Source organism: Anser brachyrhynchus, assembly GCF_964034855.1.
Source record: "Anser brachyrhynchus genome assembly, chromosome: 8".
In the NCBI taxonomy this organism is placed as follows: domain Eukaryota; kingdom Metazoa; phylum Chordata; class Aves; order Anseriformes; family Anatidae; genus Anser; species Anser brachyrhynchus.
In genome coordinates, this window is record NC_137702.1 from 12738987 (window position 1) to 12799003 (window position 60017).

At 36.4% G+C, this 60017-nt stretch overlaps 1 protein-coding gene across 1 annotated transcript; it reads left to right on the forward strand.

The window, feature by feature from the left end:
• The first annotated feature begins 16990 nt into the window (after nt 1–16990).
• On the forward strand, nt 16991–58018 carry LOC308198686 (uncharacterized protein). The gene is made up of 5 exons (XM_080601537.1): nt 16991–17308; nt 27800–27879; nt 43355–43462; nt 53998–54149; nt 57599–58018. The coding sequence occupies exons 1-5, from the start codon at nt 17299–17301 to the stop codon at nt 57663–57665; spliced, it is 417 nt and encodes a 138-aa protein (XP_080457663.1). The 5' UTR covers nt 16991–17298; the 3' UTR covers nt 57666–58018.
• The last annotated feature ends 1999 nt before the right edge of the window (nt 58019–60017 follow it).

The window sequence follows — 60017 nt, forward strand, 5'->3', positions numbered from 1 at the left end:
TTCATTGGAGTGATGCTGTTAAACATGTTGCGGTGCTTTTTTCCTCAGTACAGAAAGAACATTTTATAATTTACAGGACTTTTCCTCTTCTGGTGTTCATGTAAAACTATTTTTACTTAATTAGCTGACTATGAACAGAACATCGTTTAATCTTCCAGGATTACAGCCTTTTAAATTTTATATATATATATATATATATATATAACATTAATCTTTTTTTCCTTTTGCCCTGAACTGTGATTATGTCAAAGCTTACAGATTACATGGTCTTGAGGTGAAATTAAATTCTTTTGAGAACTTTGTAGAATAGTCTTTCAGGAAATGATGTTTCCTGTAGTAGCTTTACTTTATTTTGTACCGTTCTGTTTCTAGCAGAAATGGAATTGCAGAAGGACATTAGGAAGTACAAGACTGCTTGTGGTCCTCTTGTTTTGACTCAGATGTAGAATGACAAATCCTTGGACAACAGAGATAATTAAAGATCCAGTGATATTTCTGAAGAATAATGGTGCCAATCCTTCATCTTCATTGGTTAAATGCGGACATCCATGCAATTACCAAAGTGAAACTAATACTTTGTGTGACAAAATGTAAGTTGTACTTCCAAAAACATGTCTATATGCTTACCTTTAGCTACCTCATACCTACCTGACAAGAATGTGCAAATTCATATGCTCATGCATAGCAGCTGTATGCTATTTTCTTGTGACTTGATTCAGAATTTTGCAAAGAATGTTCTTCAGTGAACTTTGGTGTTTAAAATTCAAAGCTTCTTCACCCCTTAACCTGTGGAGCCATGACTGGTGCTACAAAAAAGTTATTTCAATGTCCAGCCTTATTTAACCCTGTCACTTGGAGTAACGCTGCTCTGCTGTTCAGTTTGGGCTGAACCTTGTCAGCTGCAGTCCTTATTAATAAGTCTCGTTAGACCATCCTAATGGGGAAAAAGCATTTTATTTGTTGTAATGTTAGCTTAAGATGGTCTTTTTATGTCTTAATACACAGTGCTTCTCTAAGGCAGTTTATCTCATTTTTCCAAGTCATCATAATTTTTTACAGTTAAAAATCTTTTATACAAAGAACTGACTCAACTTGTTAGAGATCAACCTGTGATTAGGTGAGCATGCTAATTGCTTTGTAAAAATCCTAATAAAATATGAAAAGTAAGCTCATGTTAAATGCTTAGACCAAAACATAATTATGTATTGAAAATGTCAGAATGGCCATGCTGCAGAATTCTCACAAAGCACGAGGACAATTTGCAGATATATAAGATGAGTCATAATAATCTGACAAGTGAGTGTAAAATGAGTTCAGCTGAGCTAATAAAGATATCAGCAAATGGAAAACATTATAAAATTCAAAGCTTAACAACCAGTAAAATGAAAGAGTGTTAGCAGTGGTTCTCAGTCGCTGCATTACCAGAACAGTTGCTGAACTGTAGAAGTAAGCTCAAGTAAGCTTTGCACAACAAAGATGTTGCCAAAGAGGTGGCCAGCCTCAGCCAATACCTTTGAGCAAGGTAAATGATTTAAATTGCTGTGAAAAAAAGCTTTTTGTTTAATTATTTTATTCAGATCTTAGCATGGTGTAAGGCCAGCTGCCCCCAAATTGGATTTTAGAATAATAGACTCATTTAGGTTGGAAAAGACCCTTAAGATCATTAAGTCCAACCATGAACCTAGCACTACTACTCCAGCAATAAGCCATGGCCATAAGCTCCATGTCCACATGGCTCTTAAATATTTCCAGGGATGGTGACTCCACCACCTCCCTGGAAAGCTTGTTCCAACACCTAACCACTCTGTCTGTGAGTAAATTCTTCTTGATATTCAGTCTAAATCTCTCCAGGTGCAACTTGAGGCCATTTCCTTGCATCCTATCCTTTGTCCCCTGAGAAAAGAGACCAACACCCACTTCTCTACAACCTCCTTTCAGGTAGTTGTAAAGAGCAATGAGATCTCCTCTGAGCCTCCTTTTCCACAGACTAAACAACCCCAGTTCTCTCAGCCTCTCCATTGTGGCTTTGCTTCCTTAATCTTGAGGTCTGCCTTGGAAAGAAAATACATTGTTAAATCATAGAATATCCTGCGTTGGAAGAGACCCACAGGGATCGTCAAGTCCAACTCCTGGGTCCCCAAAGGACCACCCAAAAAATCAGACTGTGTGTCTGAGCATTGTCCAAAGACTTCTTGAACTCAAATAAAGGCAGACAAGTTATTCTTGAGATGTGGCTTTTTCAGAACAACCTCTGCATTTATTAAATTACTTTAAAGTCATAATTAAAATACATTCCAATACTCAGTTTAAAGTTAGCATGGAAAACTTCAATGAGCAAATGGGTTTCTATCTTTTATGACCTCAGCAATGTCAAAACTTTCCCGCTGTAAAACCTAGATGTTATCTACGGTGATAAATAAATAGTTCATCTGAGCGGTAAGGAAAGATTAATGTTGTCTGGGGAAGAGCAGCTTAGCCAAATTGTTGAGTAATTAAATGGGGCAACCCCTGGCTTCCTGGAATAAGGTGAGGTGATGCATTTTCTTAGCCACCATGTTGTAATCTGAGAAGCTCAGCATTGCTGGAATTTTAGTCCAAGAGTTACTGTCAGAGGGGCAGAGTTGCTGTGGTCGGGTGGCCAAGTGAGGCCGGGGTTAGCTCCCAGCTGTAACTCTTGGTCCATGTTACAAGCACTGTGTAGGTTTGCACATGAAAGCTTTAAGGTGCAGTAAAGAATTTCTGGAAAGTTTTCCCCTAGAGCCTTTTAGTTTAAAATAGCATTTTAAGATCATGATTCCACTTTGAGAAGAATGATAGTGTTTGTGGTATTTTGACTGAGAACGAGACCTGACCATAGCCTACTGGAAACCAGTCCCAAGCTAGAACGCATGTTGTCCTTGTGCAGTGCAACTTATATCTAAGCTCTACTGAAAAAAAAAAATTGCTTTTTATAAATCATGGTTTACAAATCAGAAATTATGATCTAGTGTCAAATAAATAATCTTTTTACACTTCTGGACAAGGCTCATGTGCCACCTGAGTCTTCAGAGTACTGATTTGGAGAGAAGACTGTGCACAGATGCCTGCAGAGTTTTTATGCTGCCAAATGGAGATGGCTGGTTTTTGTCTGGGAAACATTTAACTGAACTCTCCTACAGAGCCAGCTGGTGCTGGGGAATATCATACAAATTTTATAATCTCTTAGGGAGTATGGATGAGTCCTTAGAGAAGTTTGTCATGCTATAATGGGACTGAGGTGCAATCTAGGTGCCTACTTTAGAACCCTGCAGATGTTTACATCTGCATCTTCTAATTTCATCCTTTCACAGGTTTATTGATCAGACAGGAGGCATCAATCACTCTGTGCTAGATATATTTCTGGAGACAATAATTTCTGGATCTAGTTTGATTGATTAGCCACAGATAAAGCAGCACTATTTCTTCTCCAGGATATGAAACTCAATAGATAACATGTGGAGTAACTTCAGGGCATGGTTCCAAGGGACCTTGGCTGCATCAAATGCAGGACATTACTGATGTGTCCTGGAATTTGATTTAGGGCAGCTTCTGGGAGAATTTACCAAAGCTGATGTCTGACAGAAAACTGTGTCTGTGTAAAAGGAACATGTATCTTGCGTGCTGTTCTCCTTCAATCAGCAGCCTCCTCTGCCTTTGCCTGAACATCCTGTTCTTCTTGTCATCTTTGGTGTGTGACAGTCTCTGGTCTCTTAACAAGATTACTCTTTTCATGGTCACTGCCTGCATGGAGCCCTGGTACAGTCATGACGGTTGTGCCTTGTTCTCAGCTACCACGTGGCAGGAGAGAGAGAGGCATTCCGAAAGGAGAACGATCTGACTGCATTGCTTTGTTTTCAAAAGGTCTAAGGCTTTGAGCCGCTGGTATCATCCGTTCCTAGGAATTCCTCTCCTCTGAATGGATTTTATTGCCCAGCCCATGTGTGGGGAGGCTTTCTGGAGGCTCGCTCTTTGAGATTGCTTTTCCTGGAACTCCTGACTACACAAGATACTTGCTTCTGCATTTGGTTGTTTTGAATCCACCCTGATGGGCCTCATTCTTTCCGTGATTGTGTAAGGAGCTTTAACACCTAATTCAGGGGATGGTGTCCCAGTCTTGTTTTATGTGCAAAGCATTTAAGCGCACAATTAATTTTAACTGTGTCTTAAAGTGAGTACATACTTGATTCTTTGATGGATAAGGGCCCATGAAAGCACATATTAACTTGATTAGACTAGGCTTTGTCCCCTATCTCCTGTGTTTATTTGCTTCCTGGGCTTGGGCGGGTGCCATTTTGTTGCCTCTGCTCTCATGCTGAGGGACATTCTGTGTGCACATTGAGCTGTCCCCTGCCTTCCTAGGCCCGTGTAGCCACAGAAAGGCAGCCCAGGTATCAAAGGGGCTGACTGCAAAATGACAAGAGAGCCACAATACGGGGACAAGCAGCAAGATTTTGGAGTAGGTACAGCTGGTATCAGTGAGTGTTATTTTTTGTTTGAGAAATAATTGAGAGACTGGGAAACATGAACCTTGGCTGTATGGCTGAGTAAGGAAAAAACCATCAAGCCGACGGTTTATACAAGTGAAGAAGATGCAATATTATTAGCGTTATTTGAAATATTATCAGACTCCAGTTTCTGGAACTTAATAGATTCTCTAAAGGTGATATCGCATTTGTAAAGGACAGCAGCACCCTTGTTAGTCATAAAAATTGTGTGGAGAAAAGGAATTGAGGGATACACTTATTACTGAGACAATTCGTTGCATACTTCCGGCTGGATCAGGCCTGCAGCTGTGGTCTGTGTATTCTGGAAGTCTGAACTCAGACTCCTTAATTGAGGGGAAACACCTTTCTGAAACATTTTGGGCTTCTTTCCCAAAACAAAGCTGTTTTGTAAAGAAATGTATGTTGCCTGTTTTTTGACTGTATTCTACTTTTGCTGCTATGCAACTGATTGCTATAAGCTGTTGAGCCTGCAGTTGTTATCAATATTAAAAAATGTACTAAATTTTGCTTGTTTTCTTAGCTTGTCCTTCACTCTTCATATCTCTTCATCTCTGATAAATCTCCATATGGTATTACAAACAAATGTGACATAAATATTTCAGAGATCTGTATTAAATTTTAGGCTTCCTCCTAGACAGGTTTGTGGATCTACTTTGTAGCTCCTTCATCCTCAGTCTTGGGTTTCATCTGGGATTTAAGTCTCTTTAGCACAGCTCAGATGTGTGACCTTGGATCAGTTACAATGGAAAAATTGTTTAAGCTGTGGTTTCTTCATGGGGAAGCAGATGAGGAATACTTGCCCAACATGCTATTGCAGGTCAGGAGGTGCTAGGTGGGAGACTAGACTGGGGCAATATCAACAGTTGTTTTATCTATCTCTATAAACAGATATTTGACTGATGCTTTTTTTTAGCATTGACTACAGAGGTATATTTTAATTGTAGATATACTTGCATAATTCATGTGTCTAGACAAAGCTATCAAATTTTATTTTATTTTATTTTAATTGGTATAAATACCTTTTATTCATTTATGGACTTAGGGGTTGATACAGCTTTACAACCATTTGTTAATAACTAGACTGAGAAGATGCCATTTGTCTCAGCTGGAGTGGATAGTCTGGATAGGTCCCCATTTAAAAATGGAATTCACATAGTATTTATTAAATCCTTGAAGAATTCAGTATTTCTTTCCACTGGTAGTTCTGAAAAGTGTCAGGAGAAAAATTCTTTATCCATCAAACTGCAGCTTTATGGAAAAGCTGAAGTATCAAAACCAGCTTGTTTGTAATGTGGTCTAAATATTTTTTTTGTTGTTTTTAAATCATAGACATTTTGATAAAATTAGAACCTTCTCTTTTCAAAAAAATAATGTGGAAATAGAAAAGAAATGAAAGCAAATTCTCAGCCATAGCAGTGAGGTTTTATGATGCAGATTTAGAATGTCAAGATTGTCATGCTCTCAAAAATCAGATCTTTGCCTCATAAAATGATTGTGGGAATTATTGCCGTTTATTTCAAAATAGCAAGCCACTATCTAGAATGCTGTTCTTCGACCTGTTGCTAAAGCTCATTTTTTACTAAGTGCTAAAACAATTTTTATAGTTATCCAGTGCTTCCCCAAATCCCTAATCTTTTAAATATTTTGTACTTGTTTTACCTTAGGCGTATGGGGAGCTGATTTTATTACCTTAAGGATGAGCGAGTTTGTAAACATTTTACAGTTTTTTTTTCCCATGGGGATCTTAATGGAAAAGTAGGAAAGTTTTCAACTGAAAAAAAAAGATTTATTAAAGCAGATGAAAAATCATTGTTTCATCACACTGAGCTGCTGTAAGACAATCATGTACCTGTCAGTTAATGACACAGCTTGAATGCTATTGGAAAATGTGTTGACCATTATAGTTCCAATTTTAATTAAGAATCTTGTTTTATCAGAAAAACACCCACTTATAGAATTGAAATGCATTTCTTCATCTTTGTATTTTTTCACCGTGTTACAATTTTGTTTTAGTATCTTTGGTGGATGAGTTCTATAAAACAGTTTGAAATTATAGACAATGCGGAACCGAACTACAACAGGCACTACATATCCAGCTCAGATAATATCTGCCTGTCTGATGATCTTGTCTCTGACAGATCCCAGTAAAGTGCTGCACACTGGAAACTTCATTCAAGGTATGCCTTGAAGACTTAGCAATGACTTTGACAAATTTCTATTCTCATTGACAGTGGCTGTTTTTGAAACTTTCACTTCATGTACCTTACTAAAGTATTGGTGTGCCTTACTATCTATATATTTACAATGCCTTGCAGTGGTTACGTACGCAAGATAATTGATGTGTATAATAGAGGTTGGAGATTATTTTGAGATTAGTTTATGAGTAGCAGAAAGTCAGAGATGGATTGTCTGCATTACATATCCTAACAGCCTCATTGTACTCTTGCAGGATTTTCTCTTTTGCTTTTCCATTATCGAACACGTAAACATGAATCCTCAATTTTCATATCTGTGCTTGATGAAGAAGAGATGGTCCTCTTTCATTGGCTGAATTTACTGTTGGTTGCAGTCACTTAGTTTTGGATTTGCCCAGGTTTATGGCAGTGTTTCAGTCTTGGAGAAGACATATGGAGTGTTGAGCAACATATCAGAGAATTTGATTTTTCTTTGTTAGATTTATTGCGTATTCAATAGAAAATTAATGTCAAGCATCTAGAGTTCATTTTGTTAATTTTTCTGAAGAACAGGAATTTGGAACCTGCTGTCACAGCAACAAATTATTATACTGCTCTGTCTTTTTGCACTATTAAGACCTCAGTTATTTTCTTGAAGGTTAAGCCATAAATGAAAAAGAGACAAAATTATCTGTTAGTCATAAAGTAGGAATTCTACCATAGTCGTTGTTGAAGTGAGTGGATAAAAGGCAATATAATAGGAATTCTACCATGGCCGTTGTTGGAGTGAACAGATAAAGAGCAATGTAAATAATGGTACTCTTGAGGATAGAATCTAAGTAACAGATTTAGTCATCACTGGCGTAGTACGCAGATCAAGAAAATAAGGGTAAAAGGATTGAGGTGAGTCCCACTTTCCTTAGTCTCGTGAAGCCATGTATGGCAATTTTTTATGGTCTGTGCATCTTAAGAAATGGTAATTTCCAGCATGGAAACTGAAAGAAGCACAGCTGGTTAGTCTGGGGGTGTGATGGCCTAGTGGGGGAGAGGGTAAAAGTGGGGGGTGAATATGTAAATCCCTATAGTTAATTCCTTTCTGACATGGCTAAATAATGACCACTTTCTTCAGAATATGGATGGAAATTTTTGTTTTACTTCCACCTAGTAATGACTCCTATTCCAGTGATCTCAATACCACAAAAATAATCAATTTACTTTGGCAACTATTTCAGGACCAAATTTATATTAAGCTTTTGCTTCAAGGGAATGCTGTTGTCTCTCACTTCACCTTAACAACACTTGAATTCAGATCTGAGCCCTTATTTTAAAATACTATTTAACATGGGGAATAAGAGTTTTTTGAGGCCTGTTTTTTCTCTATTCACAGTCTGCATAAGGACTTAGCAAAATCAAGGCCATAAAGACTAATTAAGTGAAGACGGAAGAATAAAAAAAGTAATTTCAAGCTTTCAAAACAACTGTTTAAGTATATTGTCAGTACCTTGAATACACCAAATCATTTCTTCTTGCTTCCTTGATGAGCTTTTCAAAAATATGTTCTCAATTTGTTCCAATACTTCACGTTTTTCCCTAGAGACAGTTTCCACTGATTTAAGTGGAATTAAGAAGCAATTTTTCTTCAGAGGATAATATAGTTGCAGTTCTTTATTTCATTACTTTTAGTGATTGCAGTGGTTTGAAATCTCTTTCTTTTGTGCTTTTCCTGTGAAATTCATTGCTGCCTTCTTGCTCAAAGACTCTTGTTCCTTGCTCGCATAGGTTTTATGACAACATTGTTATTTTTATTCTTTAAGAGAGGTGCTATTTTAATCTGTCTTTACTGCTGTCTAAACTTTCAGTCTCTGGTAATAAATATATTCTGTCAATTTTTCACATACAGTCTGATATTTCACTTCAACCTGCTTCTGACATAATTTAAGGATATTACTACATCATGCAAGATAAACTAGACATATAGGTGAAGTTCTCAACAGAGAAAAGGTAGCATAATCACTCAGGCTTTTTTTTTAAATATCAGTTTATCTTTAAAAATGTTTCCCTGAATAAAAAGATTATGCAGAATTACAACTAAATGAGTATGGAAATTTTGCTTGAGTTACTGACTTGCTTTTTCTGAGTCTGCATAGTGCATCCTGCTGCTGATGATGCTGAAAAACTGCTTAAGTACAGCATCAAATAGCTAACAAAAATAACCCTAGATTTAGTTATTTCTCTTGATTAAATGGAATTAGGCCAAGAGCTTCCCAGGAGAAAGTTCTAAGAAGTTTAGGCTTTCCATAAAGATGTGCTACTTTCTGGAATATGATTTGAGATATTTGGAGCAAAGAAGCATAAGTTATAGTCTAGAGTTTGAGGCACTGCCTGGTAGGGAGATCCGAGCACAGGTTACTCCCTGCTTCCAAACCTTTCCCCACTTTTCTTTATTTAAGTTTCTTTCTGAAACTCTCCATTGCTAATGAACCCATGTAACTAAATTATTACTATTTCTTGGATTATTAGATTACTGCCTTTTTCATTGTATGACAGTTCTTGTGAATAACAAATATGCTGTGCATAGTCAAATTAGTGTGTTAATATCCTTGTGGCTATGGTTTTATTTTAGTAAACCATTTTTCTTGTAAAACGGCAATATATTATTTTCATAATTAAAGTGTAATGATTTACTCTTAGAAACTGGGAGGAAAGCCAACTGAAATCTTGTAACGGCTTTTCATTATATTCTTAACATTTGTATCTTACCTAGTTGCTTTATTCTGCTGTTAGCAAAAAATTGGGGTCAGAATATGGTTGTGCGTGTGGTGAAAAAGAAAAGATTCCAGCTTGGAGTTTGCATGATTTGCCAAGATCTCAAATGAAAAAGGTTTTAAATAAGAAAGAACTATGTAAAGAGGAATTGATGGAACAAAAGGAACAGAAACAGGAGAAGACGAAGCTATAAAAGGAAATGAGGACAAACCTTCCATAAAGGCTTTTTTTTTTTTTTTTCCAGTGGCAGAAGCATCAAAGGTATCAGGGAGGGGGAAATGCAGAGTTTCTAAAATTTCCGTAAATAATGAGACATTTTGAAAAAGAAAAGAAGGGAGAGGACACAATGCAAGGAGTGCCACAGAAATCATTATTGACATTAATGAACTTGATAGCAAAATGAAGTATTAGGAAGCTATGAAAGACCACACAGCTTTTGTGGGGAATGCTTGAGACAAATGTTGGAGTATATTTTGACCATGGCTTCAAGAAGCCATTAAACAATATAAAAGATGAGTTACTGCAATATGCAATAATTTAAATATAAATCATAACTGCCAAAAACGGCTAAGCACTGTGTGAAGAAAAGGGAGGGACTGAGGAAGAAATGAGAGTGGGTCTTGAGGAATTGCTTAGGAAACCTGGCATACAGTGTTTCCAATAGTCATGTAGGACATGTTAATTGAAATAATGGCAGGAATGATCCACTGACAACAGGAAATTGAAATTTGGAACTTCCTTGGTCTAAGAAGGAAAGCAGCTGGTTGAAAACTTTCCACAGAGTCCCTATTGCTTCTGTTCTTGGGCTGTCAGAATCCAGCTCTGTAAACCATTTTTTTTTTTTTTTTAACAAGCTACAAGATATGGTCTATACTGAGGGATTTTCAGAAGAGGCAAACAACTTATATGAAATGCTGATGGCTGGTGAATTGTAGAATTATTCAATACATTTTTTTTTTACAAAGACTTTGCAACATAAGGTAGTTTAATCTGTTGGAAACACAAAGATTTTGGTTGGAGACTTTAAAGCTGTCTTCAGTGTCTAATACGTCATGAGAATACTATTTCTGTTTTAGGATGAACAGCTGTATCAAAATGCTTTTAATGAAACAGAAAGATTAATGGTTTACTATTTTTTTTAATGAACTCAAAAGTTAGATCAAAATTGTTAAAAGACCTTATAAACTTATAAAACATGGAAATAAATCTGGACCCAGTTCCAAGTTACTTATAGATTTGCTGTGCATGGATCTAAATTGTTTACAGCTCACTAAAGCTGCATGACAACTTACAATTTGATCATTTAATGAGCAGGTGAGGTTTTAGTGTGTTTAAGCTCTCTCAGCCTTACAGGTGATAGAACAGCTCCCATAGCATTGCTCCCTCCTGAAAAGGCTTGTTCATTGATTTCTGGTCACCACTGTAATTGCACTGGCTTCATATTCTCATATATAGCACTAAGTTAGTGTACTCCTTTGTTCCACAGGTCTCAGTTGCACCCAAATCCCTCTAAACCAATAGCTACAGTCTCATTAAATTCAGTGAGCTGTTGATAAAACTTAGTATTTGTACTATTAAAACTTTAATAAGTTGATGATGCCTGGGCTAAAGAGCACAGCCACCTTTCAAGGATGTCAGCTGAGTTTACAGGGCTGGCACTAATTAAAAAAGATGTTTTCTTGTACAGGGCCAGACTGTGACTCATATAACGCATCTGCCCAGCAGATATGATAGAGGTCATACAAACCTGAATGGTATGGATAAAATACATAGGTAATGATAGTAAACTGTAGAGTTCAGTGCTATAGGGTTAAAGTAATTAATACTCTGTATGTCCAAAATTAGGTGTGATGATCAAAGGAACAATTTATTCTATTAGATACTGTGTCAGAAACAGGATCTTGGGAACAGTTGTCTAATAGCCGTTCACATGCTTTTAGGAGTAAGATTGAGCAGTAACACATTTTATTCTTATACAGCATGCATGCTGTACAGCATCGGGCCCAGTCACACAGCTGATCACGTGGTAAATGAGAGTATTCTGAGTTTTGCCCCCTGTCTTTCAATTCACTTCCCCAAAAGTGGAGAAAATGCAGGGTGATTGTGATGGGCTAAAAGTAAGTTGCCACATGCCAGAATGTAAGGAAGCCAAGGAGGTGCTATGAGTCAGGCAGATCTCTGAGTCACAGTGCCTCCCCGGCTGGTTACTGGGATCGTGCTGAAGTTCATGACCTTACGTGAGCATTATTTTTCTGCAACTCGTTGATCCAATAGTTGCAGAAGTTAATATTATTTGGCATTCTCTTGGTGTTGGTTTTATAGGGTTTCTTTTCTGAACACAACTTTTTGGGGCAAAGTTGGGCACTTGGTTATATGACATGAATTTTTAGGCATCAAAAGGAGATGTTTCTCTAAAAATACTGATACTCCTGAGAACATTTTAAAGGTGAATACACCCATACACCCCTTATGACAGGGGACATGAACCTAGTGTGTAAGTGAGATGTAACCTGATTTATACCTAGACAGGCAATTTGCCCAGAGATTAAAATAATCAACTGGAAAGGTGAGGAAAGAATAAGAAATGCTGGGTGATATTGCTAGAAAGCTGAATTATAACATTGCATGTTGCTTTGTGGACAGTGTTCTCCGCTGCTGAATTCACTCTACAGTTTATATGTAGCTCCATTATTGCTAATAAAACTAGATGTTGATGTAAGAGCCCATTCCAGAAACCAGTGCAGTGCCCCTAACGATGCCTATACTTGTATCTGTTTATCTGTTAATAGACTTCATGGAATATGTATTAGTCTAGTGATTACAATGCCATCATTTTCCTTCTGTTACAGAAGGTGGCATCTGTGCAAAGCAAGTGTCTCTGTTATCATCCTTCTCCCAAATCCATTATGAAGAGGTAAAACTACACCTGTTCCTTTTCCAGAATATCAATTGCATGTGGAAGCTGAATTTACTACTAAAAAGACTTGTTAATAGGACCAAAATGGGATGTCTTTACTTTTTTTTTTGTCTCTCTCTCTCTTTTTTTTTTTTTTTTTTCCCCAAGTGTGAAGTAAGTAGTCCAGAGGGACTTAGCTGCACTGATCGGGTGCTGATTACAGTTCGGGTCTGCTAACTTCTTTGATGTGCCAGCATCCACAGCCTGTGGATAAAATATGATAATGACATCTCATGATTGGATCAGGCAATTCTCTTTGTGTACAGCCAAAGTAGAGCCAGAAAGTCCATGTTGAGATACAACAGTAAACAGCGTTGTCATTTTGTGCTACCCTTACTCATCCTGCAAATGCTTTCCTGCATGTGCTTGTTAGCAGGGGCAATATTAATAACACTGGGAGTATACCTCTGACACGCTACATGCAAAAAGCAAGGGCTATCAGACTTTGTGACTGTTTCAGACAGTGTAACCACAAATAATCAGTCTGAGGGGTTGTGTACCCAGTAAAACAATGGCGTGAGGTAAAAAGGCATTGTGTACACAAAGTAGTTTCAGCTAATTAACACAGCTTACAAAATAAGAGCAGAGATGTGGTAACCCGTGCTTTGTCATGTGTCAGTACCAAGGTCATGTATTCAATACTCTCCAAGAGTTTATATTCTCTAAGAGTTGCTAGCACATGTCGATGTCTCTTTGCGTCTGTATCTTCAGCAATGTGGTAGATGGATTAAGCAATTCTAAGAAAGTCAGCTACGTTTTTCTGTGTAGAGATGAAACCAATATAATGGTTGGAATTTTTTATATGGTGTATGAATTATTGTGGTTTGTTCCTATGATTTCACATGGCTTGAATTATATTTCATTGCTGTGTGGGTTTTATACTAGTATTTTGGAATGACTGTGTGATGCCCATTTTTGCTATATGTGTAATTCAAGAGGCTTTTTTCCATAATCATCATAGCATTCCATCTTGTTTCTGGGATTTTGAAATATGTTTAAGATTAGATTAATTAAAGTTTCAAGCAAAGAAAGGCATTGATTTGCCTTGATAAGAGTTATCAGTCAGTAACTAAATTAAAGAGGTTATATTTTTGTGATCTTGGCATATCTGAAAGGCATTAGGATAAAAACCACCTGATCTCTAGTCCTAGATTCACTATAAACGCATCGGAGATAGGTACAATACAATTTTCTCCTACTCTGACCATGGATGAAGTTTGAAATTATAAAACTAACTTGACTCTCCTGCTTGAAACAAAGAGAGCTCCATCTATTGACATCATCATGGGATCCTGGCCACAGCAGGCAGGAGGACAGACATACATAAAGGGATCATTCGTCTCCTTTTATGTATGCCTTATGCAGTAAGAAAGAAACAATTTCTGTGCTGAGACTGATACAACAAACTGGTCCTGAGTTGTTTTTTCAGGTCCACATTATTATCTGCGCTTTGGAAGCTTGCTTTGCAACCACAGACTTGGGCATTTTTTTTAAAATTATTTTTATTTTTTCTTCAATGCTGCCAGTCATGGTACAGAAGTCTTTAGAACATTGTCGCTTTTCCCACACAATATCTATCTTTTGATTAGTGACTGATAGATAATTCATTTTTGATGCTTCTCTCTCTCCTCAGACTGTAGTGCCATTGATGGTAGTTTTCCAGTGGGAACATTTGTTTACAAAGTGAAGTACTTATATGACCAAGCATTTTCTAAAGTTCATGTGATAATGAGTACTGACTTGAATATGCCACAGTTCTGCATTTCACTGCAATTTCCTGAACCCTCCAGCATCTGCATTGTTTATTTTGAAACACATATGTATGTCTTTCACACACTATATATATTGATCTTTCATGGGGTTTTTAGAATTGCCTTTTGAGTTCAGTTTTACTGAATTCCTACTGAATTGATCAGAGTCAAATTTTGCCCAGAGGATTTGGTTCATTGGATTGTGGTCTTCAACAAATCTCCAGTCATAAGTACTATAGCCAGTTGCTATATTCTGATGCTTTGGTATTAGGAAGTAGATTTTAAAGCAATATAAATAAAATGGCAAAGTCCAAGACACTTTCATTTAAAAGAGTAGAATGTTATTGCTGTATTAGCCAAGAAGAACAGCATGTGGGGAAGTCATGTCATTTTATAATCTTTTCTTGCCAGGGAAGATGCCTGTAATTTTCAGCCATTATCTTCCTGTGTTTTACAAACAAAATTAAGCTATAGCATTATATATTGTTCTAGGTGCAACGTTTATGTAACATGTAATTTATGTATGTCCCTCCTGAATTTCTTTCCACATCCTGTGTTGTCTCATACTCACTCTCTACTGGAAATAAAAAGAATTGCTTCATTGATTTGCACTTGCTTTGTAAGTTCTTGATTAGATTAGAACATTCCCTTTTCCAATTTATTTTAAGTTTGAGAAAAAGGATTAAAAAAATGAAATGCTAAGTCTGTATTTCTTTCCATAACAGCAATGTTCTCCTTGGCTCACATTCACTATTTTCAACTTTTGTTCATATATTAAGTTCATTTTACTCTGTGGGACAGGACTTCATAACATGATGTTTTCTGACTACCAATTGAATAGTTGCTTACTAATATATCAGAAAGCTATAAAAAATAAATATGGCTGAATAAAAAGAAATTATTTATTACACAACAGTATTTAAAAATTGGACAAAAAAAGGAATTTTTTAAAAAGGTCTTTATGATCAGAGAATATGTTATCAAATTAATAACTGCACACATAAATATTTGTATTTACTTTTGTGTTCACAGTGTTACATCACTAATAGCATGTTTGTCACAGGTGGAGCCAGTGCTGTCTCCAGAGCTGACACTGCCTCATCAGCTTGTTGAATCCTAATTCCCCTCATGGTACATGTACAGCCTACTTGAATTCAGGCATCCAATTTCAAACTTCAGTTTGGACAGTGGGAAAGTTGTAAATGTTGAGTTAAATGAAATTTATGATCTAACTCAAAGGGAAAAAATGCTGAAGGGATCGAGGACATCTCTGCTCCTACAGAAGACAATCTTCTTTTCTTGGTCCAGCTGTGCCAGTAAAAGAACTCTCTGGCCTATAACTCTTTTGTTCTTGCTTTGACTTCTTCCACTGGCAAGTGGAGCAGGCAATGTGATTGCTTTCTCATCTTATTAAGTAAACATGCCGCGGTAACTCTAGCCACTAATATTTTTTCTTGAAACTAACTATGAAGTACCTGGAGGCAAGCTTCTGCCCCACTGCAGAGCCCAGTGCTCAAAAAGGAAGGTGGTGTTGAGCAACTGGGGTAGTTCTCTCTCATACAGAGCCAGCTGGATCTGAAAGAAGGTGTAAGTCCACCTCCTTCACTAAGGTTGATTCTATAATGATTTGGTGCAGCCCCAATTATGCTGCTTAGCTCTTTGCATTTACACTGCTTTTCTCTTCTGGCATGATTAAGAGCAGGTGCTGTATGAGTTGGTGCCAGTGGAGAAATGTATGTCCAAGGTTTACTTAGTCTCTCAGTGAGTCTCCTTTTTAATTTGGTGTGAAGCTATGCCTTTCTGGAAAAAAAATGGTCTGAGAACTCGTGGGCAATATTGCAGGCTCCATGGTCCAGCACTGAAAGCTGGGAGGGCTCATATCTCCTCAAGTCAAGAAAGAAAAGCTCAAACCTATAGCAGACTGTTGAGGCGCATTTGCTGAAATTGTTTGAAAAGATTCTGTAGAAGTTGATATCTTGATTGAAAATGTTTTCTCCAAGTAAAATGATACTATATGTACAGAACACAACATGAAACTAATTTTCATTAGCAAGCATCTTGGCATTTACCCAGCTGTATTCAAAGATGTTAGAACATGCTACAGAAATGTACTCTGCTCAAAATTAATTGAAAAGAGTGAACCCAAGATTGCTTTCTTCTACTGACAGTTCTGCTTACAGCAGAAGAATGATCCCTTGCCATTTAAAAATACACTAGAAGCTATAAAAAGAAGCTTTAACCAATCAATCTGGGACAAGTACATTTTTAAGCTAGCAAAGAATTTCTATCTAACTTGTGTCCTTGTTTTGCTTTCCTTGTTTTGCTTTCCTTATTTTGCTTTTCCTTGTTTTGTTCAGTGTTATTTATGAAAACACTGTTTGAATTCCTCTATTTCTGCAAAGAATTTTTGGATGCAGAATAATGTGATAGCCAAAAAATCTGTAATTGTTCATCCTGCGTAGCCTCTGGGTTTAATTCCTTTCAAAGGTCTGTCCAAATTGAAATGTTTGGCTGTGAGTTGCTAGTCATGAGGGAGAAGTCCTCACAGGTTGAGAGTGGCTGGAAGAGCAGTATAATGTTGTAGGCATCCTCATGTCAGATACCAGTACTGGTTCCCTGTACTGGGAACTGGGAATCACAAGGTACAATTCACATGGATCCTCCTCTGGATCCTTAGCTGTAGATTCATTATTTTGTTCACGCAGCTATCTTCACAGGCATCTTGGGTGTATTCATCTCAGCTGTGTCTAATTATCTGGCCATGGTAACAGTCAGCACTGGCATGCTCTACCACATGCAGCTGCTGTGCTTCTACAGAAAGGCCGCTCTGATAGTCATTAGCACTTTCCTTATTGCTGCTTAAACCAGCTAGGCAATAACAAGACAAATGTTTCACTAGCTTGAGTTCTTTCCTGAGCCTTGATTCAGACAGAGAAATGGATTCAAAATCCAGGAAACTTGGATCGAGTTGGATTTGGCTCGTCAAGTCAGTCTCACTTGTGCCAAGGTAGTGCTAGAATTTGGGGAACCGGTCCTGAGGAAGGATTTGGTGGTGAGGTGTAGCACCCTCCAGCAGCGGGAGAACAGATGCACGCTGATCTTTGAGCACCTTGGACACTGACGCTGCAATGGAAGAAGGTTAGCACAAAAAGCAGATCTCAGTCCCTTTCCCCTGATGGAAGCATGTTTGGGATGATGCCTGCTGAGCAGTCTTTTCATCAGAAGAAAACGGGTTCATCAATAATCACCCAGCGTAAATAAGATCAAGACATGCTGAGTGGCTCGAGAGGGTGCTGCAGGACAGCTGGCCTTAGTGTGGTTTGATAAGAGTTGGAGAGAGAATCTTTCTTTTAAAGGGAAGCTTACCTTACAGCTTACAGACATCTTTTTATTATTACTGCGCATAGCAATGACTTGGGTTTTTAAACTGAAATACTAATGAAGAATGAAACAGAGGGCAGACAACAGTATCACAGTGTTATTTACAACCTTTTTGCTGAAGGAAATAATAATACAGAAGATTGCACTTCATTATAAATTTTTCTGACTGAATTAGGAAATGTCCAGAGAAGCCTCAGGATTTTAATTAACCATTTTAATTTTAATACACTATAAATGCATCCATTGCCTTTTTCATTGCTTTCTCAGTTGCCTTTGTCACCTCAATTACTGAGGAACCAGCTCCAGGCAAACTTCATAAATATCCTTGCAGTCATTTTTCATGACTACTTGCCTTTTATTAGCAGATGTCTAAACAAATGCTGCAGAACAGTCGTATACAGGAACGATAACTTTACTTACTGTTTTCTTCTGATACTAGCTACTCTTCTCACGTAGCACAGTCCTCATGGCTGATGATACACTGTTGACATTTTTGTCAGGGTTTTGACCGGTGGCATTTGCACTGGTGCTGAAGTACTTGGTTTTCCATCATTCTTAGGCTAACACTATTTCATGACTTCATTTCACAATCAAATACTGCCAATGCTAATCAGCTTAATTTCTGTGCTGTTAACTGACTATACACTGCCTACTGTTGTTGCTAATTCAAAGTCAAGTGACTCTAAATATGGACTGAATGCATCAATGGGAAATGCGACCCTGTGCTACTTTTTCTTCCTACACCTTCTAGTCTATTTTGTTTGCTAAGGTTTTGTTTTTGGTGATCTGTGGCACCTTCAGATCTATACTGTTAAAGATAGAGAGGAATTACAAACTCCTAAGCATTCTTTCCTTCACATTACTATGGCCTCCATCAAACTTTTCATGTGTTATTATGTCATTTTTGTCTTTTTCATATGAAATCAAGACAAAGGACAAAAATTTTGAATTACTCAGTGATTCTATTTAGTTAGTTAGTTATAAAAGGCTTTAAACTTTCTAAGCAATTTAAAGTGGTGTCCTATAATGGTATATGATATGGAATGATATGGAATATAATATGATATATTATATATATTATATTATATAATATGATAATGATAATATGGATATAATATGATAATATTTTACATAAATTACTCAAATTTCATGTATAAAATACTTCCGACATTATATGCTTAAGGTTTTTGATTTGTCCACTGATGGCTAAAATGTCTACTTATATTATGTTTTAGATTAGATTACCTTTCCTTTAAATTCATTTTTTTCTTCTTTATTTATGTAACCTACCATAATGCATAAGTTTGCAAATTGCATATTAGGTATCCATTCGGATATCTACTTTGAAAGGCAGGATAGGTGCTCTAGCACAAAGCACTAAACTATTCAGTAGTAAGTTATATGTGAGTGGATCCATAGATCATGAGGTGAATGCAGAAAGGACTGAACCTGCTCTTATGGTTTACATAACACAAATAATATTTGATGTCCACAGACGGAATGCAGTGCTCAGGACTTCGTAATAAAGAATGAGAGCACAAAAGATAAAAGAACATTGAGTGTAGAGGGCATAACTCTGTAATGGACACACAGTGTTTAGAAGACTAGTGATATAACAAACTAATTACGTTTCAGTACAAACAGTGCCTGAACAGGAGATGCGGTCTGAGCCAAGCTCTCAGTACATGTGGCTCATGCAGCCCAATTTACATCACACTTTTTCAGTGAGTAATTGAGCACCCTACTGTAGATCTGTTTAGCTCTTTGATCATTTCCTTGTGCAGTTGCCATATATATACCATCCCAGAAACTGCATGCTCTATGCAGAGATGCTAATAATGAGGCATTTTTTTCACTTATTTGCATGCAATTAAAAATGCAGTGGCAGTCAATTTGAAATGAGTCTGCTTCTTGCCAGTTACTTGCCTTTTTAACGTTTTTGAAATGGAAATTCTAGATTTGTTTTTGTCATTTAAGAGAAGTAGAGTACTTTACAAAGTATAGATCAAAATAAAGTGGAAACTTTTAGATAAACATTAAAATATTTTCCCATAAAAATATACAATAGTTTGGCTTATTAGTGTTGTCTGAGGATATTTCAGATATTTCAGAGAACTGGAAAACACTGGTATTATCACATATAATACCAAGCATTGGTATTATCACAAATTAGCAAAAATACCTTATCTTCTCTTCCCTGGGAAAATTTTCACTGAGCACCTTCAAAATAAATCTTCACTTGAAAATTCACCTCAGATCACTAAGATCTGCCAGATCAGCTTCGGGGGATCATCTGGCTTTTTTAACAATGTCTTATTACATTAATTTTCCTGTCTGTGCCTTTGGTTCAGTTCACTTATACCTGTAGCAGTAATTCTTTCCCTTTACTATGTGTTCATCAGGTAATTTTTATTTTTTCTCCTCCTTTTTGGTATACCATATAACATATTTGTCTGGAATCCAATGAATTAAAATTGTCACAATATCGTTCCTTTGAATATAATCAGAATTTTAAATGACAGTAAGGGAAAATTTCCCCAAACTGCTGGAACAGGATATGTGAGTAACTAAAGGTCTGGCATATTTTGTCATGCACAGGAAGTTCTTTTTAAAGAAAGAATAAAATTTACTTTGTGATGTCTCTAATGAGAGGTTTCCTTAGCCTGAACTTGAAACTGAATGGAAAATAAATTTTGAATTGTTGGTCCAAGTAACCTATTTCCTTTCCTTTTTTTTTTTTTTTCCCCTCTTCTTTTCAGGTGGTTGTAGGCAATCAGTGTTCAATTTTTGTCTGCTTCTATGTGTTTATGACAGAACGTGATGTAGCTCTGAAACTATAGTTTCATAACTATATATGAATATGTCTATGTGCTCTCGTGGATTTTGAGGATGATGTTCCCCTTAAGCATTACAGAGGTTGAAGGAGATGACAAAATGCTCATTTCGAAGAAGTCAGATTGTTTTCTCCCTTTTTATTATCATCTTTTAATTTATTGTTATTATTTTAATACTGGATGAGTGCATTAGACCTGCTAATTCCAAATGATAATGGATGAAGCAGCTGCAGAAAAGAGACTATTCTAAAATTTGCCTCTGCCCAGTTCCTTAGTGAACTAAGAAACTAGACAAGGTGGTAGCACCAAAGCACGCAGCTCTCTACAAACTGGATCCCCAACTGCAGAGAAACCCTTGAGCTATGTTGTTTGCTGCTGGTCCAAGCTGCAAGTACCTGGAAAGGAAGTAGGGAGCTGGTGGATGGAGATGTGCATAGGAACAGTTCTCTGCCACTGGCTATCTTGCTTGTGTACAGAAAGGGGTTGCCAGCAAAGTTAGTGGAATTGTTGGGAAATATTTACCCTATACTTTATTTACATACATATTCTGTTACCATTCTAACTTATTGCATTTTCCCCAGTTCCTGGATGAAGTTTGGAGTGCAGCAACATGGAGTAGCTATGTCTTAAATAAAGAGGTCATATAATATTTCCCCCTATGTTTCTGGGTGGAAGTTTGAATGGCTTAATTATTTGACATACTGACAAAGCATTTCTTGCTGACATTATTCATCTAGAACTGGGTCACAGTAGTATCCCTTGCTTTGATGCCTGCTGGAGAGTGAGAACTCGCTGCATGAAGCAACTGGCTATGTCAGGAGGCTCTTCATTTGATGTGCTTGTATTTTATTCACACTGATAAAGGGATGGAAGAGACCATATAATGTAACTGCATTCTTGAGAAATCTCTTTTTCTCTTGTCCTTGCCTAATAGCTTGTTATAGAAAATATTGTTTCCAATCAGTTATCCCTTTGTTGCCTTTAGGACCAATAGATAGGGTGACAGTTGCTCCAGGTGACAGCACGATTTGTGTGCTAATGTAATTAAATACAGACAGAAGCAGTTTTTAAAAACAAATAAATCCTACAACTAGAGCCCTGTGTTCCTCTCTGTGAGGGAAGTTAAACAATGATGTATCCACGAGGGAATAGAAATTAGAGATGTGATGGGGGCTATCTGCCAGTGCAGTCCCATTCCAAATTGCTGCCATTTCTCCACAGGAAACTCAGGGCAGGGCTCCTCCAGCTGAGTTTTCTGGGTGCCCTTTGAAAGCTCTTAACTTAGATAATCCTTCAGATTTTAGTTATCTGTAATAAAATATAAGAGGTGGACACACAGTTTAAAGTGAGGAAGTAAACAAAAAATAAAATTTGAAAAAAAGCAAAAAAATCCTGTTGTGAATCTCACAGGATTCTTTCTTTTGTTGAAATTTTGGTTTTGCCAAATAGTTGTTTGATTTCAAGGCTTGAAAATCAGAATTGTTAGGAAGATTTCTTGTGTTTTCTGTGTGAGGAATCATTATTTGCATATACAGCATTTCCAATGGCCTCATATTTGTGGGTTGTCAGTGTCTCTTCTGAGGACTCAATGACTTAAGGTCCAAATTTTTTTTTGACAGTCCTCCAGTCTGGAGAGCTTTGAGTGGTGTTTTTTTTTTTTTTTTTTTTTTTTTTTTTTTTTTTTGTGTGTGTGTGTGTGTGTATGCCTATGTGTGATTAACTGGGAAATTTGTTGACGTGCTTGAATATAATACTTACTCACAGATTTCCATTAAACTCAGCAGGACTGAGCAGTTCTGGTAACAAACCATAAATATTCATGTAGAACATTCCAAAATTCAGATACCCCAAGTATGTGAGCTACTGAATGCTGGTGAGATTATTATGTTTCAGATTTGCTAGAAGCAAGAAGTATCAGAAATACTGTGGTTACCATCCTATTGTTCATTGCTGTGTGCTTTTTGCAAATACTTAGCACATCTTTTAAAGACATCCATACCTTTGAAGTGTGTATCTTAACTGACTTCAAATCTGAAGGCTGAGAAGCTTAAATCCAACAAATAAAGGTTAATAAGATATTAAATTTGAAAAATCTCATGAAATAGTTTCTTGGTATGGAGTGTTGCCTTTTTTAGCAAATAAAATATTCTCTACGTGGTTTTCATTTTTTACATAGGAGAGGAGCATTGCCAAAGGAAATGTAGGACTTGTTTAGAGAAAAAACAGCTCTCTACTCCTCACATAATCACATGAATAACTAAATGCATAAATGGGATTATCTGGCGAAAAGTAAATGAATTGGAAATCACTGACCAAGAACTCAGTTCACTTTAAAATACATGTGAATGATACATATGGAAACAATAGAGAGTGGCAACTGGCTTTGACTGTATGGAAATGGTAGCTGATCACAATGGCAGAACTTGGAGCTATGTTACCAACAAATCCTGTAACATTTTCTCCCAGCTGCTGCTTCCTGCTTATCTCCAAGGCTGAGCTCTCAGCTCTGCATAGTCACAGATTTTACACAGAATCTTAAACAATGGGAGAGCAAGGGCAAATTCAGCAACTTACTGCAACTGCCAGAGTGACAGCAGCAGAAGGAGAAGACAAAGCAAAGCAAAAAGTGGGTGTTAACAAGGACATCTAATAACCATCTGACATAGTCTAGAAGCCTGTGCTGTACTGCTCTGCCTGCCAGCATATTGATTTTAAACTCTGCATGGCACCCAGATGCTAACAGTGATGGGCAATAAATAAATAACATTGTTTTGTTCACAATGAAGATGACTCAGGATACTCAAGAGACAGGGAATGATTCATACGTGGCCTTCAGACTTCATCAGTTCTAAGCTATTCTGTTTGCCCTCAGGAATTCAGTAACTGGGACAGGGAAACAGTTATTAGCATGTTAGTTCTGTGCTTGGCTACTATATGTTAATTTACAATTGTTCCATGTTCAAGTGAGTTACTTATTTCCCAGGTGCTTGCAATGAGGATATTGTGAGAAGCTGTATATACTAGGATGTGTGCCTGGTGGAATGAATTCTTCTACCACTACAAGGCATGGAAGTGAGCAGCAAAGGGTGAAGCAAATGAACTGTGATCTGGCTTCTCCTCTGCTACAGGTGCCTTTCTGAAGAAACATCACCATGCTCTTTCTAAGTTTTGCACCTGATGTTTGAATTACTTTTACATAATGTTGTCCGTCCCACCCCCCCCTTCTATTTTTTTGTTTTCTAGCAGATATCAGAATGGAAAGGTCCTAAGCCACACTAGTTCACTAGTTCATTTTGTTGTAAGAAAAATGCAAAGAAAAAGTGTAACAGTTTAAAATTATCATTTCCCTTTAATTGGTCTGTACTTCTTCATGGCCACGTATTTTGAGTGGATCATAGACCTCCATTTACTGCTACGTGCTCTTGTTGCTGAGTACTTGTTGCTTTCGATCCTTTTCTCTGTTCAAGTTTAACTCTAAACTTTTCAGCACACAAGAATACAAAGCTAACAGCCACCTTTAGTTCTGTCTCAAAAGTTACTTGAGAAAGTTCCAGTTCATGTACCAGAGGCACAGACTGAAAAATGACTTGCCTGGTAGCAAATGTACACAACTGGTTATTCTGACCAGCAGCTGAAAACTTGAGGTGTTCTGATTTCTTTTATCTGGGAGGATTTGAGGGTAAGGTTCTATGATGTAAAAGAAATTTTTTACACAGACATGTTGCATTGTTTAAAATCTCTTATTTTTCTCCTTTTATTACAGCTTGACAATTGTGATTAGAAGCAAATGTCTGATTTGAGAAAGCCAATTCAGGAATACAATTGCGTCTGGCACTGTCTTCTGTTCTGCACAAACCTACACAACCACGAACATCCAGCTTCAGCCTTGTGCAGTGTGGGATCCAGACGGATGTTTCTGCTGAGTCTGGGATTTTGTTTACAAATGCTTCCAATAAAAAAAAAAAATAATCCACATACAGTCAATTAGTAAAAAAAATTCATAAAATTAATGCATTTTAATATTATATATATTTAATAGATACTATAAAGGTAGGGATGCTATATTTTCTTGTTAGGTTTTAATTCCATTCTAACCTTTTCTGTTTCTAAGTTTAATTTATACTTTGAAAAGGAGTTTTGACTACGCTGTCTGAATGACTACTTTTTTTTCAGCTGAAATTTTTTCCAAGTTTCCTAATGAAAAGGGCCTCCTTCTGCTTCACCAGTTTCATTTGTGCATTGCAACAAAACAGCGCGGGAGGATTACATTTGTCAAACAAAATGAAAACATATTTAAGGGACAGATACTTTTTCCAAACACTAATGGGGTTCTTTGCCTAAGTCTACAATAAGAGATTTTAACCAATGTCAGTTCAGAAGCTCTGTAAATCTCTCAAAGTTGGGCAATATAATAATGCTTAGTACTCTTTTACTGCCTTCCAGTTCAACTGCTTTATCACTATCAGCCAAAAATTCTCAAGATTCATCATAGGGAGTCTCAGTGTGTAGCATCACCCCCAGCATATAGGTAAAGCTACCAGCATTATTTGTTCACCCTTCCCTCCTACTTCCAGAATGCCTTGGCCACCAGGTTTCTAAGCAATGTAGTCAGCTGCAGCTGGCTGCTTTGCAAGCAGACATGGTGCAACTGAGGTCCATGGAAATACAGCCGCTGCCTGCAGCAAATGTCTCAGCTCTCAGGTGACTTCTGTGCTCTGTAGGCTTCTGGAGTAAAACTTGTGATACAGTATATTAGATACAGCAGGTGTTTCCAGACATTTAGTACTTGGTAGTTTGTAGCATGCTTTTGACTAAGCTTTTGACTAGACAGAAGCTATTTGTTGCCTACTCAGGATGCTCAGGTTGGTGTGTTAGGAAATGAGTGTAATTCCTGCTGCATACAGGTGAGTGTTTTCAGAGAAAAAATATTCACTAGCATTTAACAACATACTGTGTACATTGCTGTCTTTGTCACTTACATCCAGGAGCCATAAATGGTGTTAACATTTATTTTGGATTAGATTAATTTAAATTTGAACTTTCTCCTGTTTTTCTCCTTTTTCATCCTGTCATTTGAAATAACTATTTTCTCCATTGTTCATGAAGAAATTTCAAAAGATATTTGAGTATTTATTCTTCTCGAGACAAACGTGTCAGCCATATATTCTACTTTAATGTGGCTCAGATTGCCATGTAATATCCCCAACTCAGAAATATCATATTTAAAGGGGAATGTTTTTATCAGATCTGCTAAAAATACTACATCTGAGCACGAGATATACTAAAATTTCTAGCTGCAAACCAGAATTAAATGGGTCTATCTGAAATCCCCAGGATGACCTGGAAATATATGACTCCATATTTCCTAACTGCTAAATAGCACTAAGAATAGTTTGCAATACTTCATATATTGCTCAGTATGACATGCTGTAATTGCTGTAGGACTGTGAGCAGGTGTCCAGAAGATTCTGTACCTGACACACCGTAAGTAAAATTGATAATCATCACACTTCCTCTGTCAATATTGCTGTCTATACAAGAAATGTAGCAAAGTGGACCCAGGTATAATGCAAGATCATCTCTTGATATAAATTTGACTTAAAGGGAGTCATACATCTAAGTTATTTGAGGCCTAAAGACCTGAATCATAATGAAAAACATTCACAGGAAAGATTGTTCTGTCAGAAAGGTTAATTCTAAAAGGTGCTGAAATTTTTTTATTCCCTCTCAAGTTGTGTTTGGATGAGGCATTTACTGTTTTGTACGTGGCATAGTGTAGCATGTTTTTTTGTAATGTAAGACAAAACACAGGAGGAGCATAGAAAGAGGAAATCAAAAGCTTATCAATGGTGAATAGAAGTAAAAAAATGAATTATATGGAAAATGAATTATATGAAACAGCTTAAAAGTGAAATTACTGGAGATCTGGTGGTCAGAAAAGGAGAAAGTGTTTGAATAGAAAGGAATAGGCATTAAAGTCATTTTATATTTCATATGGGTAATGGTCATTCTGAATTGATGTGTGATGATCTGGGAATGGGTATGTTAAAACATACAGACATTTATTTTTGTCATTAATGATTTTCTGCATGCATTTACAATGAGTCTTACTAACCATATTTTGATGATTTTGGGGGTATTTCCACCACTGTTAGCGAATGATATTTACAGAGGATGTCTACCCGTGCTTCTTCTTGAAGAATGCATCCGAGTGTCTGTTGGAGACATCCCAACAGCCCCTTCAAGTGGCAAATATTTTGACTAAACATGCTTCAGTTTTAGGTCATGAGATTTATGAGTAGATTGAGTGAGACTAATGCAATGCTTATGTTCAATTTTTGTCAGTGGACAAATGGGACAAATGATTCTTGATATAAAGCAGAGTCTGCCTGAGGTCTTATTTTACTTCACAGTTATAAATATCACTCTTGCCAAGTCCTGTTCATTTCCTAGAATGGTCACTTGGTTTGCAATTTTGAGTTTACTTTTGAGATGAAGAATTTTGCTGTGTGGTTTGTGATCTGTCTTCTGCATTTCCATCATCAAGCTTGTAAAAGCAGAATTTTACTTTGGAAAGCTGTGCCCATAGAATGAGAAGCTAATGACCTATTGCCACAAGAGTATATACAAATGGACAGTTATCAAAGTTGCTAGGTTGCTACACATTCAGTAATCTGTATAGCATAAGACAAATGCAAACTGTTTTTATCATGTTTATTTGTTTCTCCGATGTCTCTGACAAGTTTTTGAAATACTTATTTTGACTTGGAAGTTCTTCATGGTTATTAGATGTGCAAACTATGTGATTCGAAGTCACAGTGTTTAGTCAGTTGATATTATATTTCTTTATGCTGTGTTTCTTGAATACATTCATAAGTCTGCAACATGCTTTTTTAACTAGCTGTTGGCAGTACTTACTGAAATCTGGACAGGAGGGTCCTCTGGTCAAAAGACGTAGTCTGTACTCTTTCGCTTGATCCAGCCCACTGACTTCTGTAAATATAAGCAGCCCCTCCAAAAAAAAAACTATGCTGGCTTTTCAGCTTTTTCAGCTGAGATTTGGAGAAAGGGGCCAGTACAGAATTAGATATCCATGCCAGTTGGTTTTTGGAAATGTATGAGAACATTCTTGGTTTGGTAATAGTTCCTAGTTGAGTGACTTCCTAATTTAAATTTATTTATATTTCATTTCTCATTGATCTACATTTGCTCAGCTACAAAGTTTCTTGTTGTGCCAGGTATCCACAGCTTGGCTGATTTGGAACTCTGTTTGCCCTTTGATAGCCCACAACAACATGAACCGTCTTTCTGGGTCCTTGATGTATCACGACATTGAATTTAGGAAATATGAAAACATTTTTTATATCCGGGAGTGAATGACATATGATCTGTGTCATTTTTATTCTGCCTTCAGGGAAAGTGATGAAGAAATGGCTATATCTCATAGAGAATGAGAGAAGTTTTGCAGAAAATGGCTGGAGAAAGGTCAAATTTGTGAGTATTGTATATTGTGAAATGTACATTGTGAAACTAATGAAAAACTTGTGAAATTGGTTTTTACTGAGTAGAGCGAAAGCAGAATCTGGCCTATAGGGAGAAGCAATGAGTATGGAATCAGAACAGTACAATAGCTTTATTTACATAAAAACTTAGTAAAACAAGCTGTGTTATTTTAGCTAAGTCTGCCCGATTTACTATCCAAACACAATAGTTAATGATACATAATTGGCATCTGATCAGTACCACAGAAGTGGAATGTCGTTGTGCAATGTTCTGCGTTAGGAGCACTCCCAGTGCATTACCAGCGAAGCCTGCTACACAATGCTGACAGAGAGTGCACACGAGGGAGCAGTAGCCCCAAATGTGCTTTTGGAAGATGTGGGATAATCCTGTGTTGTAACAGTAAAATCATTGTGTTTATGAGTGTCAGTACTCTGCTTCAGAGGCTGCTGCCTCTGAGTTAGATTAAGGCCAGGGAGCAGTCTAATCTAAGGCAGCCTGGGGTTGCTCACAGGCGTTGGATTGTCATAGTGCAGGATGCTCGGTCAGCTGCCATTACCCTCCCTTCTCTTGCTGTTGCATCTTGTTCCCACCCAAAATACGGAACAGCACCAAGGAGCCTGGCTCTGACAAAGGCACTGCAGTTCTGCAGGCACTGCTGCCAAGAAGTACAAAAGACCTTGCTTTGCTGAGAAAAAGTGGGAACAAACATGATATACTAATACAAAATACTTCATCTTCTGACCGTAATTTTCTTCCTTATTCCCCTGTTCGCTTTGCGGTTTTGTTTCTGTTTCTTCATTTTATTTCTTTTCCTTTTCCCTCATAGTCCCATATTAATGCCATCCTTTTGATGCAGTAGAATTCACTGATTTTGAATTTGTCAGAATAGTTTGTTTATAGGTTTATATAAAAAATGATCCTGTTCACTAAAGTTGACACAAGAAACAACCCTGTCTTTGTGGAAGGACTACATGCTGTTCTGACTAACACGCTCAGAGCTTCATTTCCTTTTTTTTTTTTTTTTTCCCTGACACAACTGGTTTCTAGAAGTTGGCAGGCCTTCATCTTTTAAAAGATGGAGAAGTAGAAGGTGGTAGGTATAATTCAGCTCATGGCTGAAATTCTGTTTTTGACAGCAGAACACTTCAGTTTAAAATATCTTAAAATAAGTAAGGTCAGAACTGATTTGTTCATGACTGGGATACCTTATGGAAGCAGTTCCAGGAGATGCTGGGAAAGTGTTGCGAGATGAGACAGAGCACTTTGAGTCACCATGGAGCTAGTGCACAGGGTGACTAAATAACAGCTTGTAGTCCTCCCAAGCTTATTTAATTATTTATTTATAAAATATTTTTTGTTTTGTTTCTTTCTTTCTTTCTGGACAGTTTTTTGTTCTTAGACAATTGTATATCATTGTGAATTCATAGCATGGTCTAAAACTCTGTGTTCATGTTTCTGATTTACTCTCAGCAAATCTTCAGAAGAAGGTGTCTAGGAAGAGGTTTCCACAAAACCAATGTTCTCTGAGGGACATAGGTGGAGCAATGTCCATTTTCCTTTTAATTCTCAGACACCAACCAACATGAGCAGTTTTGCTCTGCAGTGGTACAAATTTATGGATTAGTTGAGATTCTGAAGCTACCTCTTACTTTTCTCAGGTCAGGGGGAAAAGAGTAAAACTAAAAGAAACAATTTCAAATGCCCTAGTCTATGAACAGTCAAATCTTGGTCTTACTTTATTTATTCCTGGAACACAAATTTTACACCTGGAACACAAATTTTACAGGTTCAAATGCCCTTTGTACAAGAAAGTCTTGTATGAAATGCATGTAACTGATGTACATTTCAGAAGAGGATGCTGTCTTTGTTCTGTTAGAAATGCAAGCAAATGAGCCAAAATCTTCTAGGCACCTAATCATAGATGTAAAGGGAGGGAAGTATATGGTGAAGGAGATGAACTAATGCTTATGTGCCAGCAGTACAGGTTATATTAAACCAGTAACTGACAGGAAAACCATGAGTAATATTTGCCCAAAAACTGTCTACATGCATCAGTGCATGTATATTGAAACCTTTACTTTTGGTCAAGCTGATGTAAGACAGACCACGAATAGGGGAGATCTTGAGAAGTATAATGAGGTATATTTGTATGCTTTGCTTTGCTTTTGTTTGTTTGCTTGTTTGCTTGAATAAAGTCCTGGGATAAGCTTGGAAGCCCCAGTCAGTCCATTTGTATCAGTGATGGCTGGAGAGTTGACAAGCCCTCTCAGCTGGGGTAATAGGTAGTAAACACAGTAATAGAAAAAATAATTCGCCCAGACCATGTCTTGGGGCTGTGGTTAAGGGAGAGGATTCAAACTGGGCTGTAGACTTTAGGGATTTGACAGCTGCAAACGGGTCTTTTGTTTTCCCCATTTTATCCTAAGCTGTTTTTAGTGTTTCCTGGAGCTGTGCACCTGGGAAGCTTTTACTCCATGTTTATGACAGTTCAGCAATGTCAGCTGTGGTTACTTGAGACACAGTGGTTAAACCTGACATAGTCTGGGATGTGCCACAAACTCCACAACCAGTAAGTTGTTTTGTTTTGTTGGTTCAGTGATGATATATTATAGACATATGGAGAGAGATACTGTAGGCAATGCTTGAGCAGTTAGAAGTGTTGAAAATTTTATTTTGAAGTGCTTAGTTTCTGGTATTCAACATCATCAAGCTCATTTCCACACTGAAGGCACAGTCCATTGCATCAATGGTAACCAACATGAGCCTCATTGGTGTGCAGAGTGACATTTTGAGGAAATCTGCAGAATAATCTAGCAAATTCACACACACTCGTATATTAAAGCAAATGTCAGTGCTGGCTGAATAATACCATTATTATTATTATGTCGTTATGGTAATAAAGGTTCTTCTGACCTTTGTGCCACAGCTTCCTCATCAGTGACAAAAATGTTTAGTTAATATATTGCATTCTATAGTTTTGTGAAGGAAATAAAAATGTCCTGATCAAAAGGACTATAAGCCTGGCAGGTAGTTGTGTTTATGTACCATCCAACACAAGGATCTCCACTACTGATTAGTGCCTTTGGGCACTAACTTAAAATATGTTTTTGATAACAGTAATAAACTCAATTCCATCATATTCCCTGCACAGTAAACAGGTAGCCTTGAGATGTCTTTTGGCATTGACCAGTTCTTTTAAATGGCCCTGTAATGATATAAATGATTTTATGCACTGAATGTTTCCTAACTAGCTAACCAGGATGTATGTACTATACACACGTCTTCTCTAGGTGAATCAGGGCTACCTCATGGGCACATGGTGGACTCAATATTGGTAAGGGCTAAGTGGAAAATATTCTGCACCTTGAGCAGGAAAGGACATGTTCTATCTCTATATTGTGAAATTCCAGCTGTAGGTAGCATGAACTAGAGAAATGATCACAGAATCCCATGTGACCACAGCTTCGTTGTAATAATTTCTTTTTTTATCTCTTCTGCTGCTTATCAAGAGGCTGCCAAGAAGTAGGAGGCTCTCATCTTGGTTTCTCACTGAAATTAAGAAAGAGAAATAGTTTTCTGTACGTCTTCCTGAACACTTTCTGAAACACTCCAGCTGGCATGATAATTCAGGAGATATACTCATTCAGCCACTAAATTGTTTGTAAACTGTGCTCTTTGCATAGATTGTGTTATGGTTTCCCAATTGAAACAGCTGTGGATGTATTTACACTCTGAGAGAGCTGGAGCAGTGGCAGAAGCTTGCAGTTTTAGTAGTTGCTCATCAGCTGACGTAAAGGCAAAGCCAATGTGGAGCATGTGCTTATTCCCTCTCTCTCTCATCTCTGACTCTACCCATGTGTTGCATTTAACTTGCATGGATCAGAGAACTCACCATTCAAGGCTTTTGGTAGTACACGTCTGTGAGCACGTTAAATCCCAAACAGCTTAAGGATAGATCATTAAAGACTTCAGAAAATAAAACTCTTTATGGGAATGGTAAAATATGAAATAGTTTTATACGGTGAAGAACGAAATGCAAAACCAAGGATCAAAAATTATCTAGTGGTGAGTCTCTAATTTAAAAAAAAAAACAAAAACAAAAACATTATATATTTTCAAGGGCCCTATGATTCTGTTGCCTAGAGCATTCCTTTCCATATATCCTTATACAAATACACTAAAGTTGCTTCTGAAACATTACTGCCTACAGAGAAAATGTTCATGGATTTGTATTTATATAGAGAATTCCTTTTATAGCAATAAACTCATGAATATCTTGAGAATGCTTTACTCCTGTCTTTGCTTTAGAAAGCAACCTCTAATTGATGGTGATTATGGTAGTGTGTAACCAAAAGATTGCAACACTGCATTTTTTTTTCTACTAAGTAGATGAGTTTTATTTACTGTTTTATCAGTTATACTCTCGTTTGGAAGGGAAAGATGCTATAGGAACAGAAGTGATGGAAACAATTTGAGAAGTCAAAAGTGTTTCACAGTTTTTGTATAAAAATAGCTGCCAACCTACTGTCATTATTAAATTGCCATTAATTGGACACTCTAAGATGTGGTAAGCAGAGAATAAACCACATTGAGAGGAGACACTTGTCAGGCCAAACGGAAGTGTGTTCTTTTAAACACTTTCATGCTGGATGATTCTCAGAAATAGATTTGCTTTATAATACACTCCCCCACCCTAAAAAATGTATATATATAAAAAAAATAGTTTCCAAAAAGAAGATTAACTGGAAAGAGGACCAGAAAGACTGACTGAGGTGTGCTTTCTTACCCTTCAGTTTGTTAGCTGTTTTAACAGTGAACCTGTCATTATTTCTAGTATCCTTATGAAATGAAATATGCAATCTTAATACCTGTATGCTTCCACTTTTCTGATGACTTTCACAGTGGAGTTTACTAGATTAATAAAATAATCTTCACAGGCCTTCCCAAACCCCAGTGAGGGCAGGGAAAAGGTTCCCAGTGACTTCATTTGCTTCTGAATCAGCTACAATATGGTGGCATCCCAAAAGTGCCTGAAATTGTGCAATGCACAAATACAAACCTTATGCTGGGTTTTGGATTATCAGTGCAGCCAAGGAGGAAATAAGAAAACAGGAGCTACCTCTCTTTGGGGGAAAAAATGGGGAAATAACTATTTATTGGGCTTACAGTGCAGAAAGATTCCCAAAAAAAACCGAAAACAAAACAACGAAGCACTCAAACAAAATAGTCTTAACTCCCACCCCCAAGCATTAAGTTCAAACACCTCACAAACATCACAACATCTTCCAAAACATAGAAAATCCCTTAGGAAAAGGTTTCTCATAATCAGGAATTTCCTTACAGGAGATTGCTCAACAACTCTTAAGCAACATTTCCATTATGTGCAAAGCAAAACCAAAAGCTCATGGTGTTCCAGCATGCATTCACTTGCTGCCTGAAACGGTGTGTCCACTAAGACTAAGGTCTGCTTTATTCTCAGATCCTTTGTAAGGTGAACGTGAATTAGGAACCTAATCCAGGAAACTGATCTTCACAGCTGTGAAGTGGTGTTATCACCTCATTTGTATGTGTCAGTAGGAATAATGCCTAATATTCAACCAGTGCAGAAATACTGGGGAGAGTTGAAGGCTTTCCTGATCATGGACCAATTTATTAATTTATTTTAAATGATGAAAATCCCTTTCACATTTTCATTTGACTTAGTATTTATTTTTTGTGGCTCAGGGTTCCCGGCTGAAGGAACAAATAAACAAGTACAATGCACCATTCATATATTTCTGGCCTCAGAACAGAAGCAATTATTCCAAAAGAAGCAAAGTAACTAGGACCTGCTTTTTCCTACAATGATTTGCAATAAGACTTTAAGAGTAAAAGCTACAGGAGAAAAGAGTCACAAAGATTCCAACAGGGGAAATATCATGGCAAATTTGTCTGCCTTTTTACAGCTCTCACCTTTTTCATGCCTTTTGACTTACTTTGATATTGGATAATTCTACTTATATAACTCAGAATTGCTACAGAATTTTATTTTGGAAGCTGAAAAAAGAATTTGTGCTTTGTAGCAGCAAAAGAAGTTTTAACCTTCTGCAAAGCTTCTAGTTCTTTCTTTCATCTGCCTGCTGTTATTTTTTAGGCAAGTGCTGTGTGTGTGAATGTGAAGGCATGTTTTGTCTTATTTGCAGTCCCGCAACCTCACAATCCTTCTCAGAGTTAGTGCAGCGCAGTTAGCGGCACGCCAAATTTACAAGCCAGGAGAGTTTGACATCAGTGGGAGTCGTCTCATAAAGGAGCATACAATGTGACTCCAGAAGAGAGACGTGAATTCCTCAAGCTCTTTGTAAAATAAACAAAATGTTGATGTTTGTGGTGAGTTGAACATCTGCGTTTCTCTTTGAGAAATAAGCGAACTTTGAAAATGCCATTTTCCCCTGGTTTTATTAAACTCAACAGTTGAGAAAACTTGGCCGCCAAAAGTATTTCTAAAAGGAGTGACCAATAAAGACTGGTGCCTTTTATTGTATTGAGAAAACAGATGCACTAACCCTTTCCGTTATTTTATTTAATTTATTTATTTATTGTGGCTTGCACTTGTATACCTCTTGCGGATGGTGGTTCCATTTCTGGTCTCACTGTGTTTACTTTTTGTCTTGTGGGTGTTAATTCACATATTACAATTCAAGACTTTTCTTCTCAAGGAAGAGTTGTATAGGATGAGCAAAAAAGAGGATCAATTTCGTACTTATATTTAAGCTAAAAGATTGTTTTAAAGAGTGTTTATTTTTTTCTCAGGGGAGTTTCAGCATGACCATAAACATTTAAAAAAAAACAAAACTAAAATATTATGGATTATGCATAAATTTAAATATCTTAAATATCTTCTGAAAAGTGCAAACCTGGACTACCACATTTGTTTACACCAAATCTGAGCAAAATTAAACATCAGTGTGATTTTTTATATTTTTTTAATAGCTTTGACTTTTTTTTTTTTTGAGAACATTTTACTTCTCAAAATGTACTATTTCAGACAATATAGGATGAGGAAAAAATATGTCCCAGGTAACTATTATGATATATCCAAAGAGAAACATTTGTTTTCTGAACTTGATTAACAAAGGGATTTGTATGCCTTTCATAAAACTAAAGTCTGGTGAATAGAGCTTGGTCTCATGATGTCCTGGTCTACTTGGGAGATGAAGACCTAGGCTTCATGGGGTGAACAGTGCAGTGTTAACACTCAAGTCACACGTATTTTGGATGGTTTTCCCAACACATAGAGTGGTGAAACTTGCTTTTGTTGTGAGCTACGTTCCATATTTCACATAATCAAGGACAAGCACTGTAACTCAAAAGCTGAGGAGAGGAAACTCTGAAAGAAGTTCACAGGAAGGATCTGACAACAGTTCCCTGAGGCTGAACATGTCACTTGTCACTGATCCAGGCAAGCAGTGTTGGCCACAGCTGGCTCCTTTCTTCTCCTTGCGAAGGGTCCAGAGCATGCAGCCAGCACTGTTCCTACAAAAGCCAGCTCTGCTCCCTCACGTACCCAGGGCTGGCATGGGAGCAGTCCTTGGATTGCCTGCAAGTCAGTTCTGATCCAAGCACAACAGGATCACCACCTTTGGTACATGGGGTCAGGGGCATGAAGTATTTTTTTTTTTCTTGATTGCTTTTTGACTCTGGCTTGCTGACATTATTAAGTATGTCTTATTTGTTTCTGTTTGAATTAAATGTTTTGTTCAATCTCAAATGATCTGTTTTAATTGGCTGAGTGTGTGGAAACATTTCAGCTTGGGATGAATCCAAAACAATAACCACTAACTTTTTTTTTTTTTCCTGTTGGCTACTGAACCAAAAAAAATCAATTATTTAAATGATTTCATTTTTAACATCAGCTGCAGAAGAACTTGGTAAAATTCTGCCTTTGTTTAAATCTGAAAACCAATCTGAAATGTGAAGCTATGGATCAAAACAAAAGCAAGCTCAGAGAAGCTCCTAGGATAGAGAAGTGAGGATAGTTTGCTCTTTTAGTTTTATGTCTTTCTTTCTGATACACACAAATTCAATCTGAATTCATATCAGAGTCTCTTAAAAGTCAATATTATTTGGGATTTAGGGTTTCCTTTTGTCTTGCATAGAAATAAAACTACATCAGTTCTCAATAATGAAACTAGTCTTTTTAGGTGATGCACCTATTCTAGCTCTGGACAGTACTCCCTTATTAAATAATGTGAGCAGTAGGTTTAGATCCAAACTTTGTGGCAAATTTTAAACTTCTGATTTGTCAGCATAGCTTTTTGGATTTGGGCTTCACATTTTAAGTCAGAATGAGTTACAACTTCCAGCCAGTGCAAGCTTTGGTAACTTCAGCTGAGATATCCAGAGCAGGTGTATCTATAGTTGGGAGGGAAGGTAAGATTATAAGGTGGAGCAGACAGGCTGAAGGAATGACAAACAATTTTTCGTGCTTGTCTTACAATAATGTAGCACAGAATAGGAATGGAAGTGGCACTGTTAGAAACTATCCAACACAAATATGATTTAGGGAGATGGATGAGAACTAAGAACTTTGGCTGTATTTTGTTGCAGAAAGGAGTCAGACATATGATGGAAAGAACCAATGTTGCCTTTGCTGTAGAGCCAAGAAGAGGATGTGGTTTCTTGTGCCCCTTATGGTGCATTTTCTTCTGATGTGGTTGATTCTCAGATCAGAAAAAAAAAAAAAATCCATTCTCCTTTGTCCAAACATAGATTAAGTACCTGCAATTTGCTCGTCTGCTGCAGTAGTAAAGAGATGGAAATAGCTTGCTGAGGTGCTAGTTATGGATGCGTTCTCCCTTCTTTCTCCTCTTCTTCAAGCCCACCACTATCCCAAGCTGTTACTTGATATGTTGACCATCCACATAAATGTGTACAAATACATTATTTTCCCTTACAGTCTTAAGAACAATGTTAAAGAGGTTAACTGCTAAATTAAGCTTAGCTTACGTGGAGTTTATCTGCCAAGACAAACTTGGCTTATATGAAGAAAAGAGTGAAGAATATGAAATAAAGATAACAGGTGATGTTTCACGTAGGCTGGATATATCTTCATTATGTTAGGTCATCAGAGGCAGTACAGGGGCTGTTTCTGATAAATCACCAGTATTATTATTTTTATAGATTTTATTTTTTTTTAGTATACAGGAATTACAGATGTCATAATTGGATGCTGCACATCTTTGAAAAGCCTACACTGAAAAAATTAGCAGCCTTCCCATGAGATCAGTTTATGGCTGTCCCCAAGCCTATATGGCAGAATGTCAGATCACACTCAGGTTTTCTTAATAGCAAGGAGGTATTGGGATGTCTCTTAAAGAAAAAAAAACCTTATGCGCAAGTTCTGTGGAAAACAACGAGTGAGTCAATACCCACACTTTCTGGGAAACCTTATATTAAAACAAAATAAAAAGTAAAAAGGAGAGATTAGTCAGCTAACAAGATCTTATTTGGAGAAATTTCATTTCTCTACAATATAAGTGGGTCTTTGTGATGCTGAACATATGGAAATGTTTGAACGTACTGCTAGTGGCAAATATTTCCTCCCAGTGCTGGACCATGGCCTCATGCCTTCAGTGGCTTCATTGATGGTTTTGCCACAGAGCTGAAAATCTTTTGCAAGAGTTGGTTTCGCAGCATTAATTCCAAATTTGTATAGGCTTCTTAGTCTCTAAGATATGAGGTTCTGGAACAGCATTATCCACTTTCCATTTGCCTTCCCATTCCCGTAGTTTTGTTGCACAGACGTGTTGCAACTAGAGGCCTGGGGAGAGGGAACTGCGACTTCTTTTTCTCCTCCGAGAATAGCTGATCTCCTCTTAAGCTTTATATTGCAAGCTATTTATTACAGGAGAAAGGTTGTATTAAGAGTTTGAGTGGTAGTTTTTCTCTGTTGCCCAAATTCATCTATTAGCTTCTCCCATGTAAATGGTTTTATAAAAAAAAAAAAAAAGGCTACATCACTAAGTCACGTACTTCACTCTGCATGTACCGTATAGATTATTTTCTCTATGTTTTGGTACATGTAACATCACTATGTAAAGAGAATCAAAGAAAAGAAATCCCTGGGAAAAAGCTGTGTTGGGTATCTGTGAAGTTGTGTTTTCCTCCTCCTGTGAATAGCTAAATTGAGTTTATAATGGTAATGCCAATAACAATTGGGATATGAGCACAACATAATGACTTCGTTTGATTGTTGTACTCTGGTTTTCAGTTGCCACTATTCTTCACTACTATTAGTTGTACCTATCATCTTTATTATTATTTCTGCAAAACATAGCAGTGATTGGAGTTGTAGAGGTGGATCACCGGCAACCTGTGCAGGTGGTCAGATCAGGATTAGAATACACTTTCAGGGTAATGTGGTTATACCAACTCATCAAATTTTACTTGCTTATGATTTCCTCAGTACTATTCCCAAAGCTTCCTGCCCTCAGAGTAAATTACATGATTCGTTTATCTTTTTTTTTTTTTTCCTTACAGTAGTGCTACTCATTCAGATGAAGACTACCACTCTCTGCTTTATTTCCTATTTTCATTGTTAAAAAAAGTGAGTTTATGACTAGGAGGCCAAACATGATGCAGTGGGAATAAATGTATGGGATATTTTTTCAACACTTGCAATATCTTTTCTTTAAGTGCTCTTGTATTATTTTTTCACAAAAAAAAAAATATCTAGAGAATAATTTGACAATTCAAACATAACTTGTCCATGTTGTAAGTGGATTTTATTCTTAGTGAACAGAGAACAGAGTAACTTTCTAGCTTCATAGTTTCTCTGATATGAAACTGGTAATATCTTGGAGGACAATCAATATAAATAATTGCCTAATACTTTTAATTGAATTTGGATTTTTTTTTTCTAAAATATTTGCCTCTTGCAGCAAACTTTTAATCCTGCATTAAAGTATAAACTGAGTATAAATTTTGCTTTCAGTGAAATCATGTGGAACCAAATATAACCCTCCTGCCTAATATAGTGAGTCCTGCAAAATATGGACAGTGGGATTTTGGTCAGAAAAATGGGAGATTAAGAATAGAACCAACATATCTTTGCAGAGGGAATAATTATATTTTGTTGTTGTTGTTGCTTTTGTTTGTATGTGTGTTTAATCGCTCCAGATAAGGAAGCTGAAGTTGTTCTTTTTAATATTGATTTAATGAAACATCTTAATTTAGGAACCTTTGGGGCTTCTTTTGGTTGGCATTGTACTCTGAATCACATTATCAAAAAAAGATGAGTGATATACAGTAGATTAGTACCTATGCCTTGAAAATGGAAATGCAGTATTACATATGCAACTCTTGTGGAAAATGTTACATGAAAATTTAGTGTGACCTTGCACACATTGCAAGCAAATGAGAATGGTAATACTCTAGCAGACTCTTGGTAAACTATATTTATTTATGTTTACACCTTAAAATGCAACTGTTGAAATTCTGGAAGGTGTTGTCCTTAAGCTCCCCTGGATTTTTCTTATCGAGAATATATTGTAAAAATAATCTGACTGTCCTGAGACAGAGTCGGAATGTGTTAATCTAATGCGGCGGGATTGCTTGAAAAGTTAACCATTGGTCTGAATCATCACTTTCCACAATAATTCTGAACTCCATTGGCAGTAACCATACATACAGCCTTTGAATACTTGGCTAACAGATCTAACAGATACAACAGCTTTGAAGCTGGGATTAGGAATGTGAAAAAACACCCCCAAACCTAGTCATACATGGACATGGATCAAAGTCTGCAATAGAACAAATATGCCTCTCTTCAGTCTGGATTTCTATTTGGCTTTTACAAAAAGGTGTTGAAGAATCTGTTTTGTTTCCCTTGTCAACTCAGAATGAAAACTAGTTTAGTTTATGAAGAATAGATTCATATTTGGTTACAATATAAAAATTACTGTTTTCTTAAAATCAACAGTCTGTTTTTTAATAGTTTGAATTATCAAAGCTTCTTTCATTTTTCTTAGAAAATACTTTTGAAAATGCTAATTGCTCTGGGCACCTGTTCAATTTTCTCACCGTGGGGACACTTTATATGAATTCTCTTTATATTATATTATAAAATATATTTATTAGTAGCATATATAAGGCTAGTAGTATTTAAAAGGATTCACTGTAGAGTGCAGCAAAGTGCAGCAGTTCTGTGGTTTACATTTTATCATGGCTTACAACTGCTTGTTGCGTATTCTAACCATCTATTATGAATCATTAGTTGCCTTTTGTAAATACACTCAATGTAAAGTGTTACATATTTATTATTTATAACTATGTTTTTTCTCGTATGTAACAGTCTGAAATCTTTTCTAGACTTTAAATTATCATTAAACTCAAAATAACTAGAGTTTTAAATGGAAAGAAAAGGCTGATGTTTAAAATACCTGAATTCTTCCTTTTCTTTTGCAAAACTACTTAATTACTTTTCTAAGGCAGAAGTCACCAGGCCCAGCTGCAGTTCAGCCTGTAGCCAAGGGGTGAGGAATCATGTTGCAAGATGCAGATTTCTGTGCTCAGGGCTGTCTTTGAAAGAATGTCTAGGTCCTAACATCCAGAATGAAATGTGTGTTAGGTTAAGTTGAATTTATGAGAGCAGTTTAAAAGACGTGTATATTGTAGTTCCCAGAAGCTCATGAAGACAAACACAGTGAATCATTTGTCTTGATTTTTGTACCTGAAAACAGTTGCCAGTGACAGGTTCTGGTTCAGAGAAAACACATGCAATGGGCAGGGATGAGGCAGTCAAAGATGTATAGCGAATAGAGGAAGACATGAAATGGCTACTGGGGGAAAAAAGGCAGGAAAGGCATTTGCTAAATGGTTAAAGATCTGTTCATAGAGGGAAGCTGAAGTTGAGGTGACTGCATGAGCAAATACAGAATCTGAATAAGATTGGGTCAACTGAGCTGACAAATATTGAGCTCCTTACAGCCGTACTTCATTTTCCTCCATCTGCTAACCAGAGAACAGGTATTACTTCATTTTACATATGGGGATCAGAGGCAGAGAGAGATTTATTTAAGGTCACTTGGGAAGCCTACAGCAGAACAGGGAACTAGACCAGGAATTTTTTAGTTCCAGACCAATATGCTAACTATGGGACAACTCATTTCCCCTCTGTGTGTTTCTACTGCCAAATTGCATTAGATGAGCAGAAGTCCTCTTTGTTTATGTTTCTTTAAAACAAAGGTTCATTAAGACCAAATTCAATACATCACAAATACATTACCAAGATTACCGTGAAATGTTTAATAAATCTCTAAATCCTAATGACAAGATTGGCTGGTGATGTAAATGAAAATGAGGTCACAAGATTCAGGAAAAAGGCAAATAAGACTTATCTGAGGAGATAAGTGAGGTTATTTTATGTTGCAAGAAGAAAGAATAAAACTATAAGAAGTTTTTCTGAATTGGGAAAAACTTGTTTGTTTGATTGAATATACCAGAATAATTTAAAAGCTTATTTATTATGAAATAAAGTTTTCTGTTTGAATACTCTTTCTCATCAAATCTCTGGGGCTTTTTACATAAAGGAAAACAATCTGCCAGTGTTAAAAATTGTACTCATTTCCCTCATTTCCCAGTTCTTTCTTAAATTTATCCTCTGAAAAGGATGTTGCTCAAGTCACTAGTGGAAAAGAACTGTGCTTTAAAAACAAAGAAAAAAACTTTTTGCTGAGTGTTATAGATCTATACTAGATTATATATATTGTTTAACAGCTTCCAAACACTGTAATGATGATCTTTGTTTTCAGGGAGACAGTGCATTCTGCACTTCAGCTTTGGGACAAATAACTCTATGTTTATGTGTCTGTTTCTAGTCCTGAGACACAAGCTAGGTTATGATTTACACATGGTAGCTGCATAGCTACCAAGCTATCTTCTATCTTATTTTTTTTCCTAGATACTTATATAATCCAGTTATCATCATATCTCTGCACCCTTTAAAAATGTTTTCTACATTTTTCCTCATTTTAAATAAAGCTTTTTTTTTTTTTCTACTTGCATTAAATTTAGGTGCACATATGATAGCCTTCCATGGCTTTTGCTCTAATGAGAGCCACACAGTCTGCTCTGTATTTCTACTGTAAATGAACAGCCTTTCACTGAGCGCAGCCTGGCTCTGCTGAAGTCGATGGGGGTTCCTTTGACCTCCACAGCATTTGAGTGTCAACCTGTTCCTCAAATGAGTGTCAGAAAGTTCCCAGTGACAGCAGCTAAAGCCTCGGCATTTGGCTAAATGTGTGTGCAAAGCTGGTACTACTGGTGATGCAGCCAGCTCTACTTACATGATGAGGTGGGCAAATATGCCTTGTGGTAGTCACATATACTTGTCAGCAGGATTTAATTATAAACAGACGACAGTGAAAGATAATACTTTTCATTTACATGTTTTACAAACTTTCTTGTCCTGTTTTTTTTGTATTACTTAGGTTTAATATTCAGCAGCACAAAGTCAAAGTATAGAGAAACGGGTGAATATACTTCGTCTCAGTACTGTATTGGACATTTGTGCATAGTCATGACAACATGTGAATTTTATAAAATAAAAGTTTGAGTTTCTCTTGCTGCCCAAAAGAACATCAAGTGTTTGCTAAAGTCTATGAGGAAAATATGGGCATAAAATTTCTTTTACACATAAACATGGTCCTTTCTATCCAACACAGCAAAATGGCATGCCATTTTGAATCCATATTAGAAAGGGAAGACACAGTGTTTTTAAGCATCTTTGGGGCTAATGAGCTTGAGCAGGGAAGGAGTGTAGCTGTGGTGAGCCCCCAGAACAGGCTTCTTCATCTCTCTCTCAAAGGCAGCTGGTTCATCCCTGCCCTAACTGGACTGCAATGAGCTTCCCAGCAGCTGTGTTTTCAGTTTGTTTGAAGCTCTCTATTTAGCTTCCAGTAGCTCAGTAACTCATAAAAAGTTATTTGTGTAAATATACGTGTAAATTCTATTGTCTTCTCCTCCTTAGCCTAACATTTTCTAAGCATTTTTGTTTAGTGGTACCAAGTGCCGATACTTAGGTTTCCTGAAGAAACCATCTCCTTTTCCTTAACTTTTCACCTCATAGCACATTGTATATTGACTGTGCTGTTTGTTTACTGCCTTTATGTTCCAAAATATTTCTGCATGCTTCCTGGTCCTTGTTACTCTTCAATTCAATAAGAGGCAACAGGATACCTCCTATCCCAATAGTGCATCCAATAGCTCTCCTCTTTACTTCCTTATTTGTTTTGCTTGGCAATGATTTTCTTGTCTTTGCCAGGCTTGTTGCTCCATATACAATTCTTCTTCTTCTTTTAATAATCAATAAATTATTTTAATAAGTAATTAATTATAAATTGTAAATTTAATATTTGTATTTAATAATTTTAATCATTAAATTACATTTAATAATTAATTATAAATTATTTTTAATGTGTCCCCAAAGGGCAGATCACAGGGGAATAGTATCCAAAAGCTTTTCTCACAAATCCTTTGGGGAAGACAGGATGATGATGCAGCAGGCCAACATATATACTGTTTTATCTTCTATCAGGTAAGTGGTGATTATTCTAGGTCAGCTGTTTTTCCTTGTTTCCTTATCTACAATTTTGGTACTTGCACAATTTTTCTGTCTCAGCACTTTAACAAAGTATACGAATTCTAGCCATGCATCATCAATCTTCAAGACTAAAACAGGGTCCAATACTCGGGCGTAATTTCTGAGTTTTCTGAGCTTTATACATCATCTTGTTCTATCTTTCCAACAGTTTACAGAGCTGCTGTGTCTGTCAATAGTAGTCTTCTGCTGTGTTTAAAGGTGATAATTTTATTATCTGAGTGGGAATGGTGTTTCCTTGTCAGTGGGGGAAAAAAGGAAAAGCAAAAATAGTCTTGACCCTCTTTCTTATATCAGATTTTTCTGTAGATTGTTCAGGGCAAAACAGGTGCTCATTGCAATGATTAATTATCAACTAAGATGCTGATGTCGTAACACTTTTTTTTTTAAGTTGTGTTAGGAAATGTCATCTCATACAAGAGTTCTGCTGTATAGAAGGAAAAGCTGTAAAACGGCACTGGCTGCAAACAGGTTGGGCAGGAACTGAATACCTGCATTTTTTGTTGGAAAGCAAAGTATCTTCCACTGGTAATCTCTCTTGTGCTCTTTAGCTCTGTGAACTCCCATGCAATGTATTGTAATTTGGCTTCTCAGACTTAGGGATAGAGTGGATGTGGGCAAATACTGCAAACTTCACTTGATAAAATGGTGTGATTAAGCTTCCTGGAGTGGGGCTGGAAAAATAGTAGGATTTTTCAAGTATTTAAATGGTTTCACTGCTTCATTGATATTAGTTATGATGAAAGTCAGGTCCTTGGTCTACTCAAGCACTTTTGAAAATTAGCCTGCTCTTTTCTGCTAAGACTGGTATGGAGATTTTATGTCTTTTCTTTGGTGCTATGATGTTGATGGATAAGTGGAGATTCTGCTCAGGTGTAATCAAAGTTAGATTGAGATCATGGCTAATCTTTCAGGATGTCCTAGTGCACAGGTTTCAGCTAAGTGGTGAATAGTCACTTTGGATTATCTCCTCCTAGAAGAACCAGGTTAATACGTCAGAAGTCTAGCAATGATTGCCAGAGAATCTCACAAGAAAGCCACACTGCGAGACAAGCAGTTTGAAGGTGAGGTCTCAGTAGATGCGTTTTCTATTTTGGACTGTAAAGAAACTTTGAGGGAAAAGAGGCTCTACTGAGGCTATCATTAAAGATTTTCTTCTCTAACCCCTTTTTGTTAAGGAACTTTTCTGTATCTGAAATAATTTCACAGGAGATACACTTCTCATTAACTCTTAGTAGAATTAGGTTCTCACTTATGTACACAGAAAAGTTAATGGTAGAATGAGCTAAACAAGGAAGAAAGGCAACAGTAACTCTTACTAATGTTTCTCTGATCATCCAAGAAAACACATAGGTTTTGTTCTAAAGAAGAATATTTTGAGATTTGATGGGGAAATCTCTAAGATGTATCCATTATTTTAAAGCAATAATTTAACTTCCATAGGATTCAAGGAACCATGCTAGATCCAGTGATGATGGTGAGCACTTCTGTAGGCAGGTGATGATGAGAACCATTTAATATCCCTTGAAATAATCTTTGAGGAATTGTTTCATGTGTCACCATTTCATTGTTAATACTATTGAGGGGAGAAATCTCTAAAGAAAAAAAATAAATTGGGTAGAGATGAATACTGTTGCCTGGTGCCTGTTACTAGACTGTAACAAAGAAAATAATCGAAAGGAATTCTGTAAATGGGAAGCACAATATTAATTCAAAAGCTGTCTCAATATCACTGAAATTGGATCGCAAGGAGGCAAGCTAGATATTTAAACCCAGAAACAAATGAACATGGGTCAGATGACCCATGGAAACTGCAATTTGTTAGTCTGCAGCCAACACAAAGCATTGGATGTAACTTCTTTCCCTGCCAAAGGGACAGAACCAGACAACTGTATTTGATCCAGAGGACCTCCAGTTCCCTTGCTAGATGGTTTAAAAATAACACATAAGCACCATTTTTATGTTCACCGAAGATGAAAGGTGAAACCCAAGTTTTGAAGAAGAGCAAAGGCAAGCACATTAAACATCTTTAACTTCTCAACTTACAACACGTCATTCACAATTTTGGGATAAATTTAAGCTTTGACTACGCTTGGTTAAAATTGTGGGACTGAACACAACAGAGACAATTTTGCATTTAGCTTTTTGTGAAGGAGACCTAAGACTGCCACATACTTTGGTCATCAAATATTTATTACACAGAGGTGCAAGAATGCCAGTTACTCACACGGAAGTCCTTCAGTTTTAACAGAAATAATGTCTGGCAGGTTATGCTGAATTGGTTCTGACTGCAAAAGTTATAGCCTGCTAAACTGTGAACTCCCATGGAGGTTAATTTTATTATCAGTAGAGAACACCAAAATTCACGCACTTTTTGACATTTAATCAAAATTTAGTGTAATAGGATGGGATGTAGACTATTGCTCAAAGCTGTTGGAAATATGCTTTTTCAAATTCAGTAATGGCTTCTGATGAGCACCTGATTCACGATACATTGAATTTGATTCAAGTGTTTAGGTTCTTTGAAGTCTCTGGGTTAAGTCTCATGTGAAAACATATGAGAAAAATTTGCATAAAGGAAAAAAAGGAGCATGAAATATAAATCCGTAACAGTGACTGGTTGCAGCAAAATTAAGACTGTGTTAGAATTTTAATTCCTTCCTTCCTGAGTGAATTACTCATTTAAACTCAGGACCACTGGAAAACAAAAACAACAAACAAACAAACAAAACCAAAAAACAACCCCCCCCAAAAAAACACAGAAATTCAATTTCTGATGCAGATATGCTCCTGTCAACATTAAACACATGGGAGAAATATGTAGTAGCATGAATCTGAGCTTGAGTTAATTACATTTCAGCATAATTGCAAATAGTATGATCTCATTTAGGTATAATCTTTCATGAAGACTTGCCATTTATAGTTTACTAAAGCAGGTAACATTGTTTACAATTTTCCCCACTATTTTTAGATAGATTTTCTAAACGGGGAGGATTTTTGGTATGTGGCTTCTTATATGTGATTTTTATTTTTTTTCTTCTGAGCTTCACGTTTGAACTCTCCCACTTCACTAAGAAATTGTTTCTCAGTGTTAGGATAGTTACAGGCTTGGTAGCTTGCGGTTCCACTTCTGGTCACCCAGGAGAATGTGAACTACAACATAAGTAGTATTTCAGCTTGCATGAATTTGGGATCTACAGGAACAGATGTGGGTCATTTTATAGCTAAATGCAATAGAGGTGTTCTAGGCACAGAGCCTGCACAGAATTGTGTTTCGCTGCAGGCAGTTCCCTTGCTTATATCATTCCTGATTTTCTCTTTCTGCAGTCTCCTGCCTTAAGAAATATTTCTAAGTATTCTTATACTGCAAAGCAAGTAGAGGAGTTTTATTTTTCTAGTCATAAAAGAACATACTTAACAAATGCTCTCATTAATCAGAGCATTAATCAGAGGGTCAGAACTGTTTTTGGAACTCGTGGCAGAGTGAAACCTATCTGATGCTGGGAGAAGCGTTGGCTGAAGCCTGGGTGTAAGCCAGAAGGGTCATTTGAACTGCAGGGCTGGAACACTGTCCTTGGGGAAACCCTGGTCCAAAATCTAGCCAACAAAATGGTATGCTGCAATCCTGTAATTTATCAGGGCACTGCAATCATAGACACCTCATTGTGGTTATGTGTGAAAGTGTGAAAAACTGTGACAAAGTATTTTCTGTGTTACTGAATCATTGTAATTAGACAGGACAAACTTAGTTATATTTGAGTAGGATTTTCTAGAGGATAGACAATTAAATTCCAAGCAATTTAATATGCCAAGCAATTCTTTCCTTTAAAAATAAATAAATAAATAAGTGAAGTGGAATGGAACATTTAAATGAGAAAATTTGGGCGGATGAATTTTATACAGCCCATAAGCTTTTTTTTTTTTTTTTTTTTCTTTGTTGATTTACTGCTTAATCTAAATGATCTGGTTTTATAAAATGGTTGTCGATGTCCTGTATTGTTAAACCAAATTACTTCTGCAAGCATCACTTCATTGTTTGCATCACACCTGAAATTTAGTAGGAAGGCTAAATTCCTTGCAAATGTTTCAATGAAGAAATTTCAAAGTACTGATTCTCTCTTTTACCTGCTGCACCAGCAATACACTTGAGTACAGTTTGTCTCCACATACAATGAGGTGAAATGAACGGTGATTTTCCTCTGTTTCAGGGAGAGATGAATTGTGCAACAACAAATAACTTAGTGGCTTGTTTGACAAAACTTAAATCAATGCTTAAATCAATTGTGGTACTGTTGCATTGGAATATTCCATGTTCCAATCTCTTACTTGTTTTTCTCTGAATCAGAGAGCCACTAATTCTGAGGAAATTGATTATTTAACAGATCTTCGTATTTTTAATATTTCTCCTATTTTTTTTCCTATTTTCATTGTTAAAAATGCAGCAGTTAACGTGTGTGATGGTTTGTGAACAAGAGGGCTGTGCCATCCACAAAACAAGCTTGCTGCTAGTTGGTACTCCAACAGCCACAGGATGAATGCTGTGTCCTGTTGTAGGCACTGTTTATAGAAACTGCAGACTAATTTGCTGTTTGCAAAATATAATGAAGCAAGAACACGGGCAATATGTTTTGTGATCATTAATTAAAAAAAAAAAACACAATCTTTTTTTTTTTTTTTTCCTGTCTGAATTCTTTAGAATGAGGGTTGTCCTATAACCAGTTAGAAAAACTTCCCTCTCTTTTAGGATTCCATTACAATTTAGGTATTCTCAAGAAAGATAACAGACATCTTACAGAGATAATAATAGCTCACAGATACAGATGCATTGCATTCACAAGTAAACATGAATATAACTAAATTACCATATGGTTATACAGCTAAATAGGGCCTCAGCAATATACTTCCAGTTCGTTATTCTATTGTCAGTATACCCCAGCAAATGTAAGGACAGAGAACTTGAGCAAAACTTTAAATACCACTTGCTGTACACAACCAATGAAAAATATCAGATCACACTGAATTTCGTCAAAGGGTAGATACTGGCAGGAAAGGATACTGTGCTCAGTACTCTTCCCAAACTCTGAGACACTTTGACCTATTCTTTTCTAATATTGTATATTGCTTATGATATGTACTACGCTGCCTGTAACATTTACTTCAGTTACTAGGGTTGCTGGGATATGCTGTTTTCACATTCACACTATTAAAAGAAATACTTTCAAAATGAAACACGGAAACATGAGATTGGAAAACTGTAACTTTTCCTGGACTTTTGACTCTGAAGGTGTCATGAAACACAGAGTGACTTAACACAGCTGTAGTTCTTTGTTTTTATTTTTTAAATTCAGGTATGGAATTTTTAAAAGTAGTTATTGAACATAGGTCTGTATAAAGTATGATGTTATCAGTATGGGATAATACAGTCCCAGATTAATTTGGGACTTAACAGTACACTAAAAAACAGCTTAATTCAATCAATACATTTGAAAAGTATAGCTGCTAAGGAAAAATATTACATGTGCTATAGTTTATAAAATTGTTTATTTACTGTTTATTTTGATACTCTCTCAGAAAAAAAGTACCAGTGTGGTAATTGGTCTAACAAAGTCCTATTGTTGTTGGTGACTTCTACATTCCAAACTGAACTCTGTTTACACTTGTGCACTGTGTATTTTACATTTAGGATGTAGTCATTACTGTTTAATATGTAGATCCTTAAAAAAATTAATAGTTAGCATTAGAAAAATAGCAATGTTGAGTGAAAATCTAAGACACTCGTCCTTTTTTGAAACACTGAAATTTCTTGTCTTGTCTTTCATAGCTTGCTAGAATCTTTCCATAAAACCCAGTGGTATGAGTTGTCATGAATCATGCTGTTTTTCTATAACTGTTACCTAGCCATTCTCTTATGAAGAAAATCTACACTTGCAAATCTTGCCTGTAACGACTCATTATTTTTTTTTCCTTTATGCACAAGAAGTTTTGGGGATTCAATATACTTTTGTGGATTATGACTAAATCTATTGTATATCAGTTCATGATCAAAGCCTAGATCCTGTTCTAGACTTGCTGGATATGGTAAATATGAGCTGGAGATCTGGCATTTAATAAGAAAACAATGATATAATGGAGAAAACAAATCAAATCAAAACAAAACAAAAAACCCAAACTCTTCAAACTTGGTAAAGAAAAATTCTACTAAATAAACTTTGTGGTTGACCCGGGCTGTCAGACTTGGCTATCCTGTTCAAGGTTGCATCAGTGCCCTTACCAGAACACTTCACAAGCAGTCACCTCTCACCTTTAGTGCATTCTTCTGATATTTTCCATTGCTCAATTTAGTCCAGATGGCACTAGCTATGTTTCCTTGGGCTTCACCCTAAACAGTTTCTTTTCCTCTTTTTTTGGTGCTTATGCTTGTATAGAAGATAATCACATTTCCTACTGAAACTTTCTCGGCCAAACTATGCTGATTATAGCATTTCCTCAAAATTACATTCCTCATTCCAAACCTTTAATCATTTCATCTGTTTAATTCATTCCACACTATTGGTCATCTTTATGGTAGCAAGGTACAGCAATATACATTTTTCTAGCCACAGTGTCATCGGTGAGGAAACAGTAACATGTTTTCCTAGATAATTCCTCTACCAGTCAGTTTTTATTAGATACCATGGAAGATCTTCAGAGGATCTCAGAAATGAGTGGATAATTAGCTATGAAAGCTAACAAAAGATCGTTGCTAAGACAGACCCTTTTGAAAAAGAAATCAAAGGACTCTGAACCATTCAAAATGGAAACATGGAAATGCACTGGCAGCTTTTATTCCTTAAGTACAGCTCAAGTGCACCAAGACCTGATGTGACAAGAGCTTAGATGTTTGGCCTTCATCCTAAGGGCTAAGTACTTCTCAGAAGGGAACACATCTGACATCAGACTGGCCAATTACTTAATGTTCAAAATGAAAATAAAAGAATTAAAGCCATTACGCTGGATGAGGTGAAATTGTCCTCTCATAGATGTTCTGATATTAGATCAGAGTTAGTCAAAGTTCTACGGTAACTGTATAGACTCATCCATCTTCAGCACTTTTCAAACTTGAATCAGGCTATGCAAAGGCTGTCTTGTTTTTGCTGCTGTGCTGCATAGTGCTAGTATTCATTTTGTACCTGTTTTTCCATTTTCTTCATTTCTCATCTGTTTTACTTCTACTGGGTAAACAGCTTTATGTCTACTGCAGTTTCCCAGGCTAGAAAGTAGAAGTCTCGTACATAATTTTTGGGTTTATCATTAACTAGCTATGACCTCAGGCAATCAGAATGTTAGAATGCTACTAATTGTTTTGTTACTAATTAATGCAAAAATTAAAACCCTCCAAAACTTAGTATGTTTTAATTTGTGTGCATTTTACATTTCTAAGCACATTCAACTTTTTCACTAGCTGTATGCCAGGTGTTTTCTCCTGTATGTGAATCTAATTCAGCACATTTTAAAGTCAGTTGCTGTTCCTTACATGTGGACATTAGTTTCTGAATTACTCTATCCTGAGGTAAAAGCTGTTCAAATTCAATCTTAAGCAGTCACAAGGTGAGGCTGATTTTTTTTTTTTTACAACCTGCAGTGTTACTAATGGAGTCACAAGCTGCAAGAGAAAACCCAAAATTGTTTTGTCTTTAAATACCAGAAGTCAGACTAGCTCTTTCTGTGCTTGCGCTCATATATATGTACTGGGTCCCATATCTATATACATGTGGCTAGCCTCCAAGATCCTTTATGACTCTTCTGCACATGCTTCTTCTCTGAATATGCAAAGCTAAACTTCCTGCGTAAGCACAAATATGTGGAGAGTGTGGTTGCAAAACTAATTGACAGATGTTTTGTCTCTACTACTGTGTCTTAATATACACATGCACCCATCTGATTATTAAATCCTTGCATCTGAGATTTGTTTGGTCAATCAAGTCATGCAGAAGTCTGTTACCAAAGTTGAATGCTTTCTTTGTTTCTCTAACAAATCCATCCCTCTACTTTTCAATACATAAAGCCACAGAAAATCAGTGTACAGACATGCGGTATATGTAATTCTTCTTTGCTGCCTTCCTTCATAATACGCTCTCAAATCTTGATGGTCTGGTCCCTCTCCAAACACCTTTTTTTCCTTCTCTCGTCTCTCCTGTGAAACTCCAGAAATGCTATTACTGGAAATATCATTATCTTTCATTAGCTCACTGTTTATCAAACCCTGCTGTTTTCAAAATTGACTGGCTTATTGAGATTTCAGAGGTAAATTTTCTGCTTGGCTTATGTCTATATTTATACAGATTCTATTAATTTAGTAAGAGCTGTATGGCCACATGGCTGTCCATCACAATGAAAATGAAATTTCTTCTAATTAAGGATATAAACTTGTTTGCCACCTTTCTTTAGCACAGGCTTACTTGAAGTAAGCCAACACTGTGAGAATTACTTATAATAAAATTAGATCACTCTTAATTAAATATCTCCACAGAGAGACCTCTTCACATCATAACTGAGTGCTTTTCATTTTCATTAAGATGAATCTATTTCTCCATCAAAAATTATCTTCTGCCAGGAAGTCTAACCACTTTCATTTAGTTGGAAACCTTGAGGCTGAGTTCCTGCTTACAATTGTGGTTTGTTGTTGAGTCTAAATTTTAAAAATCACTCTTTGCTTTAAGATACTAGCAATTCTAGGAAAAATGTTGTGGAAATATGAAGCCCTTTCTAAAATTAATTTTCCTTACCTTTTCCTTATTGCTTTACTTTAATTTCATTTTGTTTACTTTGGTATATACAAACCAAAATTTATTTCTCCTCACTTTTAGATAATAAAATACAGGGATAACTTTTTATCATTTGTCCATAGCAATCACAAGCTCCTGCATCTCTGTTGATCTCTAGCTGTGTTGGCATGGCTCAGGGAAGGAACTGTATCTCTGTGATATAATATTTGGCCATTCTAAGACTGCTTTTTGTGTTAATCAGGTTGCATTTATATTGCTTGTAATCCAAAGCCCCCTGAAGTTAATGGAATTCTTCCTATTGCTTTTTAATGGACTTTGAATTTGTATTTGATGATATACTTAAAAATGACACTGAAGTATTTTTACTTAAAATATGAAAAATGGTAAGAGGAGAATCTGGTAAAAACAAACGAATAGAAAATCAAAACGAAGTTGCCTACTTGCTAGTATATATTCTGGTTTAGGGAAATTTCATCCATAATTAAAAGCTCCTTTGAAATATTTTTCATTTGTAGGAAGTGCACACTTTACAACACGTTGCAATAGAGCAGCAGGGTTATGAATATTCCACTACATGGTGTATGTTAAATAACAGCATCCGGACTTTACTGAGTTTATTTTATAACTGAAAGCACTTGGTAATATCTTTAATAAAAAGGCACAAAAATACTGCTGCATAATTCAGTGAGAATTGCCTTGGTGAGTACTTACATTAGATACGAAATCATATTTTTGGGGTTCTTAACATCATTCCGTTTTCTTAAGGAAAGCAATGTTGTCTAAGTTTCTTTGACTAAAGCTTGCAGAAACTACAGAGTATTGCCAGGCATGTGCTGCCAGGAAGCTCAGTGCTGTGCACTGCAAAGCAGATGGGTAATAATTACTTTTATAGATTCTTTTTTTCCTGTTATTAAAATATAAATAACTTCTCTACCACTCAGAACATTTATTACATTTGAATTTTGGAAGAAAGAGGATAAAAAAATTATCTAATGGTATAAAAATGTAAAGGTTACAATGGTGATTGATTCCGAGTTACTCTCTTCCATTATTTTTACCGCCTTTTATAGAAATTTTCCTGTTACGATCTCAATTTTATTTTCTCTGTCTGGAAAGTAACTTTAGAAGTGGATGACCATTTTCAGAAATGATTGTTTCATACTGACTTATTTTAACCCATTATATCACTGCCTAAACAGTTAAAAAAGAAAATAATATAAAATTGGCAGTATGAGATTTGCAAATATTAGCATTTCCTATCTCAGAAATGAAAAACTATTAATTCATGGATAAATGATTACAATGATTCTTTAACTCTTTTCTATATATGGTGTGTTAAATGCTATTTCTGCCAAAAGTTTGACTTTGTTTTTTGATGTGGAAGAAATGGTAACTTATTTGTAAAGCACAAATACAAATGAGAAAACAGTGGATACAGGATCCCAGGATCACAGAGAGCAGATGTAAAAGTTAGAAAATCTTAATAATCTAGGAAATATATGATTAGAAAAATATTAAGTTAAGTAATTTAAGTTATTAACCCATAGAACTCATTCGGTTTGTCACCTTTCACATCTGCAAATGCAAGAAGGTTGTATGTTAAAAAGATGCTTTTGTTTTTGTTACTAAAAGCAGCTGTGTTCTGTTTCCTGAGACTTTTGATAATCGAGAGCTACTAATAATAATCTGACCACGGTTTTGTAACAGAACCAGAATCTGGAAAAGCATGCACGTTTTGCAAACAGCAGCATTAATTACCGGTTATTAAACGGAAAGGAAGAATTTCACTCAGTCATGGCTTTGATTGCCCTGTCAATATCTGCTCAGAAGAAACAAGAGATCACGTTCTTCATTTCTCTGTGAGTTATTAGTTTCAAATATCTTTTTATTCTTGTATGAATTACAATAGATACATCTGAAAATGAGAGCATTGTATTTCATCCTAATTGCCTGAGAGGTACGCTTGTCCGGGGCCGGCATGGCATATTGGATGATGACACTTGACAGTGAGTCAAGTGCAAGGGCTGCTTTTATGTTTCTGGGAAGAAGATCACTTCAGCTCTTCTATCTGTTTATTTATGTAGATTGTAAACTCCTCAGGAGCAAGGCCAGTTCTGTTACTATTATTACTGTCCTCAGAGTAAACCGGCTGTGAAATAAGATCATTGTAAAGCTGACAATCTTCCTCCTGTTATCTGCATCCCTCTCATATATTCTCCCCCATACCCTTCAGCTTTTCCTAAGCTAGCAACAAGTAACAAACTTTAGATGGATTATTATGTAGGCTGCAATATATAAACTACTTCATATGCAAGTTGGCGTGGAGCAGGATTAGGGATCCTGTTATGACCTTCAGCTGTACCTTTTGCAGGGCTGAGGCTGCTAAAATCTCTGCCAGATTGCTGCAGGCCACTGAACCTGCCTAGCAGTAAGTGTTGAGATTCTTCTTCCACCCTTCTGCCAGAATTAATGGTCCACTTTTCTGATAAATAGTAAGAAAAATAGGATATGAATCCTTCTCTGTGGTGGATTGGGGAGATATTTCACCAATAGCATGAAGCTAATTAGCTCTTTTGAAGGGGAAAAAAAAAAGAAAACAACAAAAAACACCCAAGTGGTCTTCTAATAAGTTCTCACCAGTAAACGATGAGTAAATCACCCCTGTTAGGGATGAAATTGGCTCTTGGAGAAGCAGAAAAATGAATCCAGCCCTCCAGGTAGTGCAATTTTAATTTCTGTGGTATGTTAGGTAGGTATACATTATAGTTATTCAGTGGAGAAAATTTTTCAAGCAAAAATGATTTAGAATTCCCCCTTTTAAAAAATAAAATGAAATAGTGAAATAGTATCTCAAATGTGATTTGCTTCTCTCCTTAACTAACTTTTAAATTAGAAGTTTGCTGGATTAGTAAGTGATTTCTTGAATTACTTTTATCAATGATATCAGCCTTTACCATATGCCTGAGATGAAAACTTGTTCAATTTAAAAAGAATTTCACTTTTCATCTGAGCCACAATTAAAAGTAATATGTAGACCACATCTCCCAAACAAAGGCATTCAGAATCGCATGTAGAAAGAGGAATGTTTATTTAAAGCAGCTGATCATAACTGTGCATTTAGTGTGTGGTGTTCTAAATCTGCAACTATTGAAATTTTGAGAGAACATGATCTTTTCAAACTCTTTTTTCTGAAACTGATAAAATCTGAAGAGATAGTTCTCTATCTGTTGCCTAGAATAGAGACTATACGGTAGGTAATATAGCATGACTACTAGACTTGTTAAAGAACTCAGTGAACTGTGCATCATTTATTTTAAGTAATTTAATTCTTTGAAGTCACTATGGAAATTCTGTTCAGAACTCATAGCACAATGAGTTAGTTTCAAAATATTCTTTAGAAGTGTTTAAGCTGTCAAAACTTCACCTACTGCATCCTTGAACATGTGTGCAAGCAAAGAAATCAAATAAATAGAACCATAAAACTGGAAGGCATACAACAGGCATACCCCTAATGAGATTTTTTCATGTAATGGACTTATTTTGACCATTATGTCACGTGGCGTAAATACAATAGGTTAGGACAATTCGAAGGAAATGATTTCTTTATTTCATTTGACCTGAGCAGAATGGTTGAAAAGAATAGTTGATGAAAGATTTCTTCTGACTTGGTTTTGTATTTTCTCCATTCTGGAAAAAGGAAGAAGAGAAAAGAAGTTAATACGGCTCAGTATTTACTATCACTTTGTAGATTGTTTGTTCTTATGTGTCAGAATATTAAAGAGGTGACTCATAAGAGAGAACATTTTGTCCCACATATTTAAAATGAACAAAAGGATATTATGCTGTTGTTATGAGTTGTTATGAGTAGAACAGTACTTCGAGTCTTGATTAAGCCAACTCACTACAAATTTACCCCAGCCTGAACAGGCAAGATTCATGTCAGCAGTGGTGATGTGTCTGTCCTCTGGCCATGTAAGGATTTGGGTCTGTGGTAGAACAAAAAATAGATACTTCATATAATCATAAAGGAGACATCCTTTGATTATGAACTCTGAAACATCATATTAGACTTTAAAAAATACCTTTCTTATTGGTAAATCTGCTATTGATTAAAGCCAGCCAAATGCATACTAGCTTCCCAAAAGTTCTTGAAGGGAATGCTTCTGAAATCACTGATTTATAGGAAGAACACCCTCAGATTATTCTGTAGTCAATTTTTAGAAAGTAGTTAAAAGATGTTTCAGTGACACACCTACTAAATAATCCCCCTGCTATTATTCTACTCCTCTTGCCTCATTTCTAAGGGGAAGACTTCTACAAAGTAATGCATAAAAATATATGGAATAAAGAACTGAACTATGCCCAGAAAGATTTGCACCATCTCCTGTGCATGCTCTGTTCTGATATAATAGAAGAAAAAAAGTGTCAAGAAAGTACCAGATACAAAACATTTGCAAATGAAGAAAAAAAAAGGGGAATTACTGTTCTCCAGTTCTTCCAGTTCTAACCAAGTTAGGTACTGTCTGTAGTAATCAAATAATTTTTAGAGTGACAGTATGTGATTAAGATGAAAGTCTGTCTCTAAGTGGGAAAAAAAAAGTAAATAAAGTGATGTAATGAAAGGTTTCAGTAGACAATTATAATATTTAGCATTGACTAGCATGATCTGTTGGTGAATCATTTGACCAATAACTAGCATCTTCATTTATGTGTTTACATAAACATTACTAAGAACTAATGTAAGAAAGCATAGAATCAGTTATTATTAATAATGTTATTTTTTGTATTGCATATTCTGGCATATCACAAATGTCCTGTCTTAGGCTGGAAAATTCTGGGTTCATTTTTTTTTTTTCCATTTGAAGTTTTGTCTGGATGTTGGATGCTTTTGTCTGCTGGATGATGGATGCTTGAGCTCTGTCCTCCTGTGTTAACGTGGTTTGGCTGTGATATGGTCAAATTCATCTCTTTCAGAAACTTAGCTCATGTTTTTGGTCTACTGATCAACCAATTGCTTTGCAGGTCTTTTGGTATCTCAGTAACAATCTGTTTATTTGGTATCAATAGACCCGTCTGTCATTTGATGGCCAAGCTCTTTGGCTAAGGGAGTGCCTCTGAATGGACTTCTTGGCTACTTCTTGTGACAGGATCAAGATCTAAATTAAGAGAGAAAATCTATCTTTGTTTTTCCCAACAAAAAGAACCACAACGCAAATATGGTCCCAAATTTTACCAAACCTCTGTCCCCTGCTTGACTCCCATCAAACTTCACTAGGGAACTGATATTTCCTCTTTGTTCTGTCTACAGCAACTTTTACCTCATTTGCCAAGGGACATGTCTCATTGTCAAGAAGAAAAGAATTGAACTTCCTTGATGATAAGGATGTTTAGAAAATAATAGTGTCCAAAGTTGTACTTCCAGTAAGAGCAAACAGTCCCATTTTAGATATCAGCAGGTGGAAATCTCAGCAGAAGGATGCATATTTGTTGTTATGATTCCTGATGACCTTTCTTGTTTTTACTCCACTCTGATAGTGAATGCCTGCTGGCATGTTGCTGTTCTTAACCTCCTCGAATGATTTAGGGCTTGTTACAAAACACTATGAATTTATATTTAACTACCTAAGAATTTCCTCCTTTAACTGCATTGGACAGTATCCCAATTCAGGCCAGAATTTGTGACTGCTGTATGAACTACTTGATGGTGAAGCATAAAGGTCAGGGTGGCATTTATCTGAATGGCAAAGCCATGGCTGATCTGTTCAGCACATTCTGATGAACGGTACTTTTTAAAAATAGAAGTGCTTTAACATATTTTAAAATGAGTATTTTGAATATGCCAGGATTCTGGGAGTATGTATTTTATCCACTTTCCTAAAAAATCAAGCAGACCCAGCATCCCAAAACCACATTTTTAAAGAGAAATATTACAACTTCCATTATGTACTTCATGTAGCTATATGGTCTAACTACACACCAATATGATAGTGTACATGAAATAATATGTTGTTACAAAATATATGTTTTCTAGCTTGGGTAGAAATTCAGAGATTTTGTCTTAACATTATAAAACCAGAACATTAATCAGAAATTATGCCTAATTTTGAAAGGGTATTTAACAGTTACACAGTGATTTTTAGAAAGCTTTGTTAAATTTATATACATTTATATACCCTTTATTGTGCACTTGTTGCCGTTTTACTATGTACATTATTACTTTCAATATAACTGACCTCATTTTCTGCCTCTATTTTCAAGACATAATTTATAATTAATTTCTAATGCAAAATCAGTGTTCATTGATTTTAAGTGTTTCATGGAATGGTATTGTGAATTTTTCTTCATTTGTATGTGACTTAAAATCAATGTCTTTGAAAATCTGCTGTAAGACCTAGTTAGCACCCCTCTCAGACATATAGATTATTGCTTATTTTCTAATACTAAGAATACTAAATATTACTACTAAAAGTACAACAAGAACTAGTAATACTTTTGTTTAAGAAATGACTCAGACTTGTAGGACTGCAATTTTCACTCCCACATTTATAATGTCTGCTTATTAGTAACTTTTGAACAGAGCAAGATTCTAGTAGTAGGAAATGGAGAAAGCTGATCCTCAGTCAGTATGAAAAGCTTAGTTCTGCTGGTGTCATTGTTAGTTCTCAGTCTTCCAGCACCCTCCAAAGTCAACGCCCTACCAATCCATAACCCCACAAAGGCACCTAATTCCACAGAAACCATTATTTCAGTTATTCTCATGCCAGGAGCACAGAAATGTGCACGGGGGGCACATGTATCTGTCCTGCTCCAGTCAATGTAACGTTATCACCTAACTGTTACAGATGCTTAATACTGCCTGTGGCCATTTCTCCTCTTCAGGCTGTTCAGAAGCTGTAGCAATCTCCTGTGCCTGTTGTCTGAAAAAAAAAAAAAAAAAAAAAAAAAAAAAGAGAGATATGGTAGTTTATATACTCGATTTCCCAACACTGATTCCTATTCTCCTTCACCACCTCTGCAGCAACTGAAATTTCACTCTGCCTCCTTTTGGCAGACCAGAGCTTTTTGGGTGATGAACTCTCCAAGCCTTTTTTTTTTTTTTTTCCCCTTACTCTAACCACATTTTTAGCAGCATGCTGAAACATCTGTCTTGAGGTTTTTCTGCTCTTTTCTTTGGCTCGATAATGGTGTTTTAACTTCTGACTCCCGGAGTGCAGGGTCTTGAAGTACCAGCTTCATTGCTTCGCTTCAAACGGAGTTGCCGCTCATTTTAGGAGAGATGGGTGAAGAAATCCGGCTAGGAAAGAAAGGCATGGTGCAAAGTGTTTGTAGTATGAAATCTCCATCTCTATTTCTGTCTGGAGGAGGAAACATAAAATAAACTATTTTCCTCTGAAATGTAATGTCAATAAATTGCTTTGAGATGGTTTTATATTTTATTGTGATCTTAAATAAAAAGAGCTTCTGGGAATTTATAGGTCCCAAACAGAACGATTTTTTTTTTTTTTTTTGCTTGTTGCATGGTAAGATGCCAAAACGTACAGGCATATTCAGGGAGAAGGTCACTGCGTAGTGCTTTTAACTATTTTTGTATGTGACTTCAGGTACTATTTGAAAGAATGTTTTTAGTTGGCCTGTATTACCTCAGTGGTGAATTAGGGAGAGGCAAACTGTATCTATTGTATTCAAGGCATGAAGGAAAGCAAAACTTTAACACGTTTGTGACTTGT

Coding starts and splice junctions, on each gene's coding strand:
- LOC308198686 (XM_080601537.1), top strand. Junction 43,463..53,997: donor ACTGTTTTATCTTCTATCAG/GTAAGTGGTGAT, acceptor GTTTTGTAACAG/AACCAGAATCTGGAAAAGCA. Junction 54,150..57,598: donor ATCACGTTCTTCATTTCTCT/GTGAGTTATTAG, acceptor TTCTGTCTACAG/CAACTTTTACCTCATTTGCC.